The 64,988-nt window shown below is 39.3% G+C and overlaps 6 protein-coding genes across 7 annotated transcripts; 5 read left to right on the forward strand and 1 right to left on the reverse strand.

Moving 5' to 3' along the window:
- The first annotated feature begins 1,913 nt into the window (after window positions 1–1,913).
- Window positions 1,914–6,781, forward strand: LOC133709667 (condensin-2 complex subunit H2). 2 transcript variants are annotated; one of them, XM_062135480.1, is made up of 11 exons: window positions 1,914–2,390; window positions 2,483–2,582; window positions 3,617–3,729; window positions 3,803–3,945; window positions 4,041–4,473; window positions 4,572–4,747; window positions 4,819–4,974; window positions 5,067–5,165; window positions 5,564–5,665; window positions 5,818–5,976; window positions 6,125–6,781. In XM_062135480.1, the coding sequence occupies exons 1-11, from the start codon at window positions 2,192–2,194 to the stop codon at window positions 6,506–6,508; spliced, it is 2,064 nt and encodes a 687-aa protein (XP_061991464.1). In that variant the 5' UTR covers window positions 1,914–2,191; the 3' UTR covers window positions 6,509–6,781. The 2 variants fall into 2 exon arrangements, with proteins under 2 accessions (XP_061991464.1, XP_061991465.1); XM_062135481.1 differs by having other exon boundaries at window positions 3,620–3,729; window positions 6,125–6,780.
- Window positions 6,782–10,219: 3,438 nt separating this feature from the next.
- On the reverse strand, window positions 10,220–11,520 carry LOC133710088 (RING-H2 finger protein ATL2). Its single transcript, XM_062136069.1, has one exon. The coding sequence runs from the start codon at window positions 11,386–11,388 to the stop codon at window positions 10,507–10,509; it is 882 nt and encodes a 293-aa protein (XP_061992053.1). The 5' UTR covers window positions 11,389–11,520; the 3' UTR covers window positions 10,220–10,506.
- A 7,740-nt stretch (window positions 11,521–19,260) lies between these two features.
- On the forward strand, window positions 19,261–20,409 carry LOC133710838 (uncharacterized). Its single transcript, XM_062136981.1, has 2 exons — window positions 19,261–19,585; window positions 19,684–20,409. The coding sequence occupies exons 1-2, from the start codon at window positions 19,499–19,501 to the stop codon at window positions 20,152–20,154; spliced, it is 558 nt and encodes a 185-aa protein (XP_061992965.1). The 5' UTR covers window positions 19,261–19,498; the 3' UTR covers window positions 20,155–20,409.
- A 6,608-nt stretch (window positions 20,410–27,017) lies between these two features.
- On the forward strand, window positions 27,018–39,768 carry LOC133711991 (uncharacterized). The gene is made up of 3 exons (XM_062138069.1): window positions 27,018–27,641; window positions 39,019–39,260; window positions 39,363–39,768. Exons 1-3 carry the CDS (start codon window positions 27,171–27,173, stop codon window positions 39,610–39,612), a joined length of 963 nt encoding a protein of 320 aa, XP_061994053.1. The 5' UTR covers window positions 27,018–27,170; the 3' UTR covers window positions 39,613–39,768.
- Window positions 39,769–46,012: 6,244 nt separating this feature from the next.
- Window positions 46,013–52,432, forward strand: LOC133711990 (uncharacterized). The gene is made up of 3 exons (XM_062138067.1): window positions 46,013–46,551; window positions 51,642–51,883; window positions 51,986–52,432. Exons 1-3 carry the CDS (start codon window positions 46,081–46,083, stop codon window positions 52,236–52,238), a joined length of 966 nt encoding a protein of 321 aa, XP_061994051.1. The 5' UTR covers window positions 46,013–46,080; the 3' UTR covers window positions 52,239–52,432.
- Window positions 52,433–56,219: 3,787 nt separating this feature from the next.
- Window positions 56,220–58,620, forward strand: LOC133709689 (uncharacterized). Its single transcript, XM_062135507.1, has 3 exons — window positions 56,220–56,776; window positions 57,859–58,100; window positions 58,205–58,620. The coding sequence occupies exons 1-3, from the start codon at window positions 56,306–56,308 to the stop codon at window positions 58,452–58,454; spliced, it is 963 nt and encodes a 320-aa protein (XP_061991491.1). The 5' UTR covers window positions 56,220–56,305; the 3' UTR covers window positions 58,455–58,620.
- The last annotated feature ends 6,368 nt before the right edge of the window (window positions 58,621–64,988 follow it).

The following is a 64,988-nucleotide window of genomic DNA, read 5'->3' on the forward strand; positions in this document are numbered from 1 at the left end:
AAAGCAGTTGAGAGCCGCAGAACTCAGCTACCTACCTCAGTTTTCTATCAGGAGAAAAAATTGAACTCGGGTTCTTTACTCCTAACAGAAGCTCTGGTACTAGAAGATATGTTGGAATTCGCTAGTACAGATCGAATCCACAATGTGAGGCGTCAACCACCCAATTATTCCCTCTCAGTGATGGCTTCGCCGGCAACGCGATCTTCTCCAGCATCTTCTCTGCTTCGATTTCAATCAAAAATCCCAAAACCCACAATCCAAAAAATCAAATTCAATTATTTGCAGCTGAAATCAATTTCAATTTTTCTTTTTTTGATGGGTTTGGGAGAAGACAACAGAGAAGAAGGAAAGAAAAGTCGTGATTAGGTAGATGCATGTGGAAATTTTGGTAGCTATAACAGCAAAAATGGTTTGGTTTGCAAGTGTTTGCTCGGTTTTAAGCCTAGTTCACCAGATAATTGGAATCATGGAGATTATTTGGGTGGATGCACAAGGAAATTTCAATGCTTTAGGTTGGAATCCGACGAGTCTAATAACAAAGGAATCTGAAATTTTGGTAATTCCACTTTGGGTCAAGTCTGGGTCCGATCTCTGTCGGAAATGGAATGGCGAAGCGATTCCGATCTCTGTCAAAACGGGATGTCGTAGTTTGGGCAATCTGCTAGAAAGCCTTGACGCGGGACCCTAAGTCAGGTTCTGGGGTGTCGGAGGACGATTCCGAATTCAGGTCGTCGATGTAGATGAAGGTCGGGTTCCGATCAAGTATGGGTCTGAGCACGGCTGTTGGCGGTGGTCTGGCATCGTACGCGTATCTTCCTGAGTTCTTCTGGATACGGGTATATGAATATTTAGATCTAGGTATACCATGTTGATATTGGTATTTGAATCTCGTATTGGGCATGGTAGTTATTGGCATACTTTTCTGGTACTGTTCAACGGAGTCAACCGTTTTACTGTTCCTAGGTATGAATATTGGGTCAGGCTTAAATCGTCAGGTACCATTTTGATATTTTTCAAAGTATAGGTATGAAAATTAATAGTCTGGAAAAGTTCAGACACTGTTTAGAAGATTTTCCCTTGAGAATACCTGAAGTTCCAGATTTACCCCTCAAAATTTAACGCCGTTGACGACTTTACTGTTGCTAGGTACGGAAATTGGGTCGGGGCCAAAACTTCAGGTACCATTATGACATTTTTCAAAGTATAGGTATGAAAATTAATAGTCTGGAAAAGTTCAGACACTGTTTGGACGAATTTCCCAAAACTTTTAGATGTCAACTTTCTACACCAAAAAAATTATCAATCCATTCACCAACTCGTACACTCGGTTGGAAGTCTTGGAACTTTATCATCCAAAGTCCAAACCCTTTTTTAATGTTGGACCAAAGCTTTTTTTCTCGTATAGTTGTAGACCTGTAGTCTTGTACCAACTATACCTCTACCCATCGCTTGTCCATGCAATGAATGTTGACCATAATCAACCCTCAATGCGATACCTAATTTGGTTGAATCTACGTCTTCTTATCATCATTTGACGTCCAATATGCACTAAATTTGATCATCTTGATGGTGTGACCATATATGTGCTTACGAATTACCTATCCTACTAACAAAGACTATGTGTCATGTATCATTAATGACTTTTTAGATCTCTTAGAACTTAGCGATGGTTCAGTAGCTTCTGAGAAGCCTTGAAAACATCGTTTTTGCTGCAGTCGTGTTCGGAAGCTTCTCTCAATTTGTTCCGGCTGTGTTGGGTGACGCACATTCACAACTCCATTTATTTTACCTTTTTACCAAACTGGTAATTAGTCATGTACTGTACTGGGCACCACCAAATTTTGGATCATTTACCAAAATAAATTTGGAAAAAAAGGGAAAAAAAAAAAAAGTAAAATACTGTGGGGAGCGGGAAAACGGCCGTCGAAATTTTTTGAACCAATTTTGTTTTCTTTGGAAGACTCGTTGTCTCTCTCGCTCCTTCTTCCCCACTCACTCCCTCTTCATTCGAAAACCAAGCTGTGACGACTTGCAGTCTCACCCAAAGTCTTCGACTTCTTCACTCCTGGTTCCAATTTTGCGATAGCCTCCGAAAGATTCTCACTTTCTCAAAAACCCCCAAATTGAAAAACCCTAGTCTTGAGCAAATGAGCTTCCACGATGCAACAAACCCCAATTCGACTCAGAGGACATGACTAACGCCAGAGCGGAGCCAAGCGGCAGTGGCGGCGGCGCCGGAGGTGGGTTCCACACGGTGCAGGCGGAGCGTGACCTAGAATCCAATTGGGAACTAGATCTTGGAACAAAACTCGAAGAGTATTTGCTGAGGATTTGCTCCGGCGAATTGCCCGCCGAAGCCGACGGCATTGTGTCTATTAATTTCGCCGAAGGTGGGTTTTGTATTGAAACTAATTGACTTCGTTTTTAAGCTTCTGGGTCTTTTTGTATTGGATTGGTTTGTGAGAGTTTTGGTTGGTTGCAGCTGCTCTGCTACTTCAGGGTTCGGTTCAGGTGTATAGCCGGAAGGTGGAATATCTTTACTCGTTGGTCTTGCGTGCTTTGGAGTTTCTTTCCCAAAAAAGGTTTGTTCTTTTTTCTTCTCATTACAATTCTGTGGGGGGTTTTATGTGTAATGCTTTAAATTGAGAATTTTCCTTCCTGGGTGCCATTACGTTTTAAGAGTGTAGGTGTATTTGAGTAAAGGTTCATACTTTGTGTCTGCTGACACTGAATATGTGCATATGTGTGTTGAGCTTTTCATAAATTATCAGCCCCTTCGCTATAACTTTACTCGATTTGAGACTAGTTATCAGCCTTGTTTGAGGTTTTTGGGCAAAGAATGAATGTTTGCGAGGTTCTGAAGTCTTTGCTTTAAACGCGGGTAATGGTTCAACATGGTTGACTATCATATCTCAGTAACATGCATCTTCTACATTAAAGAGATGAGAGAAGCACTGGGAGTCTGTTATTTGTGTTAGCATAAGAGAAACTAGGTTTAGGTGGTTCATGTGGTTGACCCTGTGTCCTTAAGAATTTTTGTATCAGGTATTGGGTCTATCCTAACAAAACATATGTATTAGGTGTGTTGTATTCAGGTTGCCACACAGAGTTTTTCAATCATAAACTACAATCCTTATATCTTTAAACTAAGGTCCCAGCAAAAAAATAGAAAAGACAAAAAGAAGTAAGTTCATCACTCAAACACTCATTTAAGAGAAACATTCACTTGGTTAGTTAAAAACTTAAAACCAAGAAAAAGTGGTACTCTTCTTCTACGGGGTTGATACGATTCAAAACTAAGAAACATAAAGAAGACAGATACCTTACATTTAAAATAGCAGTGAAGCAGATTTGCTGTGCCAAATCAGGTTTTTGGTGTTTGACAGTGTATTTTGAACCATTTTGATTTATTTTAGGAAGTTCTGTAATTTGATGTGGAGTTTATGTTCTATCTAATATTTCTGCTCTTGAGGAAAAGATGATAATGATTGTAATGATGACCATCTCATCCAACTTGGGCATAAGTGTTAATGTTGCACAGCCAATGATGCTTTGGAATTGCAATGAAGTGTTCATGTTGCAGTAGTTTTCATGTTACTCTACTCTATGTTTTAAGCAGGCAGAATGACCAATCAGACGGCACATCAGTTCAACCTGAAGAAGGTGGGAGTTCCAATGCGGTTGCTGACGAAGAAAATGATAGGTTTTGGGGTTTAGATGACATTGCAGGTAGCCAGTACTCCCTAATTCACTTTGTTAGTATTTTTGTGCAATCATCCACTGAACTTGATTTTCCTTGCAGTGGAAGCAAAAAATTGCTTAGACAGTCCTTCAGGCAGAGATGTTCCTTCGAATCCCTTTGTGAAGCCCCCAGCAAATCTAGTTGTCCTTGAAGGTGATTGCTTAGATACAACTGGTGATTCCGGAGAACTAGAGTCATATCTGGTACCATCTTTTTTTTCACTTACTAACTTCTAGTTAAGTCATTAGTAAACACATGCATCTAACTCATTCTATCACAATTTTTTTTTTGTTTGCAGTTGGCCACAAATGATCTTTACCAGGATTTCATTTTGTTAGATCCATGTGATGCAGTAGCAGTTAATGATTATTTGGGTGCGGATGGAGTTAGTAGAGGACAAAGTAGTGCTTATAGGGTCAGCTCAACTCGAAAAAGCTTTCTGTCTCCCACAGGACGTTCAGGAGGGACTGCACATAAGTCACAAAAGTCCCAGAATGCTAATGTCAATCAGTCTCCTATGGTTGATTCTCACTTTGAGGTCAATGGTTGTAATATTGGGCCTGATCCTCCTGGCTGCAATAATTTTGATGACGGCACTCATGGGTATGATATGGATGATAGATACTCGGAGCCTAGGGACTTGGATGAATTGGATGATGACGACGATGATCCATGGAAGCCTTTGAATCCACATGAACCTGGGAATTTAAAAGTAAAGCCTTTTAAAAAAGGTTGTTTTCAAATGTTTGTTTATTTAGCTTTCTAGTTTTCACTGTTCATTCATGTACCTAAACCCATGCTTCTTTTTTATTGTGCTTTTCCCTATCAGTCAAAGCTTTTAAAAGGAAAGGGGTTAATTCTTCTAAGCAGGCATCTATGGCAACAATGTTTCCACCTGCAAAATTGCATGGTACTATTAGTCCAGAACTCACAGAAATGTGGGAGATACGACGTCATGCTCAAGAACAGCAAAGGGGGTCCCAATCTCCTCCATTATTTGAGAAGGTTTGCTTTGCTGAGGTGTATTTAACAATTTTTCTTTGGTTGGTTATTTGAACCTTTTCTTTTAACTGCAGCTGCGACAATCACTTATTGATGGAAAACATGAAAATTTTGATGGCTCTTCTAATCCTATGAATGGAAATGACGATGCCGAATCTGATAATGACATCCCGGGTTTTGGGCAACCAGATGCTGACATACCAGAAGATGTACCTCTTCACAATGATGAGGTTAGACTGAGGCAGTGAATTGATTATTGGAAATCTTAAGTGAAATTCAGGGAAATTAATTTTATTGCTTGCTACTTGTTGATTTTATGCAGCACGAGGATGGTGGTCCTCACTTTGGCACCGATGAAGCTTTTGGATATGAAGATCCAAACCCTCATGCAAGCTTGGAAGATTTATGCCGTTCTCACCTAGTAAGTATATATGTTTTTCGCTCAGTGTCCTGGTTTGTGGTAATAGTGAAACCTTGAGCTGCATTATATCAATCTAATGGACTTTGGAACTTACTCTCACTGTTTCTTGGTTTAGTTTTGACATGACCATGGTTGCATACTTGATCTGAACATGTAGCACATAGAAGAAAGAGTAATGTTTTTTTAGGCATTTCAGGTGTCTAGATTTGGAAGAAAGATTCTGATCAATTTTCTTCGTGGCCAATATTTCTTGATGTTTTATATCTTTCACCACTTTTTTTTTTTTTTTGGTATTTCACAAGATTATCTAGGCCCACCTCATAAATATGACAATTATTTACTCTTATCTATATATAGTAACTACTTAAAATGTTGGCTACCTATCTTTGCTTATGTAGGATGCTCTACTTGCTAGCATAGCTGAAAACGAGAAGCAAACTGAACTGGCTGCTCGTGTTTCAACATGGAAACAAAAAATTGAGCACAACTTGGAAGAGCAAGTAAGTTCCATCTGTTTTGCTGTTTTGCTTCGTGCAACACTTTCCAAGTAAAAAGGAAAGAAAAAAAAATTGAAGCACCCACTAGTTGCATAAAATATTTTCTTCTGTTTCTCCTCTGCTTGTTCAAGTTTAAAGAAAGCTATGTGTCATAGGAATCACACCCTCCTTTTGACATTCAAGACTATGGTGAAAGAATTCTTGATAGACTATCCCTTGAACCAGAAGATAGAAATGTATTGCCCTTTTCTGATGTCATCAAAGGTCAGGGAAAGTATGATGTGGCCAGGAGCTTTTCTGCACTACTGCAACTGGTATTTCTCCTTTTTTACAGCAAGCACATGTTTGCCTGATTCTATCTATTTTACATTGCATCAGTTTGACCTAATTCACTCGTGCTTAATTTTGGTTTTGTTGGTATCCAACTATGGTGGAATTTCTATTTAATACTACAATTTGCAGGTAAACAATGGAAATGTTGAGTTGGATAGGAGTTTAGTTGATGGTGGTCAGCCTGTTTGTTTCACAGCTGCCAATCCTTTCCATGTTCGGCTCCTAAGACATGACAGAAGAAGAGTGGAAACTGGATTTCGGCTGTCGAGAAAGAGAGTTAAGTCTCCATTGAGGAAAGCATGTAGAAAAGTCGACAATGACAAGAATGGAATTGAGAAATCACCATTTGTCAAGTCATCATCAAAGACAAGTAAATCAAAAAGAAGATCTACTCCAACAAACTGCAAGTTGTCAGCCGGAAAGAATGGCGTCACAGGGCGCAGTCCTGATGCCAAGAGGAGAAAAAGTACTCGATTTGTTGAACCACTTGATGACCTACATTCTCCAGGGTGACATGAATGTCATGAAAGAGGTTCAACTCTTATGATCGAGGCCATTCAACACTTTGCTGGACGGCTCAAAGCAGGGTAAGAAACCCTGATCGTTGCGATTGTAGTTTACTAACAGTGAATGGTAGGAACCTGTAATATTTTTAAGTTATTAACGTGATGTACACATTAGTAGTGAAAGATCTGTAGCACATGTATCATTATTTGACAGAAAATATTCTTGTTTTGATGCCAATTTGTCAATAACGCCAACGTGCCTTTTTCTGTTTAGTCAACAATTGATTGATATGCACCCTTCAACCCAACATTAACTCCTCAATTTTTGTTTTCTTTTTTGGTAAGCTCCTCATAGTTTGCAATTTGTAGCGAGTTTGGCCGATAGAAATACAAGTCTTTTTGACTCGAAAGCAACAGGCGATCCAAAATGCTGATGCCAAAAAATGAATTGATGAGAAATTAATCGTAAAATCATGATCACACGATGCAAAAATGGATTTATTGTGGTTCATCCGATCCGATTTCAGTTTGGACCAAGCACAGTTGCAAACCACTTGGAATAGAAAACCAAGCAAGTTGGAAAATCCCTTGGTATTAGTCAAAGAAAGTGAAGTTATTGGCTTTTGGTAGCAAGAAATAGGGTCCCTATCTAATATTGTAAGATCAGTATGGGAGATCTAATGCAACAAGTAATCTGGTTTTCAACTACCAAGTACCTGTAGTCTGAACACCAAGAAAATTTTGCGTCTTCGAAGCAAAAGCATAGAGGCTTACTCCAATTATTTGACCCAAGTCAACGTCACACTTTGGCCAAGTCAAGCAAGGAAAAACATGACAGAGATCCCAGTAGGCAACGACAGAGAGTTTGCCGTGTTTCATTCGTTTTAATGAGATTTTTCTAACCTTAAAACTTTCACGGAAAGAATAATGATGGTACTTTCTCCTAATTTCTCAAATTTCAACAGCTGACTCACACTTATTGAAGTCTTTTGAATTAAAATCCAACAATTATTAAGTGGTAAAGTTAGAATAATATCAATACAATGGTAAACTTATTTAACGATATTTATTACAGGATTTGAATTCTTTGAGTTTATTAAAAGATTTGTTATTTTTTATTGGGGTCGTGACCACTTACCCAATTTTAACCAAAAAATTGCCCACTTGCTCCACTAAGAGTTTTTTGACCCCATTTACCCAATCTAACTTCTACTGACATAATTACCCTCCTTTTAATCTCTCTCTCTCTCTCCCCCCTTCACTCTCTCTCTCTCTCTCTCTCTCTCTCTCTCTCTCTCTCTCTCTCTCTCTCTCTCTCTCTCTCTCTCTCTCTCTCTCTCTCACTGAACTCCGTCACGCTCGACGAATCCAGCGACCAGACCGCAACAACTTCTCTCTCTCTCTCTCTCACTGATGCTCAACCCAGGCCTCCGGCGACCTAGGCTTCTGACGAATCAGATCGTCGAACTTCCAGTGCCACTGGAGCATCTCCACTGGTTGTACATGTCCAGGTCCATCGGGTTGTCAGAGACCCGAACCGTCGGGACAAACTGCTCCTCCTCGCCGGGCACGTCGGGTGCTATCGTCGTTCTCCTCCTCGCCGTGGACGACGTCGATCCGCGCCAGAGCTTTCTCCAATGACCAGTCGAAAGAGGTCGTCAAGCTTCTGGAGAAGCAGTCGACGTGCACCGCCGATGAGCTCCACCATCAACCTCGTCCCAAATCCAATCAATTCTGGAGCTTCAAGGTCCGGCCATTTGCACCTGCAATTTCACAGTTCTGGCCGGCCGATCAGACAGCAAATAGTGCGCCGGTGCCTCCGTCCCTTGTCCTTCAGATCCGGTGCCCAGAGCAATTTCTGGGTGCCAGAAGCATTTTTTTTTTTTTGTACATTGTGAACCCCGAGAATGAGGAAGGAATTGCAATGTAACTGTGGGGTTTGTTTGATGGTCTACTGGGGGCAGTAGACACATTATTGGCCCCCAGTAGACTTTGATATGATGGACAGGGATCACTATAGTGTGGTGTTTTGATAAGTTATATGTTGTTTTCTGTGTATTAAAGTCAAATTATCTGTGAATCCTACAAAAATGTGCATTTTTGGTGGTCTATTGGGAGGCAGTAGAAACATTAGACTTTGTATTGGGGGGCAATAATATGATTACTGGGGGGCAGTAATATGATTATAAATTGATCAATTGTTCCTGTAGTGTATTCATTTTGGTTTTGGGAGTTCATACAATTCACTGGACGTCAATAATATGATTTTTGGGAGGCAATAATATGATTACTGGGGGGCAGTAATATGATTACTGGGGGGCAATAATAGCCGGATTCTGGAATCCGGTCACCGGTTGTCGGAATTGTGTCACCGGTCGCCTGAATCCGGTCACCGTTCGCCGGAGTCTGGTCGCCGGAGACCGCGCCGGCCACTGGTCACCGGAGCACAACAAGGTGGAGGGTGACTTCTCTCTCTAAGTGAGAAAGAAGGAGAGGGCAAAAAAGTCTCAAAAAAAAAGAAAAAAGAATTAATTGGGTAAAGGGGAAATAATCCCTTAGAGTGTTTTGGGTAAATGGGGTTAAAAAACAGTTGGTGGAGCAAGCGGGCAATTTTTAGCCTAAAATTGGGTAAACGAGCATTTTCCCTTTTTTATTTGGTCCCTTAATTGCTTGAGACAGAGTGAGAGACAATTTGGTGGCGTCTCAACATAATCAAAGGTTTGCGAAGTTTGCCATGGATTTTTATGAGTGGCACCATGCTTAAGTAACTGTTGCTTGTTGCTTGGGGATCCATAATATTTGATCCAGGATATATATGAACCAACTCGTTTATCACTTTTTAATTCCGACGAATAATATGATGGAACTCATAATGCTCTTTTGTTTCAATATAATGACATTTCGTCAATCACCATACTTAATTCAACTAATGTTCATCCATTCAACATATTGTCATTCTTTATTACATAAAATACTTAAACACAAAATCAAATTATATTATAAGAAAAAAAATATAATTTCAATGAAAACATTAGTGTGCACCATATAAATTTCGATGAAAATAATCCTTATCCTATCTTCTTTGCTCATCTCTTTAGTTTTCTGTTTTTTAACTTCAATGTCCTAATTTAGTACAACTTATATTTTCTTAGATGTCGTGCTACAACATTACCAAACAAATAAAAGGAACTGTAGTGCCACTTATTTCAAAGACAATAAAAATTGATAATTCTACTGTTCTAACTATATCCGGTGTCTGTCTTAATAAATGACATCTTAATTTGTTTTTGCATCGAAAAACATATGAATGTCAAAAGCAATTGATGCATTATCAAAGACAGTTTTTTTTTTTAGTTTTTTTTTTATAAACATCAATAAATGATAATTATAACAATAAGTTAATTATCAATAAGTTTTCTGTAAGTTCAACTCACGAGCTCCCACTTATAAACGAACACTTTAAACTAATCAATCAAATAATATTAGCTACCAATGGCAATCTTAAGTGAATTGGAATTGAATGCATTCCTATGCGAATCTGATTATTATGATGAAGGAACAAAAGTAGAAAGGGATAAATCGAACAAAAGAATGGAGCGTCCAAAATTTCTGCCACGACCATTAAATATTCTTTTTTGTCACTGACAAAAAAACAAATATTCTTTATGAAGACAAAAACAGATTTGAAAAAACCACCCAATTTTCAAAACGGACCAAACAATCCCAATTCTTTTTAGTCTTTATATCCAACATAATTTGTATTAAATAAAATAAGAGACAAAAAAATGAAAGAAAAAAGAGTCAAATAAATTGAACTATACACAAGTTTCCAAACAGCGATAATTCCACGCCTTCTACCATTCTTCCACGTATAAATCCGCATTTCCATATTTGCCCCCACCCCAACTAACACTTTCCTGACTCTTTAACTCACTGACCGTCGCCGGATGTCTCTGCCAAAAAAAATCTGATAAAGTTGCTAAATTGCCGAGTTTACCCCTGAGTTCACTCAGCCCCTTCTCGTCCTCGCTCAATATCCAACTCGGCCACCGAGCTACAACTCGCATTCCCGGAAGGCGAAACGCCGCCGTTTCTTTTGTCTCTGCTCAGCATCCGTTTAAACGACCGCATCCGACTCATCGGCGACCGAAACGCCTGACCCGACGGCGACTCCGCCTCGGACCTCCCAAAGCTCTCGTGCCGACTCGGCACCGCGATATCCATCGGTTTCCTTCTCGGCCCAAACGACGACGTCTGCCGTAACGACCTCGACCCGGAACACTCGGAGCACAACCCGGAGCTCGAACCCGGTTCGTTAGTCTCGGGTTCGCACACGTTCAACACAACATCGCCCGGGTTCTCGGACTGGGGTTCGGGCTCCACCGCGCACCGACAGAGCGGGCACGTGGAGTGCGAGTGGAACCACATGTCGATACACTCGATATGGAAGCTGTGCTTACATTTCGGGAGAACCCGACCCGTTTCGTTCTCTTCGAACTCCGACAAGCACACGGCGCACTCCAGAACCGGCTCCGGGTGGGTCTTCGAGTCGTAGACGAACACCGGCAGCGACTTGAGCACCGACTCGTCGAGGCCGCGCATGGCGGCCGAGACGGCGGCGGCGGCCTCGTCCTCGTGGAAGATCAAGTTGCGGCGGTTGCGGCGGTTTCTGCGGAGGTTGCGGCGGCGCGCGCGGAGGAGGTACCAGCGCGCGTAGAGGTGGAGACACACCATTAGAATGACGACGAAGAAGAGGATGACGATGGCGCTCAGCATAATCTTGCCGCTGAGCGCGTAGCCCTTGTAGGTCTCCGGCGGGGGAACGGAGTCTGTAGACCAAACCCTGTGCTGGGGGTTTAACTCGTTGAAGCCAGACATGCCCGACATGGGAGACTCGAACTTAGAACCTCTGCACTTTGCGCTGTGAAGAAAAATTGAAAATAGAAGTGTTGTGAAGTTGGGATGTTTTTCTGTTTATGAAGGGGGAATTATAAGAATGACGATTTAAAGTGGGAAAAGGAAGTGAGGAAGGTTCTTGCTAGTTTCATGGTTTACTGCTGCTCCTTTTCCTCTGCTACATTCTATTATTACGGGTCAATCAAGCTCCACACGCCTACCAGGGTTGACGCGGAGAAGGAGAAATTACTTCCGTGGCCCTTGTTCGGGTCGAAATTACTAGTTTCCTTGTCTAGTTCTCGGTTGGAGACTTCGGTGAGTCTGCTACTGGGAATTTGCTTCCCTTCCGCCACCAAATTATGGATCATGTGCATTGACGCGGCATTACTAAATTTATATTATTTGGTGTAACGATCCTCTTAATAATGCACTTAATTTCAACTTTGAATTATTATTCTATTTATTTAAGACTTGTTTAGATGTTTTGTGGATTTGACACTTGATTGTATAAGTTTGAATTGTGCCACGTTTTGTGATGAGTGTTGGCTCGACTTAGTTCAAAGTTCAATCCGTTTTGGAGTCGAATCAAAAGGAGAGGAGGAGAAAAGAATTCTAAAACACATGCACGATCTGACGATCGGTTAGTCGAAGAGTTTGATAGCGACAATCTCACGACCCAAGAGCCTAGCACAAGTTACCGGCGGTGAAATTATTTTGTGAATTCTTTTGAACGAAGTCATGAACCATATATTAATCTTAAGTCAGGATAGTCAATACATACTCATCCGCGGTCATTAACTAGACAAACAAGGAGTTGTGGGGATACCATAATGGTAGATAGTGATAGATCACTCATTAAATATCTGATACTCATTTAATAAGCCTATAAGCTATGATAACACTAAGACATAGCAAATAGGCAAAGTTACTAAGAGCAACTCCAACAGATTCCCTATATTTTGATTTTTCTCTACTTTAGGGAAAAATAAGCATCTTTTGCTCCAACAGATTCCCTATAACTATCTCTATTTTAGGGAAAGTGAGGAAAGAGAAAACCAAATTCCCTATATTTACAGCAAACTCTAAAATTTTATGGAAGAATATGGAGATTTTAGAGATTGTTGTAAAATAGGGAATCTGTTGGAGTTGGAAAAGAAAAAGATGCTAAAGTTTTGATTTTTGCTTCCCTATAATACATAAATTATAGAGAAGCTGTTGGAGTTGCTCTAACACTCATTAGCACTTATTACTATGAACTAGCAAATATAGATCTCTAGAAAAGTACAAGACAAAACTACACTACATTGCCCAAGGCCCAAAGGAAGCCAAATTCAAGGCCTAGTCTTAATCCAATCTTCTCACCCTGTGCAACCCGTAGTGCGCACCACTGCTGCATGTCTGGTGGCCACCGCCATACGTCTCACTGCGAACGACCACCGCAGCCGTCGCACAACTCGATCTGCGCCTCAACCCACCGCCATTGAGAAGACAAACGACGCCACGGAAAGGAGCCAAACCCGAACACTCATCCGGGTAACGAATCAGCATCCAAAATGCCACTTGATCCCATCGATGATGCTCGCGTGCCCTCCTGTAGGTGTTCACGAACTCCAGCCACAGTGATGCATCGCTCAGAACAAAAACCAAGCACCACTGTTCAAGTCATCAAATCAAGCCATCTCGAGGACAGACCTTAGAATTCACCATTTGTCCAACAGCAACAACCAGGATCGACACTGATGCAAGCCACTACCAGACGAGCAACGTTTGGAGGCCAGAAGCTGGCTAGGGTTCAAGGCTGGATGAGAGAGAGTATTTCTCTTTGTTTTTTGAGAGAGATTATCTATTATTGTTTTGTTTTGTGAATGTTTAGGAGCAATTGTTAAAAAACAAAAAACAAAAAATCCATAAGGAAACTTAGGCCAACTCATAACTTGATAAGTTGGCTGTTAGTGTACGTTGAAAATACTAAGCACAAAGATACAGAAAATAGGGCAACGATCCACACGCAAAACGTGGTCGTGTGCCCCAAGTGTAAAACACCAGAACACGGTTTAGGTTACGAAAGAATGGTCCGATACGTTAAGCCTAGGTACTACATGGCTACCAAAGTAATTATCTGATAACCGATAATGAACTAGCTTGGGTCTATCCAAGGTTCTAAATCTTTGCGATATTTCCGATATATCCCCCGATATCTCCTTTTTTTCGACGGATCGATATATCTAGTGGGTAAATATCTTATCTGTCACCGTTTCTGCGAAATTTCTCCGACATCGTCAAATATCCCCGATATATTAGATATTTGCGATATATCCCAATAAAGTGAAGAAATATCTGTAAAATTTGAGGTAAAAATAAAAAAAAAACTTAGTAATTCTCTAAATGAAAATCTGTGTGAAGAGAGATTTCCTAAAGGCAAATTTGAGTGAGGAGAAATCCCCTCAAGGTGAATCTAGGTGAGTAGAAAATCCCCTCAAGGCGAATCTAGGTGAGGAAAAAAATCCCCTCAAGGCGAATCTAGGTGAGGAGAATTGGATAAATACCCTCAAAGCGATTTTGGGTGAGAAGTAATTCTCTAAAAGTCTAAATGCAAATCTGTGTGAGGAGAGATTTGGTACTGTGTAGTCTGTCACTATTTCTGTAACTCTGTATGTAGTTTGTAACTCTGTAGTTGAATAATAGAAAGAAGATAAAGCCATAAAGGTTCAATTATTCAAATGAGGCCAAATGACATTGCAGAAGGAAGTCAAGGAACCATATATGGATGACATGATGAGAAGAGAGTGCAGAGTACGGAGTATTAAATTTTGGCTATGTATCTTGAGAAAGTGAGGAATAACGAAGCTACTGTGTAGTCTGTGTCTTAAACCTGAAATTTTTTTTTGGAAGTTGTCTCTTGTTTTAGTGGATCAACATAATTAAAAATAGAAAGTGATATATGATATGAAGCAAACTATAGACGGTTAAATAGTTAAATGTAATTCATCTTTTTTATTGATTTTATTTTATTAAGTGCAATGTTTATAAAACTATACAAAGGGCCCCAAATTGATCAGGGCCCCAAAGTGCCACCGGAGATCAAAATAGAGGTGATAGTATGGATAAAGAGAAAAAATTCTATTAAGCAAGAAAAGGCAGCTGTTCAAGATGATATTAAAGAAGAACTCCGCAATGATTATCTTGGCAATCAAATAAGTCTGTACAATGACGATGACGACAATGATGATGATGATGATGATGATGATGGATTTCAGTATCCACCAGACATGCACCCTACAGAACGATAAGATTATCGTGCTGCAGTAAGACGATCAACCGTAGATCGTGATAAGAACTCTCAGTTTAGTAGAAGTGCAAGATTTCAATTTCCAAAACAATCGAGAGGCGGTAGTAGCAGTCAACAACCGCAACAAGTTGATCGATCAAAAACCTATCGGTACTCATTTCCTGAGCCTCGAGTAGCAATGCCATCAAAAGATAGTCGATCAAAACAAAGCACAATTAAATCATTACTAAAATGTGGTAGAGAACTATTGGCAACAATGGTGTCCAAATACCACATATATGATGCTGTCCCTTTTAACAAAGCTGATTCTCCACATTTCCAAAACATGTTGACTACAGCTGGAAGCGGAACAGGTGGTGGAGATGAAAGATATGAATATGGACAATCTTCTGTGGATGGAGGATTCCAATTTACCTGTGAAGGTAATTTTGATCATGTCACTCAAGATGAAGACCACGGAGTGAGAACAGCTGGTCATGGTGCTCAAGAGAAGACCCGATATGGGAGGAGGACTAGAGGTGCAACTGATGATCAAAGTACCCCATCTGATGTTTCTTCAATTGCCTTAAGTTTTGACTCTATCAGTTTAGGCACAGAGCGCAGTGGGATCTCAAATGAATCTCATGAATGCAACAATCAATTTGGTTATGATGCTTATGGATATAATCAATATGGAGAAGTATATGATCAGTCATCTAGTTGGGTTCATCCTTATTATCCCCTTATAGGGGAAACAGTCGGCAGCTCTAAAGAGATCTATAACTATCATGTTCATCACTACAATTCGCACTATATGGGTCATATGTCTTGGTTTGATTATTGCATTTTCATAGACCAGCGAGCGGCTTTTCAACCGCCTAGAGTCTCTTTTTGGATGTAGATGAAGTTGACATTCATATGTATTTATATGTAGTTCTAAATTTCTAATAAATTGACTTTTTTCAAAAACGATATTTTCGTACACTGTATCCCCGATATATCCGATATCTCCCTTTTTCAAAGTACCGATAGATATGAAAATACCGATATTGCCCGGTGAGGGAAACTAAATTTTTGTTCAAAGTCACATGCACAATTGTCAATCATATAATCCGCTTGGAAAATTCCATAACACCTATTCGTGTGAAGTCACGACTTTTAGGTTCTACTTTTCTACATATTTTGTAACTTCTACTGCACTTTTAACCTCTATTAGTAATTTATCGTCTAATACGTAAATAAAATAGTTTTGATCTCTTTTTTAAAAAATATTTTTATACTTCATTTTTTTTTATATATATATATTTTTTTAAAGAGGATCAAAGGGTTTCACTCTTTCCCCCATGGTGACTCGAACTCATGACTTCGTACATAGGTAGTGGGTGCTCTAACCACTGAACTAACACCACTTCGTCAAATATTTTTATACTTCATATTTTTAAAGGAATTCATTAAATTTCTTGTATTTTTAACGTACTATTTGATGAAATGTTCAAATAATATACGTATGTATTTTTTGCATATTATACATGTCTCGTATTTGAGTAATTTTATATACACATACCAATTTTATCAATACACACCCCTTAATTTTTTTTCTTCCATTTTTTCCAAAATTTTCCTTGTTTACCCTTCCTCTCTCATTTTTCTCCTCCTCTCTCTTCGCACGTCAAATCACCAGTGTTGCTACTCTTTTGATTTACTGTTTTTGCAAATTCTTAAGGTCTTGCAATATTTTTGTTTGTCTCTTATGTTGATTTTGAGTTATTAACTGGGATTGAAGTGATATTAATCTCTAAGTGACCATAGAAAAAGAACTAATGCATCTACTCTCCCAATGTGGTAGAAGTTGATTCCAATATTGCTACTTTTAATTTCTAAAGCATATCTATAATCATTTGCAATCCTAAATTTATTTTTTGTTGTTCAATCTCTAACTTTTGTTTGAACAACTAAATTTGTAGTGATTTTCAATTCTTCTTAATTTGGATCTATCTTTTCTTAGTCCAGCCCACATTTCTCCGCCTTCTCTATCTTTATTGCACGCTTGCCGTGGAATTGATCAGAAGTGGAGGTTAGAGACAATAATAGTGAAGTAGGGATAAAAAAAGTTAGGGTGTGTATTTATAAAATAGGTATGTGTATTTAAAATTACTCCTTGTATTTTATTATGTTTTTAACTTAAGTGAATTAAATAAATAACCTAAAATTAAGACCCTAGAGGCTTATGTAACTAGCTTTTTAGCTTTTTTGTTCCTCTCTGCTTCTACAGTCTCTCACAATGTGCATAAACCAATTCGGAATCGTCGATTCTTCTACTTTGCATGACAAACTTGATGTTCACATGAGCGCGCAATTGAGCCAATTTTGCAATCGATTTGAGTTGTTGTTACACTGGTTTTTTATGCCGAGTCTTGCAACCTCTTGAGTGCGTCTGACACTACTGTAATTAATGCCTTTGTTTTGGCCTCTTGGGTCAGCTCTCCTCTTCTTGTCTAATATGTTTCACCTTGGATTCCATAGCGAGCTCTCTATTGGTGTTTACTGCTCAACTTCCAAAACCACTACGGCTTAATCTTTTGCGTTCATCATCCTTTATTTATGAGGCTTTTGAGGAGCTTGGTCTGGCAGATGTAGGGTTTTACTTGAATGTGAAGTTTTGCAACGAGTGTACCTCACACATAATCCAGGCCACGCTAACTAGCGCCATCGATAACAAGAAACCCCATACAAAACAAGAGAACAAGGTTCAAAATTTTGGCACTTCACCTAATGCTTCCTTGGCACTTTGGGCGAACATCGGGTTGCAGGGGTCGGCAATCACCAATGCATATATACTTTGAGTTAATTGAATCGAAATCGATCAACCATCTTTGATGGTATGCATCATATAAATTTCCCTGCAAAGAGAGATGCCCTAGCTAGCCTTTTGCATCTTTGTTTATGCTCATAAGTTCCGTTAGCCTAGCTAGCAAATAGATAGAGAGAATGAATAAGCTAGAACTCCGATCCCTCCATAATTGATCACCAACCAAGCTATGTGTTCAAAACTTATGAAACAACTTCTTGATAAGGTTGAAGAGGATGTCTCACCTATTCTTATTCCATATAAGTGAGGGCGCTCTTTGTTTCCTCATTGAAGTGTTCGTAAAAAAACGACAATCGTGTAATTTCACATTTTTGACAATCAGTAAAATACATAAGGCGACAACTGATTGTAACAACTCAAAATTGTCGCATTTTCAATTGAACGAGAAATTTTAATTTTTTATGACTTAAAGTTATCGCCGATGACATTTTCTCTTGTAGTAGATATGAACCCATGACTCCATGAGGCTTTGCTATACATTATTTCTTAATCAACTTGTAATTTCCATGACTTATTACTACGAGTCTTGTTGCACCCGTGATAACTAGGGTTTAGAGAATTGTAGTGTTCACGTGGTTTGATTTTAGCGATTAAACTAGTAAAACAATGTAGAAATGGGGATCTCCGAGATGATAAGGTGACTTGGGATTGAGAGCAAAAGTAACTTCTATTGTTCTGTGGTATGTTACTTTGTTCATGCATTTCGAGACTTTGACTGTTGACCAATATTTCTGATTAAGAGATTCCATTGGATTCGGTTTCAGCCTTTCAGGTTCGTTGAAGACTTATTGTATTTGGCCGCCTACCGTCACACTCTACTGACTATACTTTTGAGGTGGTTGTCCTCTAAAAGCTCCTTGAGATTGGCAAAACACATTCTGCATGCTTAGAACTTCAATATGCATAAGCCTAGAGATGCCCATCTTTGAAGCCCAATCTGTAGACCCGAACACCGGCCCAAAACAAACCTAATAGATAATGAGTTACGATCACATCCCATCAAGCTCTAATTGGACACTGCAAAGTGCAAACCTTGTACACTTACCAGGTTTTCCATACTCTACAGTTGACAAACATAGCAACAATAATGTTCATACGGTCAATAATTGACTAAGAAAATTATACTCAACCACACTTTGATGTAAATTTTAACGGTGAAAATATCAGTTTTTTAGTTGATTTGTTTTATTTTTCACCATTGAATGTAAGTTTAAGAGTAATTGGACATAATTATCTTGGTCATCTACTGACTAGGTGAACACCACCTTAAACATAATAATAGAAACAATTTCAAATACTGGAATTAGAAAATCAAGTCTGACACTTATTTTTATGTGTAGATTGTATCATGACCATATCGATCAATTAAGGAAGAACATTTCATATTAAAGTAGAGTTCCTCTGATGATCTCATAATCAAGAGATTTGTGGTCATTCACTGTTCGATCTCAAAGCAAAGATAAAAAAAAAAAAAAATTAAAAAAAAGAATTCATATCTTTTCACTTTTTAGTTATTATTCTCCACTGTTATCTAAATTCAATAGCTAATATTTAATGGTAATCGATCATGTACTCCATATGATCAAGAAAACACCTAGTACATTGGCATTTTCGCATTCACCCCTAAGAAAACACCACTGTATAAGAAGTGAATGCGAAAATGGCAAACCCGACCCAACCGGACCTTGTTTGTCTCTATTGCCATCTCCCCATACATGTGCGTGTGCGCCAAGGTGAGAGTGGAGAGTAACATAATAAATACAGTTAATGGAGGAAGTATCCTTGGTAGCCTAAAAGGTGCATATCGCATTTACTAGGGCTTACCAAAGCCAACGGCCATCACTCCAGTCTCCACCTAAAACTAAACACCCCCGCTTCCTCTCCCTTGAGCCCCATAACCTCTCTTTTTCCACTTTAAGACGCTCCCATCTCCCACTGAACCACCAAAAAAAACCCACTACGAAATGTCGAACAAGTCGCCCATTTTTCCGATGCCGGAGCCTCAACACTTCAGCGACTACGGCTTCGACCCCCAAATCGACTATTTCCAGGTCCCCATTTCCTCCCTCACATTTCGATCGCTCTGTTTAACTCTCCGCAGCATCATTTACGATCTCACACATTTTCATGTTCTTTGCATATCCCTCAGGTCCTTGAAGAAGCTAGAAGGCACAAGCGTGACGGAACGAGATCCATAGACTCGATTCACTTCAAGCTCCAGAAGCCCATTTCCAAGGACGACCACTACTCCAAGAAGCCTCACAAGAAGAAGCGCTGGTGGAAAAGCGCTTTGCTTTTCTTCAAATGGGGCTGGACCCACCACCACGACTCGGCCCACCGCCACAACCGCCGTGGTGGCCGGGAGGACGTGCACCAGGCCAGGGCCAAGGCTTTCCGGGCTTCCATTTCCGGGCCCGTTTATATCACAGAAAGCAGGAGCGGGTCAAGCACACCGTACCGGACGGCGAGCAGGCCGTCGTCGGGGCCCCTGGCCGGGACTATGTCGCCGGTGAGTAAGGGAGAGATGGAGATTCCGTATCTGAGCCTGAGGGAGCTTAACATGGAGCAGCAACAGAGGGTGTCTACCTCATCAGCCATGCCCATTTACTTGGTTACTTGATTAGTGATTAGTATTCTGGCCTTTTGGGGTTGGTCATTAGATTTAACTATATTTTAGTCTTGGGGGGAACCATTATATATTTTACAAAAGCTCTTCCTTAAGATGATCTATATTTTACAATTGCGGTTTAGATTGGGCACTTTTCTGTTTTTTGGAAAAGGCAACAGCATTTGATCTGTTGGAGGAAGGCTATATCCTCCTTTTGGTGTTTGTGTTTTTTCTCACTTTTCTTGAGTTCTGGATTTGACTTGGTCATCTTGCCCTTTTTTTTTTTTTTTTTTTCTTTTTTCCTAAATCCTAACTAGTTTATCTTTTATTTTTTTAGATCTCTTAAATACGAATCAAATGCTATGCACCGTTGTAAGATGACAATGATAGTCTAGCAACCATTATGAATAACTATTATTAATCTAGACACAACTTCAATTACTAAAGTTTTAGCAGATTGTATAAATTAGTGATCATGTGAACTTATTAGACGGGTTTGGGGTTCTAAATTGGGTACATAGGCTTATCAACCATTATGAATATCTATTATTAATCTAGACACATCTTAGTAATTGAAGCAGATTCTATAAATTATTGATCATGTGAACTATTAGATGGGTTTGGGGTGCTAAATTGGGTGTTACATAGGCGTTAATATCGTTGAGACATCGATGTCAATGTCATATATTAACAACTAAATATGTTTGAATCATTTTAAGAAATACTTTGTCCACATCGGAAAAATCTAATAATTCTAAAAAGAAAAAAAAGTAATCAGAAAGTACACACTTGCGTACTATACTTAAATGTTTAAACTCCACCACCTAGATCCTCCCCTGTGTAGCATATTAGCATGTAAATATCAAGTAGAAGAATATTCTCCAATAATGTAAATTGAAAATGCCAATGAATTCCTTTGGTTGTTAGATATAAGAAAAAAAAATTTATAGTAGTTAATTGAAGCAAGTTTGGTTTTGCCTATTCTTGGTTTCAATATCCAATATGAATCAAACCATGTTACACATTCTAGTGTATTTTAATTTTTCTTTCACCCGTTATTTGTTGGGTAATATCATGTGCAGATCATTAATAATTTTTGATGGATCTTATGTGATTTAGGTTAGTTTATTATGTTCTTGGTCTCAGCGCTCACAAGAGGCCATTATAGGAGCCAATCTCTTCGGCTGGCAGCAACCTATTTGTCACCATTATAGCTAAAAAGCTTGGATGGTAAGCATTAAGAAACTCTATAATCTTGCAATCTAAGTAAATGTTTCCAGTGCTGGTTTGTAATCTTGCGGATAGGGCTCATGTAAAGAGCTATCAAGTGCATTTTCAAACGTAACACTGTTTTTGGTTACATATGTTTCTAATAAAAACACATTATTTTTTAAGTTTGGTCCGTGAATTTTAGCTTTCTTGTTTAAAAATAATATTTATTCATTTCTTAAGTTTGCATATAATCTCCCGTACTCTAAAAAAAAGCTTTTAACTAACTTTACCAGCTTTGTTAAAGCCGCTTTGACAGTTCTAAAAGCAGTTACAAGTTACAACTTACAAAGGAGCCCTCTACCACCAATAGTGTATAAGATTTGTAATTACCATCCTTATAAGAATGACAGTTAAACGCCGGAGGCTTAAGCTAATGGCAGTGATAGCTTATCCAAAACTAGGGATTTTTCTCTGTGGGAACAGCACACAGAACACATGCAGAGCATTGTTGAATGGTGTGACAACTCCAAGTTGTTGGATGAGCAAGGTTCATTGGATCAAATAATGGCTGTTAAAATTATATATCTATTACGATGCAAATTGGCAAGAAAGAGGAGCAGGCTGCAGACCAAACTGATGCAACAGTTCGATGGGTCAATTTCACACAACAACTGAACAGTGACAATCACTAATAAAACCAAGAAGAAGCACAAAGCTCCAATAATTTAAGGAGCGGCCGGGTCGCCGATCATGTGCTAGTCTCTCTCTGGGTGTGTCTGTTTCAGAAAGAAGATGACTAGTACTACTCAACCTGCGACTCACGTTATTTGCATATCCACATTAACGTGGCTGCATGTGTCAGTAGGATTTGGTAGCGGGACAATTACTTCGACGAGTTCATTCAAGGTTGCAGACCGGGCCTCGAGTTTGTGGGCTTTAATTATGTAGGCCCATGACGTGTCATAGTGATGCAGTCGGAAGTAACGGGGTTTACAAACGATAAACTCTAAAAGACATAGTTCTGGAGTCTATCAGAGAAATAGAGAAAAACTCTCATTTTTATTAAATTTGATATGATAAACTGATCTTAATTAATACATAGCATGATGATGCTTATATAGGCATCCAAGTCATAACCTAATCACAATCATAACCTAACAAGAAATCCTAAAGAATCTAAATTAAAAAGGAAAATAAAAACCTAAATAAAAAGAATCATAAAACAAATGTAAAACTAGCCTAAAAATATTAAATCGCGAATCAGATAATTAAGACGACACATTTTGGCCTAAATCTGTTAGGGCTCACTAAAGTGAGTCTTGAAGATTTCGTCGTTCTTTTTTTTGAAATGGGGCTGGTGCGGCTGCCCTCATGCCTTGATTAATGAAATTGCAGAATACAAGGGGGGGACGTAGAGCCTGAACTCCAGATTACAATAAGCATAAAGAGAACATCCTAAAATAATACCAGGACTCTCCACAGAATCTATGTATTCTAACAAGCACCAATTAGCAAAGAGTGCACGAATGGCTACTCTATTTGCTTTGACAAAGCGGTGACATATCGGAAAGATAACTCTATAACGAAGAAGCATCATTACAAATAGCACAGCTTTCCCACTATGTTGCCGCACAGAAAGAAATCTGGCAGCACTCAATTTCATTCTGCCACTACGAGGTTGCGTCCATTTGATCAAGCACATAGCTCGCCGCCTCGCTAGGCCAGACAAGGCACACAGAGTGTGCATACCGGGACAATGCCCACGTCGCTCTACCCAAAAATGGGAGGGACTTATTGCTGGCATATAGCCACAATTAACTAATGGTAACAAAAAGCAATAAAACATAAAATAAAGGGAAATTGGGGCCAGATCCCCAGTCCTGGCCCAAAACCCACTTAGCCCAATCAAAGAGAGTAGCTGACTGTAAGCACCTCGCCTCCGTCCCGCAAGTCGGAGCCATGACGTCCGACCATCGACGGCCACCCCGCCGCACCAAGCAGATTCAAGTCGCCCCTCCCTCATTCCGTCCTCCCCAACACGCCAGCAAGCATCACCACCGCCCCTAGCCAGCCTTCTCCACCGGACGGCTCGAATCAAATCAGACCAAATCGAAACACTCCGATCTGATCTGAGCCCCGCAGATCCCATCCTCGCACCACCAGACGACGTCGCCTCCTGCTGTCCATCTCCCTCTTGTGGGGCGAACGACCCCACCTCCATCCACAAGCCGCCAAGCCTGCATCGTTCGTCCCCGGCAACACCAGATCGCGTTCTGGAGAGCGAAGCCACCACTCCTATTGGGTTTATTCCACAAACAACGAACATCGGACACTAAGTCCCCTTCAACCCGTCCGACGACGCCGCCACTAGGGCGTGCCGCCGAAGGGTCGCACTCGGCTTTTCTTTTGGCTCTCTCTCGATGCTTTTTTATCGCTTAAATCTCATTTCTAAAGTGAGTCTTGAAGATCTCGTCGGTCTTATTCCAGAAAGGTATCATACGTCTCAAACGGACATTCTGGCCAAAATTTACTCCAATCTGATTCACAATCCAGAACCTGGCTTTTCGCACGAGAAACCCGAAAAGTCCAAAACCAAATTTTCTTGGATATTGCAGCGGCTGGTAACCTCATTATGCGTGAATTACCTATTTTCCAATCACTCTTCTTGATTCCACGCCGCTTCTTTATTTTTCTAATTTTTCGGCTAAACCAGGCCCATTCTCGTCCTACATCACATAGGAGGCCATCATATAATCAAGCGATGAACAAACCTGAGGAAGTAAACAGTTAAGTTATTTAGTTATTAGATCAGTTATGAGTTTTTTTTTTTGAAATAAGATTGGTTATGGGTTTAGGGAGTCACAAAAATTTCATTCCAACTATGTTGATATGTTGATCGAGTATTGCAATATTGGGAAATTATAATATGGTCTCGGATCATGGTATACGTGGTGGTCCGAGTTGATATTATTAGCCCATATAACTTGTAATTTTTTTTTGTTAGAACATGAAGCTTTATTGCACCGAGGTTAAACCTCAATATTGATAGTACATAACATGGTGCATTAGACACGCGCTCATAAAAGTCAGGAATCATAAGCTTCAACTTAAAAAATATGAAGTTGAGCTACCCAATTTCAATCATGAGGACCATTGAATCAAATACTACAACGATAAATAAAACATGGGCCAAAGGAACTTGAGCCCAGAAAATATACATCTCAAACTACTTTAATTAGCAGATAAGATGTGACAACAAACTTATCCAACATCATCAGATAAGGTAACAACCACCTTATCCAATGTCAAAACTACCCACATCTCTACTACTATAAAACGAGGCCATCTTTTGGTGTCAAAGGCTCCATCAAAATATGATTTGACTAATATACCCTTGCCTAAATGAAATAAAACTCAAATAATTATTAAATTTAAATAGTCTTATTGGAAGTAGATAAAGTACACATATATCCAAGATCATTCAAAAATTGAACAATTATCTCATGAGAGACTTGACCACGTTCAAATCATTTTCCGTCAGTTATCAAGAGGGTTAACCACGTTAAAGTCAATCTCCATGCTTCAGAAGTTCCATGAGAGACTCAATCATGTTCAAATTAGTTTACATGCTTAAGAAGTTTAGAGCAATATACGGACCTATGTTTTCCCATGTTTATATCAACAAGGAGGTGAAGAAAAATTATTAAACAGTGAGAAATGCAAAAGGTGATTGAGGTGATTGTCATGGTGTTTATAGAAGAAATGCATTTTGATGTGCTTCATAAAACAAAGGAGTTCAAGGTATTAAGTCATTTCAAACTTCATCGTTCTTCATTCTTTTACCAATAACACGTGCATTGCACGGGTATAAAGCTAGTATATTCTAAAAGAAACTGCTCGCAACCGCTCCTAGCCTGCTGTCCCAATATCATTTCCACAGCAACATTTCTCTAATCGATGAACTCGGCCATCATGCGATCTAATTTCCTCAGATTTCACCCATGTGCCATGCAAAGAAAAGCAAAAAAAGTCATTTGAAACAATCGACCAATACGTCCTGCGAATAACAAAACAAAGGCAATCGTAAAGCAAAGAAACAGGGCCAAGAAGAATGCCTAAATATCTAAGAGAAAAACAAGAACAGAAGACAAAGTATGTACAAAATCTGAAGCATAGACAAATTAGTAGTCAAAGCTATAATTTGACAAACAAAAAAGGATTAAATTCAGTTTACCCCTATGAGGTTTGGGGGTAATTTCATGTTAGTCTCTGTCCTTTCAATTTAATCAGTTTACCCCCAAGCTTGTCAATTCTCCTCAACCGTGTCCATTCCATCCAATTTGAACGTTAAGTCTGATTTTTGAGGGCTAAAATGGTCATTTAAAGACAAAAATAAAAAGGAACTTTTTTTTTTTTTTATATATTTTTTTCTTCTGTTTTTTATTTTATTTTTTTTTTTCTTCTGTTTTTTTTTTCATTTTTTTTTTATTTTGTCTTCAACCTATACACCACAAGTTATAATAGGTTTATAAGAACAAAAAGATACTCTAGGTGGTTGAAAGCCGCTCGCTGATCTACGATATTTGTGATATATCTCTGATAAAGTGAAGAATTTTAGGAGATATCTCCAATAAAGTGAAGAAATATCTGTAAAAAACGATTTTACACTTTATTTATAAATATCTGTAAAAAATGATTTTACACAAATATTTCTTCACGATTTTACACTTTATCTGTAAATATCTGTAAAAAATAAGTTTACACAGACATTTCTTCACTTTATTGGGGATATATCCTAAAATTCTTTTCTTTATCGGAGATATATCATAAATGTCGTAGATCAGCGAGAGACTTTCAACCGCCTAGAGTATCTTTTTGTTTTTATAAACCTATTATAACTTGTGGTGTACAGGTTGAAGACAAAATTTATAAAAAAAAAAAAAAAAGATGGAAAAAAAAATTTTAAAATGAAAAAAAAAAAACAAAAATAAATAAATAAAATAAAAACGAAAAAAAGAAAAAAAAATTCTTTTTTTTTGTCTTGAAATGACCATTTTAGCCCTCAAAAGTCAGACTTAACGGTCCAAATTGGACGGAATAGTAGAAATTGGACACGGCTGATTGAAATTGGAAAGCTTGGGGGGTAAATTGATTAAATTGAAATTAAGGACAGGGAATTATCTCCAAACCTTAGGGGGTAAACTGAATTTAATCCAACAAAAAATATAAAATTACCCAAAATCAAATACCACTCCAGCAAAAAAGGTGTAGAATATGAAAAATTCAAATAAAGTAACGCATAAAAATCTTGATAGTAATAAAAACAATTTGAGGAAAAGATGCCAAGGGGCATAAACTACGGTGCAAGAGAGCCAAGGCACTAACAGGGCTCAAAACACTGCGAAAGCAAATCTAGAAAACCGAAGATGGATCACTGCCCACAACAAAACAACTCCCGTCCATTTGATTATTTAACAGCACGACATGTTCAGATCTAGTTTTCAGATTCTATTTCTAAAATTTTTGCCAAAAAAAAAAAAAAACGATTCTATTACTAAAATAGGCGTCATGCAATGATCATATTCGGATTTCTAATCGATATCATTTTCGCATGTTGTTCTATCCCTTGTCTATATTCGGCGGCTCTCCACATTTGCTTGGCAGCAGTTAATGACAAAGTTCCTAAATTGACACTTCGTTTTTATCGATCTCTTCCAGCTGTATCAGTGGACGGACTCTTTGTGCGGCCATATATCATCACTCTCCATTGTCACTCGATTCATAAACCATCGACGAGGAGAGAAAGAAGAAGAGATATGGAGGGAGTAGAGCACAGAACAGTCAAAGTCAACGGCATCAACATGCACGTAGCCGAGAAAGGCCAAGGCCCGGTGGTGCTACTCCTCCACGGCTTCCCGGAGCTCTGGTACTCATGGAGGCACCAAATCCAGACCCTGGCCTCGCTCGGCTACCGAGCCATTGCCCCGGACCTCCGCGGCTTCGGCGACACCGACGCGCCAGCCGACTCGTCGAGCTACACTTGCTTCCACGTGGTGGGAGATCTCGTGGCGCTATTGGACGCCGTCGTCGGCGACCAGGAGAATGTGTTCGTGATCGGGCACGACTGGGGTGCACTCATGGCTTGGTATCTCTGCCTGTTTCGGCCGGACCGAGTCAAGGCTCTGGTCAACTTGAGCGTGCAATTTATTCCTAGAAATCCTCAGAGCAAGACTATTGAATCCATGAAAGCTGCTTATGGGGACGACTATTACATCTGCAGGTTTCAGGTTCGATCTTCTTTTCCCCTATTTTAGTTTTTCCATTATATAGTTTTTTGGATTTTTTGGGGGTCCAAGTTACTGTTTTAGAGCAAGAGTTTTCATTTTTTTCCCCAAGTTGCTTCAGTCATTTGATCATCTGTCTTTCTCGGGTTTTTATCTAATCATCTGTATTCCTCTGTTTTATGATTTGTTGTGTATCTACCATTATTTTACAGGATAATGTATCTACTATTCAAAGTAACCCATTATCTTTAGCCTAGAGCTGTCACTCGGTCGGTTCGAATCGGTTATATGTATTACCAACTTCAAAACCAAAGCTTTCGGTTTCAAAATTGAGTTACTAATTACCAATCAAAATTTTCAGTTTTTAATCATATCTACTAAATTCGGTATTTTGGTTTTCGGTATTACCAACTTTAGAACAATTAGTTCTTTGTCATATAAATTAGAATGAACCATACTAGGTTTTCTAATTTTATAGTTGTAAACTTTGTATTCATCTACTTTTTATAGCTTTCTTTTGTACATATGACATCAACTTTTAGTCATTTTCAATAAAACTAGATTATTTAACCATCTTTGACCAGTTCCTTTAAAAAAAAAAAATCATATTTGACTAGGTTACTTAAAATACATGTATTATCAGTGTAGTATATGTAGTAATGTTCATACAATTATGAATTTTTTTATGTTTATTTCTTAATATACATGTATGTATATTGAAAAGTATAGTATATAAAGCTCATATATAAATAATCGGTAGATTCAGTATTTACCAAAATCAAACCAATTTTTTTCGATTATTTTCGATTTCGGTTTTATTGACCTCGATTACCAAAAAGTCGGTTTACCAAACTTAAAATATCGGTTGGTATTCAATCGGTTTGGTAATTTTTGGTAAATACCAAACCAAGTGGCAGCCCTACTTTAGCCTAAAAAAAAAGAGAGAGAAGAAGACGAAAGTAGACCCGTTATTTAACATCATATGTATGTATTCCTTTATCTACTTTTCGAAGTCTCTATTAATTACAAAAACAAAAAACAAAAAGTCTAAGACCCCGAGATTTCAAATAATCTCGTTTGACTGTCTTCTTTAGTGGGTATTTGGATTTCTTCAAAATCAGCCCAGAGATTTCAGATAACAAAAGTTGATGATTTCAAATAACCAGGGGACCTTAGTTATTTCAAATCATCAGGTCTTTGACTCGTTGAAAAAACAGACCGCGCCTCTCTCTTTCTTCTTTTCTCCTCTCTCTCTCTCTCTCTCCAAGGTTTCTCTCACATCCTTCGATCTACTCTCTCTCTCTCTCTCTCCACGTCTCCACTTTCCGGCTCTGCAATCAGAGCAGTGCTTCCAAAGTTTTTGATTTCTATCGATTTAAAAGTTCTGGTACCACAAATATTTTTGTCGGCTCGCAAAATTCTAATTTCGGTTCAAGTTGTTTATTTTGAAAGGTGGTGTTTTCAAAATGTGCTCAAGGAATTTGAACCAAATTTTCGAAAGTAAAGGGTTGCAAGAGATACCAACTACTAAACCCTATTGTTTGAAAATTTTGCTTTGGGGTACCTCCTAGCTCTTGTCCAACACGAAGGTCAGTCAAGGTTTTCCTTGAAAATTCCAGAAATTGCATTGTTGGGATTGATGTTCTGGAACTATGATTGCTCTTGTTCGCATGTCTCTGTGAATTGTGTTACCCAGTATGGGTGCCTAGAATATATTTCGTTACTTTTAAGATAGCCTAGTATTCATTGGAAATTGGATATATAATTGTTTGAGTTGGCTTGGAGAATCCAAAGTTGTATGGACGGGGTGTGTGTGTGTGTAAAGGTGATAGAGAATTGGTTGAAGTACTTGTCGAAGTGGCACCTGTGCATAAACTAGTTGAATGGGTATAATTGTTTAGAACAACTGATTAGTAGGAGCTGGTAAGGAGTAGAGTAAGTTGTGGTGGCATTCCATATTTAATTGGATGCCAAGGTTTGTACAGAGAAGTTAACGAATTTATTTTGAAGTGAAAGTAAACTAAATGGGTGTCCATAGTAAATTCGATCGAATTACTATGTGATGCGACATTTATTGAATTTTGGAAAATAATTGGTAAAGCCATGGAAATTGATTGATAGTCCAATTTCAAGTAAGTGTCGAGTAATTGGGACTATTTGTGAAGGTAGTCGTGATTGGTCAATATTGGTCAACGCTGGTCAACTCCTGGTCAAACTAGGAAAGATTGATCAGACGATTATTTAACTGTCGAAACTTTAATATTTATCCAATGACGAGCAATATGTTGGAATCTAGCACTCTAGTTACCAGAGAAATGGAAGGTTCGTGACTCTCGAAGTACGTGAAGAAGAGCATTGGAGTCCAGGTAGGGGATCCTGGACTCTCCTTGATTAGTGGTTTTATTATTTTACACTTTTTATAAAAAGATGCACGTTAAGTTTATGTGGTTTGGTTATGTCAAAATGTAATGCTTACTAACCAAACCGTGAGAGATGTGATGGCTTAAGAGAGAAGGGTGACACTGACTTCCTTGGGTTCGATCCCCTTAACCTCCAGAGGGTTAGTTACGTTGGTTGTTTGAGTATTCCGATCGTAATGACGGACTCGGTACGTGCGCGTAGCTAGGTAGTGGACGCTCTCGCTACGCTTACTTGGTTATAAATTAATTTGAGGCAAGGTCATGTAGTGAGTCTATGAGACCGGCCATCAGGTAACACTTGGATTTGGCGCCGTATTTATTTAAGTATCGTGTATTGGTTTTGAAGTTAGAAAAATAATATAAAGTTTGTCGTTCTTCAAATGAATGGTTTAAGTATGTTTTTATATTGTGGCCACAAAGCGATATTATATTGTTTTCAAACCTATTAGAGTTGTTTCCCAATGAGCAGCGAGGACGAAAGCTCACCCCTAGAACAGTGTGGATGCAGGTACTGTGCACTGGTAACGGGATTGATAGACGGAGTAGGGTGTGTGGAAATAGCTTCGGTGGATAGTAGTAACGGAGGCCAGGTTCCGTGTCTAGTCTCGAACTCAATCTCTTGAGTCATTAATTCTGGAACTTGTAAGTCTTTGTTCCGTCTTGTATCGAAAATGTGTCAAGTCTTGTTTACTTTACTGGTGATTTAGAATCACTTTAGATAGACTAGTTCGATAAATGATTTTAAAAGTTTCACCTAAAAAAGTATCTCGACGTTTCCGCTATGCGTTTTACGAAAAGCTATTTAACAAAAATGCCTTGAGAGTTTTTAGGATATAAACTTAACATTCAGTTTATGTCTTAAAGACACGCGGCACTGTGACCCGCGCAAGCTGATGAGGTGTAGTTTGGGGCATTACATCTGCCTCTGTAGCTTCTTCTGCATTGCCGACGACTCTGGCAAATATGGCCGAGCTCTCCGCCGCCGACTCCATCCCAATCTACACTCTCTCTGCATTTTGGCTCAGCCTCTGTAGCTTCTTCTACATCTCTGACGACTCATTGACTCCGACGACTGTGGCCGAGCTCACCGCCATTGACTTCATCCCCTCTGAGTCAAGTTTCTGATTGCTCTGAAGCTTTTGATGGTTGACTTGGTTGAGTTGGATGTTGTTCTAATGTTGTAAAATCTAAATCTTCAATTTTAAATCTTTACATATCTTTTTTCAATCCAAACAGTGAAATTTAAAATACACATATTTCAATTATGTAGATTTTAAAAGGAGAATTTCACAAATGGTCACTCAACTATAACACATTTGACACTTTGGTCACTCAATTTTCAAATATATCACTTTTGTCACCCAACTCTTACTCTGTCAATCATTTTAGTCACTGAATAAGCATTTTGTCTCACGTTAGTCATTTCTCCCAATCATTTCAATTTAGATTTCTCAATTTTTCATGATTGGTTAGACGAAATATCCTTGACATTGTGGCAAATAAAATTTTTTGTAATGAAAAAAATTAACGGAGTGACTAAAGTGAAGAACAGAGTTAAAGATGAGTAACCAAAGTGATATATTTAAAAAGTAAGTGACCAAAGTGTCGAACAGGTAAAAATTGAGTGACCATTTGTGATATTCTCCAGATTTTAAATACTTAAAATTTGAAATTCAAATCCAAATCAAAATTCTGTTTCCAAACGGGGCCTAATTGAAAAGTTGATATTCTATGCCATTTTGATGTGGAAAATGACCATATTGTTGTAGAGAAACTGAAATTGAGAGGAATTTGCTGTGTATTCTCATTGATAATAGGGGCCTCTTTATATAGAGGATTACAATGCATAGAATCTCAATCGTGCAAGGAAAGTAAACGTACATTGAATAGGAATCTAGATCCTTCTAATTTAACCCTATTACCACTAGGTCAAGTAACCTAGAGTTTGGGCCAAACACAAATAGAGATATCCTTAAACACTCCCCCTTGTGTTGTCCAAACGCGGTGTTTCTCTCGTTGCCTCGTTAAAAACCTTGCCGAGTAACAAAAACCCAGTGGGACAAAAATAACCTCGGTCGAAGGGGAAAAAGAGCACAACACACCCTTCACGTTTCGAGACCATACATGTAGACATCTCCCCCTGATGTCTGCATCTCCCCCTGATGACTACGGTTAGGGGAGTTCGGATAACTTCCGTAAACGATGCTACCAACATGTTTCTCGAAAGTGGAATTTAGGCAATGACTTAGTGAGCAAGTTTGCCACACTGTCCTCAGATCGAACCTAGTTCATTTTGATCTTGAGGAGAGTCTGTTGTTGCTGATTAAGCTTGGTGTTGTCGCTTTGATGTAGCCTTGCTTCATTTGTTCAAAACAAGCTGCATTATCCTAAATGCTCGTAGGCTCATCTATGGTAGACTTCAAACCACAATTGTTCGAACATGCGTAATTATGGATCCAATCCATATACATTCACAAATCTCTTCGTGAAGAGCAATGATCTGTGCATTGTTCGAAGATATAGCGACTAGGGTCTATTTCTGTAGACCTCCAAGTTATCACGGTCTTTACCCATGGTGAACACTTAACCAGTTTGGGAAGACTTTTGTGTGGGTCAGAGAGATACCCAACATCAGCAAAACCTTCCAAAACACATGTTGTTTTGGGATGGGGATAGAGGACGCAAGCCAGTGTTGGCGGTGTTCCTGGTGTGTGATGGGACTGAATCAGTCATCTCTCTGTAGGGATAGAACAAACCTATATCAATCGTACATCTTAAGTACTGAAAGATATCTTTTACATCAATCCAATGGCGTCGCGTTGGCGCAAAGCTATATCTTAGTTAACAAGCATACTGCAAATGAGATGTCCGGTCTTGTGCATTTAACTAAGTACAATAATGCACCTATTGTACTCAAGTAAGGCACTTCTGCCTCTAGCACATCTTCGTCATCATCCTTTTGACGAAGAGGATCCTTTTCAGGATCAAGACTACGAACGATCATGGGGGTGCTTGAAGGCTTGACCTTGTCAAAATGCCTAAGCATCTATCAACACGATGCTCAAGTTCCAAACCGAGACATAATCGTGTTCTCCCAAAATCCTTCATCTCAAACTCGGATTTCTAGTGTTCAGCGGTTTCCCTTAACTCTTTAAGGGCTTCCAATGAAGATCATGTCCAACATGAACCGCGATAGAATCCGAAACTTGTTATGGAAACGCGTGGGCATATCCCTTCCCAATCAAGTAGTCACTTTAGTGAGCGTTTCAACCTCTTTGTAAACGCGCTCCGTGGTCTAGAGCCACTTGACTTGGGTAAATGAAGTTCACCATGAACCTTCATGTATATTCCGTATCTAGATCCCCATAGAGATACGTAGTGACCACATTTGTAAGCTGCATGTTCAGTTATTCGGAAACTACCAAACTGACAAGGTAGTGGAGTGCAATGACATCCATTACGAGAGAATATGTCTCATCGTAGTCAATTCCAGGGCGTTTTGTGAGAAGCCTTGCGCCATAAGGCGAGATTGCCATCTCTTTTTCTCATCACACTTTCTAACGAAGACCCATTAGTCAATAGGTTTTATGTCAGGAGGTGTTGGCATCACTAGCTCAGAAAACCTTCCTCTTCGTTAGAGAATCCATCTTAACCTGGATCACATCTTTTCATTTAGGCCAAATCTCTCTACGTTGGCATTCATTCATCAGCGGAGCGTGGTTCGATATCATCGGACTCAACAAACTCATGCGCAACGAAATGCGTGACTACATCATCAATTATGATGGAGTTTTTATCCCACGTCTCATGTACACTAGTGTAAGTTTCATAGAGCTCTATATTCTCAGGAATAGGGTTCTAACGTTGAGGCGTCCCCCAACGATAACCATAACCCGGAAGATTCTCATGAGACGGATTTTGAGTGTCGATGATCAAAGGGTTGGAATGTGCCAAAGTATCATTCGAACTCACGAGCCTCCCACGCATCCTAGCTGGGGCCATGGCCTATAACGCCAGAGTACCACTCTCTTTGGCATTGGCGCCATGCCTACCTCTGTGTAGGGTGGCGCTACGTCCTCTCGTAGGGACTTCCATCCTTGCGGGCGTGTTTGCAGCATATTTGTGTGATCTCGTCACTTTAGTAGGGATCGAGATGAGACATAGTGGGGACAGGCCACGACAATTCCTGTCGTTCCTGCTGAACATCTGTGTTCTTATCTCCCCCTAACGACGGGAAGACTGTCTCATCAAAGTGACATCCGCAAATCTAGCGGTAAGGAGATCGCCATGCAAGGGCATTAATTGGCGGACGATTGTTGGAATCTCAAATCCAACTGAGTTGCTCATTCGTCTGTAAGGACCCATTATAGAGCGCTGTGGCGGCGCAATTGGCACATAAATGGCACACTCAAATATGCGTAAGTACGATATTTGTACCCAGTCACTAGCTGTAACGCAGAGGTAGATTGAGTGGCGGTGGGTCGTAGACGAATTAGCATTGCTGAGTGCGATATTGCATCACCCCAAGCGGATAAGGAGATTGGGGCGCATTTCCAATGTCCTGACTACCATCGTAGTCGTTTCCGCGAGACCATTTGAGTGTGTACATGAGAATATGATGTCCAACATCAGTCTCATTGCAATATCCATCGAAAGTCTTCGATGTAAACTCACTAGCATAGTCAAATCCAATTGACTGAATAGGATGATTCGGGGAGTGAGGCCGTTGTCATATGATGTGTGCTAGGAGTGTTTCATAAGCAGCATTACAAGTGGACAATGGCACAACACGTGACCAGCGTGTTTGCATATCAACCAACATCATGAGATATTTAAACGTCCGCAAGTTGGTGGAATCAGTCCACAGAATCCCTACGGATTCTATGTAAGAACATAATGAGTATTTTCATATCCTTTGCATAGGACGGTCTCAATCCTAATTTTCCTAAGGAAGTGGCTTCGTAAAATGAGCGAGAGGCTTTAGAAGCAACCAAGGAGAGTTTTGGTTGGGCCTGAGCGTTTGAGACGCATATTGAAGCAAAGTTTGTGACTACATCACCCATCATGGTGTCATGACCATGGGAAGTGGCATCCATGGTGTTATAACCATGGGGATTGACATCCATGGCGTCATGGCCATGGGTAGCGCCATATATGGCGTTGTCACAAGGGACTTGGGCGGCCATATGGCGCCCCAAGACAGCTGCAGCGCCAGATGCTGCAATTGTTGCGGTCTTGCTAAGTCCAGGAACCAATTTTTGATTCTTGCTTCATTTCGCTCGAGGGTGTCCATGTGAAGTCTTTAGTAGACGGATCATCATATCATGACCAGGGTGACTTATCCTGTCGAGACAAAGCCAATATGTGTCTAAATCCAAGAGATCTTCTCTCATAGCTTTATTGGATTTAATAGCTCGAATAGTGACATAGAGTCCACTAGAGAGACACATAAACTTCTCTAAGATGCGCCTTCGTTCGCAATCATTAGAGGCATTGCAAAGGAACTCATTACTGTTCTCTACATGCGTTTTCGCATGGAATCCGTTGGCTATCCATAGGTGCGAGTTGCCCTAGGAGCGTAGAGAGTTTCTGTGACATTAATCAAGGTGCCATTTGGAAAAGAGAACTTGGGCTATTCCATGTCCTTGAATTAATACTGATGGCCCAGCCATCGTAGTCACAAAGTAACATGCTCATGAATCAAAATGGAGTCATAATGAAAAGAACTCAAAATTTTATTCATAAGCCAACGGAGTACATCATTGCCTCTTAACCATTAGGAGAATCTAATCCAAATGCTTAGCTAATGCAAAACAATGGTAGTCGTCTAACTTCTTTCGGTAATTCCAACGCAAGTGTGACCAGGTGAGTAGGGAGATGTCGGTGGAGTAAAGCTCGCTTAATTACCACTTATCTCAAAACCTTCCTAGACATCACATTTACATTGAGTACGCCTACTTTGAAAAAAAACTAAACCATAGGCATCTACTACAAAAATAATATGGCAATTGCCTACATCTCTTGGAAAATAAAGACTTAAACAGAATTGACGATCTATTGATCCCAGCCAGATTTGTAGTCTTTAACCCTTCACTCTAGATCATCTTCTTGATCTTCTTGTTCTACATAGTGAGCTTCTCTTGCTTCACAAATATGCTTTGTAGGCGGTGACAAGTTCTTCACGAGCTCTACAAATGTGTGCCCAATGATCAGACACTCCACATTGAGAACATACATCTCTTTGCTCGAACTCCATTGATTGAGGCGCTTTGAAAGCGTCATTTAGATGGCTCTTAGTGTTGGTTGCGCCACCAACATGGCCAGAGGCGTTGCCTCCCTCTCTCTTTCCACATTTACCTCTTCGGTTCCGTGTTCGCCTATTTTGGCAGTTACCTTCCCAAGTAGAGCGATTATATGGACCAGAACGTCCAAAAGTATCCCTAAGATTAGGGTTTCGCTCTTGGCACCTTCTCTTAGAGGCGCGACTATAATTGGATTCCGGAATATGCTCTGTTTCCACGGATCTCGAATTATAGTTCTTCACAAGGATGTTGTCATACTTTTCAGTGACATTCATAGCTCCAATGAGCTCATGAAACCTTGTGATCCGTCCTGCAGTAACATCAATTCGATAGTTCTTAGCAACCATCAATGCAGAAACGGGGAAGGTAGAGAGAGTCTTCTCAATCAACATCGCATTTGTGATCTCTTTACCACAGAATTCCATTAAGGATTTAATGCGAAGTGCTTCCGAGTTGTAGTCAAGAACTGACTTGAAATCATAGGAGCGGAGGCTATGCCATCTCACTTCTAGGTCAGGAAGCAAGGAAGGAGTCAGGGACGTTGCCAAATCTTTCTTCGAGTGAGACCCACAGCCTTCTGGGGTCTTCTTCATTCATATACTCGTACTGGAGCGAATCATCCATATGACGAGTCATTAGGATGATGGCTTTCGCCTTATTTGCCTCTAAGGCTGCTCTACTTGCTTCCAAAGCTTGAGCTTGCTCAACAGTTAGCACGTCCTGGCTAGGCTCGAGAATCGTATCCAGGATTCCATCGGCCTTGAGATGCTGGCGGACATCACGAACCCACCTGTGATATTCAGAGCCAGTTGTTCCCAATGGAGCAAAGTCCAATTTGTTCAGGTCACTCATCCTGAAAGAGAACAAGAAATTAGGGTTAGTTTCGGAGCGTGAAAGGCTACCACGAAAACATATAAAATTTCTGAGCGTAGTCGCTTACAAGAAATTAGGGATTTTCAGAGCGTAGTCGCTTCCAAGAAAATCCGATTCCAAGAGGGGTTTTGGATTAGATCGAAACAATGATGTATGTGGTCGATCGTTTTTCTTCTCAACAAACTCTAAGTTTGGAGGACTCTACAAGCTCCAAGCTTGGAGTGAGCACGAACCCCCACAGTTCGGCTATTGGTCTCCCCTATGAAGAAGAAAGAGGGGTAGAAGAAGGGATGTTGGAAGTCCCCGAGAAAAAGAAGAGAAAAGTAATAAAAAAAAAACGGGAACTTTTAGAAAAGTTTACCTTGAAAAGTTGCCGGGAATCTTGACCGGAAAAATGTCGCCGGAAAAGTGATCGGAAAAGTCGCGGAAAAGTGACCGGAAAAGTTGGCCGGAAATGTTGCCGGCGGTCGTTGACCGGAGGGTTGACTGGAGTTGACCGGGTAGCTGACGTGGCAGTGCGGCGCTGACGTGGCAGAACGGAGCTGACGTGGTGTGCAAGGATGACGTGGACGCTGACGTCAGCAGGCCTCTGGGCTTAGGTCAGTGGACCTCGGCTTGGGCTTGGCTAGGGCTGCCTCCTTCCTCTTTTTTTTTTTTTTTTTCTTTCTCTTTTCTGCCGGTTTTCTGCAGAAGATTCAGTCGGCCGGTTCACCCACTTTTAGGCCGGTTTTTGTGATTTTTCTTCCGGTTACAGAATCTTCAGGTGGAGGAGCTTCTTGGGACAAAATTTGGTGGAAATTTGAGGTCCGGAAGATGGTGAACCGGTGGAATATTTGCTGCAAGTTGTATGGAGCTTCCGGTGGCCGGTTCGGTGGGTTTCCGGCCGGTTCTTGGGGTGGGGCCGCCGGTTCTGGACTCCTGGGATTGAGTTCTTCAATGTGTGAGGTGGAAGCAGAAAAGGCTTCAAGTTTTTGTATTCGGATTCAAGGTTTTTAGCTTCTTGAATCATGGTTTGGCTATTTGTTTCAGGGTTAGGGCTTCGTGCTGATAACGTGTTGTAGAGAAACTAAAAATTGAGAGGAATTTGCTGTGTATTCTCATTGATAATAGGGGTCTCTTTATATAGAGGATTACAATGCATAGAATCTCAATCGTACAAGGAAAGTAATCGTACATTGAATAGGAATCTAGATCCTTCTAATTTAACCCTATTACCACTAGGTCAAGTAACCTAGAGTTTGGGCCAAACACAAATAGAGATATCCTTAAACACATATTTATTTATAAATCTTGATCCCACTATCCTTTATCTAGTGATTGAATTGTTATTAACTGCAGTTTCTGCTTGTCAATGCATATATGAAAGATGCTATTGAAGATTCTTTTGTTTTGTAAGAGTATTCAATATCATTGGTCTTGACTTTAAACATGACTTCTTTACTCTCTCCAGCGGTGGAGGCGGGTCTAATTAGATTCCAGAAGATCATGGTTTTCATCTATTTGCAAAAGTTAGTAAATAATTTTAGATGAAAATGGAGCAGGATTTCAAATGCACTTTATATATGAAGTTGTGGATGGTTTTCGAATTCTCCATTCCTGTAAGAACGCCCCCATTCCCGCTCATTTTACATCATGTTTTATTATCATTTTTCTAGAGGGTAGTAACTTGACGACACAGTTTTGTTGGAGTCATCGAAATTAGTTCATTTTAGAAACAAAAAACTGAGATTGCAATTGATATGATTATGATAGACAGATTACTTACTCACCTTACTCACCTTGTAGGAGCCTGGAGAGATAGAAGCCGAGTTCGCCCAAATTGGTACTGCAAGAGTTATTAGGGAATTCTTGACCTTACGCCACCCTGGTCCGCTTTTCCTCCCTAAAGGTAAAGGCTTCGGACATCCCCCAGATGCCCCGATCGCCTTACCAAGTTGGTTGTCTGAGGATGATGTTAACTACTATGTCAGCAAATTTGAGAAGAAGGGCTTCACTGGTGGCTTAAACTACTACCGAAACTTTGACCGGTATGTACTTCAAACTCTGGTTGCATGTTTACTGATTTAAAGTTTCTGCCTTGATGTCCAAATGCCAATGTAATGTTGATGGTTGGTTTTATTTCTCGGTAGAAATTGGGAACTCCTTGCACCCTGGATTGGGGCTCAAGTGAAAGTTCCAGTTAAGTTCATTGTGGGAGACCAAGACCTTGTTTATAATTCTCTTGGCGCCAAGGATTTCATACACAATGGCGGGTTCAAGAAATATGTACCGTTCTTGGAAGAAGTGGTTGTAATGGAAGGAGTTGCCCATTTTAACAACCAAGAAAAGGCCGATGAAATCAGTGAACACATTCACGACTTCATCAAGAAATTCGAGTAATGCATTGCATCTCCCTGTGTATTGTGTCAGTTTGTTGTGTTCTTGTACCGCTGCTACCAGTGTTTCTGTTATGCATTTGAGCATTCTTGTCTGTGACTTTTCATGGCTAGCTAAGCTAGCTGTTGTGGTCAATAAGCATACCAGAATTGACTTTCATTGGTTCATAAAGAGACTCATCTATTAGTGACTTCGAAGTTTTTGGGCCACGATATTGATTGATGCAGAACATAAGCGTAATTAGAAGAATAACTACTCATTCAATTAGGATAAACCTTGAACCCACAATTTCTCGTACTTTTTCAACATCATCCGTCGACAATGAGATTTGAATTCGTGATATATATGATCTCAGTTATACCAGCAGCACTGCTCATAGAAATTGTCTTTTCTTAAGACTTGAATCATCAAAATTACGGTAGTTATTGTTTTGGTTAAAAAATTTATACACATTATTTTTCTTTTCCAACTCCAACATATGTTTTGCATTTTTTAAAAAAGCAATCATTGTATTTTTTTTTTCAAGTTCCGGACAAAATTTCAAACTCCTTTTGCATTTTATTTTTGTCAAAGTTTCTGTTATATTTTTTAGTCTGGAAATCACATAGCATTTGGTGGTTAGCTACGGAGCTCTCTTATAGGACTATGGGGTTAGTTTCAAACTTACAAAATGTTATACATGCAATGTTGTTTTTGGTCTATAAGCAACTTCAATAAAAGCCCAAAAAGGACAGCAGGCCCAAAGAGCCCAAATACAAATCCTAAACCGAGGGAAAAGTGATATCCACACACTATTTTCCATTAAAAATACTAATGACACACCTTATGTTCTAATTAACATATAAAAGGGTATGTAATCAGTAATTTATAACGGCGTGTGAATATCATCTCCTAGAATAAACAAGAAACACTCAACCTTAATTGCAAAATATGGCTCTTTCCGTTTTCTCTCTGATGGTGGGACTTTTCGTTCTCGCCTTATTTCTTGCTTCTCCTTTTGATGGCGGCAAAGTAGACAGTGTTGACGACATTGCCCGGCTTCAAGCCCCAGAGAAATCGGATTTTGGCTTCTCTACTTCGTGGGGACATAAGGTTACATTTGGTGGGATTGCATCCGCTGGCAACGGCTTCGGGCTCTCCTCCCGATGCTTGGGGCAGTGCTGCTGTGTTGGACCAGTTGGTTCGATCTTTTGGTGACCCTAGTTTTGAGAGTAGACAGCCTGGTGTTGGACGTTGGTTTGGTCTAGGAAGTGGTGTGGCTCGATTGCCAGGGTGGTCGAGAGGCAGTGTTTTTCGATCCAGCAGAGCTCTTCTGTCTGCTGTTGGGGTTGTTGACTTGAGCGCTCGCAACAATGTTATGTCTCTGCTGATGGAGGATTCCAAAAGCGGCAGTGTTCTAGCTTAGATGGTTCTGGGGTTGCAAGCATCGAGTAGGCTTGGTGGGACTGCGTCTAGGGTTTGGAGTTTAGTCCCCCTGCCTTTGGGCCTGTGTTTTAGTTAGAGTTTTTTTTCTCTTTTTACTTAGCTTGCAGCTAGTTGTGTTGGCGGGCTGCCAGTTTTTATTTTTATCTCTTCATTGAGCTTGGGGAAGCACCTTTGGTGTAGGATGTTTCTTTGGGTATTTGAATAATATTGGGGAAGACTCTTGGCTGTGTTCGAAGGCTTCCCTGGTAGTGCAGGTTACTATAGTACTGAAAAATTTCATTCATGGCTCAATATTGTTGTAGCCCGACTGTTCAGGTGAGTCATTTTGTAATATTCCATACTTTACATTCGATGGGTTGAAATCCCTTTTGATTTAAAAAAAAAAAAAAACTCTTGCTATCATCGACATAATATACAAAAGAGAGAATCTTGCATGGGGTGGACCGCACGGCCACGTGGTGAGGCGGACCAATCACTGCCCAGCAGGGGGGGTGTTTTGGGTATTGCACTTTAGGAAGCAGAAACAGTTTCAGAAAATAGAGAATTTTCTTTCTTCTGATTGGTTGGCCCTAAAGTCACTTGGTGGGGAAACCCCCACCTAAGAATTTCTCTATAGAAAATAGCAAGAGACTCATCGACATAATATACAAAATAGATATACCTCAAAGGCTCAAATAGCTAGACGGCCACCACTATATCAAAAATGCTTGAGATCCCAAATAATTATACCAAATATCAATACCAAATGATGTGGCAGGTGCCATATCATCAAACTATTTTTAGCATGTATTCTTATATTTTATTTTTATTCTTTAAAATGGAAATATCAATAATTAAAAGTTAGTGTTGTTTAATTAGAAAAAAAATGTATATGATAATCAACAACAAAATGAATGAAGAACCCTAAATCAACCCTAATGAAGAATCCTAAACCAACCCCTTAAATCATGGAGACTTTAACATGCAATTGTAGGAAAAGGCGATCAACCAAAACAGAGTAAATAGAATAAAAAGTTGTGTATGGCTTAATTCATTAGTTTATTGGCAATTGAATAATGATCTATTATATACGGTTAGTGGTGGTGGGTTTCATCCTGCTGGAAATAGAGATATGTTGTGATGGAGTAAATGAGAAATGGTGATTTTCAATTGATGGCCAAATCCATCTCTACTGGGTTTCAAATGAATTTAATATGAATTCTCATATTGTTAGAGGGAGAAAGAAATAGTTGTACTATTATATATACAGTCTCCCAGATTTGATGTACTTTCTTTGCGCTATTCTCTAGATTTCTTTGCTCTTTTGATTCTGCAGATGTGGTTGTTTTGTTTGAGGAAGGGCGGTAGCAGATCTGGTTGTTTGGTGAATCACGTTCTTCTTTTTTACTGATGAATTAGTTTTCTAGATAAAATCAATGAAATTTGCAGGAAATTATTAAATTGAATGTCATGACACGTAAGACGCCAACTCAGACGCCATGTCATTTGGTATTGCTTTTTGGTATATTTTTTTGGTGTCTGTAGCACTGCTCCCACTATATATATCATCACTCACCGTTCTCACTGAGTTCAGATTTCAGAAACATCATCAAGGAGAGAAACAAGAAGAAGAGATATGGACGGAGTAGAGCATAGAACGATCAAAGTCAACGGCATCAACATGCACGTAGTCGAGAAAGGCCAAGGCCCGGTTGTCCTATTCCTCCACGGCTTCCCGTGGCAGACTTCGACGTCGTTTTTGGTAGGTTTCAGCTCAGGACTCGAACTTGGAGCCGAAACCGGTCGAGGACGACGTCGGAGGAGGAAAGAGAGCGGCGGTCGTGACTTTCAACACGCCGAGAGAATAGGAGACAGAACACGACAGCGACCGGTCCTCGTCGCCGCAATCGGAGCCGGTGGGATCGCTGGTTGCTTGGGCCTCGCCGCTGAAGGTAGCGAGTAAGAGAGGGATTTGTAGCAGGTGTGGAAAAGGGAACAGATTGAAGGAGAGGGAGTGGTGCTTGGTGTGCTACTCAAAGTACTGTAACAACTGTTTGCTTAAAGCTATGGGATCAATGCCGGAGGGCCGAGGCAAGCTGTTGAAACAGGGCTCAAAGTACTGTAGCAACTGTTTGCTTAAAGCTATGTAATTCAAACCCAAACCCGTTGTTCTCCCTCATGTTCGTTGGATGACCGGAAATTTCCGCCGATCCAGATCTGCAGACATGAAGAGAGAGAGAGAGAGAGAGAGAGAGAGAGTTTGAGAGGAGTCGAAGAGGAGTCTGAAAGGTGTAGGTTGTTAATTAAAAGGGCAATACTGTCAATAGATATTAGATTGGGTAGATGGGAGTAAAAAACTTTTAGTGGAGCAAGTGGGCAATTTTTTGGTTAAAATTGGGCTAGTGGTCACAGCCCCTTTTTTTTTTTTTTTTTTTCTCTTTTTACTTAGCTTGCAGCTAGTTCGCTTAGCGGGCAGCCACTTTTTATTTTTATCTTTTCATTGAGCCCGGGGAAGCGCCTTCAGTGTAGGGTGTTTCTTTGGGTATTTGAATAAAATTGGGGAAGACTCTTGGCTGTGTTCGAAGGCTTCCCTTATAGTGTCAGGTTACTGTGGTACTTGAAGCCTTATTTCTCAGATTACATTATGTTTGATTAGTCTAGGTCTTTACTTTAAGTTTTTTATTCATGACTCAATATTGTTGTAGTCCGACTGTTTGGGTGAGTCATTTTGTAATGTTTCGTACTTTACATCCCATGGGTTGACACCCCCTTTGATTAAAAAAAAAAAAAAAAAAAACTCGCTCTCTTGCTATTATCGACATAATATACAAAATGGTGGTTCTATTCAGACCTCCCAATTTGCTTTTTATACCTCCTGTTTGGCTCCAATTTTGTTGCAGCTGGTCAACAGTCTCTTTTCTTGCGCGGGCGTGCCAGCACCGTTCGGGTGCGGTCGTCGGGGGTGTCCCTTGACCTGACTTCTATCAAGCGATTGTAGACGAGGAGAGCACCAACCTCGTCGTGGGATTCTTTGTGCCTCGTGGTGAGGACTTTGCTGAACTTCTTGAAAATCACAATCGATACTCGATGTTGTAGATCGAGCAGAGCGAGAACCACTGGGAAGTGAGGAGAACTTGCTAAAGCGTGACTTTAGCTTGGCTGGGTTGCTAGGGCGTTACCCTTGCTTGGCTGGTTCTGTAACCGTTGTGGTCGCGGCACTACCGTCGGCTCCCGAGGAGACTAGGACCGAAGTACGTTGACAGAGGGTTTGGTGGCACTGAAAGTCGGCTTCTGAGAAGACTAGGACTAGGAGTGTGATCACCGCTAAGAGAAAGAGAAGGAGAGGAGTTGCTCTTAGAGAGGTTTGCTCTAGAGAGAACTTAGATCATCTTAGAGATGTTTTGATGTTGTGAATGTGTTTGTGTGTCTTAGAATGAGAGGAGAATGTGTTTATATAGGGAAGAAAAAGAAGAGTGGAATGATGAGTGGAAGAAAAATAATGAAAGTAGATCTAAGTTCACTTGTAAAATATGGAAAAGATAGAGAAAAGATGAAATGAAAGCAAAGCATGAATGTGCAGCAACATGGAAGTGGTGATGATCTATTAAAGAGATTGTAGAAGAAAAATATATCCAAGGAAAAATAGAAAAGCATCTAGCTTTCTTCATGTGGGTAGGAAACATGAACATGTGAATATTGAGCTGGTTTTAGGTCAGTTTCTGCCCCTTTATTCCTTCAATTATTTCTCCAACAAGACTTCATTATATGCCTTCGACTTCTTCATATGAAATGTTCCACTATGAGTGTAGATCATCCTGAAAAATTTTAAGATTTTTATTCCATGTGGTTGGGCCGAAAATGCTGCTGGACCTCTTACAGGTCCAGTTTTCCAGTTTTGCTTCTGTAGAAAATTGGGCTGATTGTTTGAAGGCCTTCCACTCAAAAAAGGCTCTTGCACTCTTCATAATAAATGATCCTTGGGCTGTCTAGAATGGATCTGGAAAGTTTCAGCACATTTCGATTTCATTTGGTTAGTCTGCCACCCCTCCTTCCTTGTCTAGCTCGGTTTTTCCTAGCCGAAGTAGGAAAATATGCTAAAGTTGACTTGTCATACTTCCATAGTAGGCTTTATTTAGCCTCTAAATATATATTTCGAACTTGTCGACAATATATAGCTTGAGCCACTGACATTGGCACAATTTCTCCAAGACACGCCTTGTCAGGCCAAAATGCTTATTTTGGGTCCAAACACCTCCTCCTTTATTTTTGTCCATCAAATTTCCTAACTTACCCTTATTTTTATTTTACATAATTGAATACCATTTTATCAACTTCCTATTCCATTCATTTATATCTTCAGCTCGAGTTGGTTGCCGGGTACCAAGTTCACCGCAAAGCTTCCACGATTTGGTCGGCGGTGCAAGACCAAAAACAAATATTCGCAAAGAAAAGAAAGAAAAAAAGAGGAATTGGTTTGAGTTAATTGTTTGGTTGCAAAACAAAGTTTGCATGTTGATAATGAGAATAGAAATTATATTTCTTTAGTAAAGGATTGTAGAATACTAATTTTCGCTACCTCCGTTGCTCAAATTTATTTAGAAATAACCCATTGGATTGCCTTTGTTGCTAAATGAAAGATTAATATAAATTAATTCATAGTTCCTTAAGTTTGATAGAGAGACCACGGATAAAACATATTGGATCTGTAAAGAAATAGTGTAAACATATCGCATTGGAACTCTATTGGGATTGCAGACAGTTGCAATATTCACTTGTAGTTTTTTTTTTTTTTACAAAAATAGCAAATTAGGAGGTCTAACTAGACTCGCCCTATACAAAATAGATATACCGTATACGGTATACCTCAAAGGCTCAGATAGCTAGAGAGCCAAAAAAAAAAAAAAAAAAAACCTCTCTCGGTATCATCGACATAATATATAAAATAGATATACCTCAAAGGCTCAAATAGCTAGAGGACCACCACTATATATATATATCATCACTCACCGTTCTCACTGAGTTCAGATTTCTGGAACATCAACAAGGAGAGAAACAAGAAGAAGAGATATGGAGGGAGTAGAGCACAGAACGATCAAAGTCAACGGAATCAACATGCACGTAGCCGAGAAAGGTCAAGGCCCGGTGGTCCTATTCCTCCACGGCTTCCCGGAGCTCTGGTACTCATGGAGGCACCAAATCCAGACCCTGGCCTCGCTCGGCTACCGAGCCGTGGCGCCGGACCTCCGCGGCTTCGGCGACACCGACGCGCCGGCCGACTCGTCGAGCTACACTTGCTTCCACGTGGTGGGAGATCTCATGGCGCTATTGGACGCCGTCGCCGGCGACCAGGAGAAGGTGTTCGTGGTCGGGCACGACTGGGGGGCAATCATGGCTTGGTATCTCTGCCTGTTTCGGCCGGACCGAGTCAAGGCTCTGGTCAACTTGAGCGTGCAATTCTTTCCTAGAAATCCTCAGATGAAGTTTGTTGAATCCATGAAAGCTGCTTATGGGGACGACTATTATATGTGCAGATTTCAGGTTTGATCTTCTCCCCCTACCCTTTTTTTTTTTTTTTGGTTCATAAGATTTTAGTTTTTCGCTTAATCCGTTGGTATGGATATGCTTTTTTTTTTTTTTTTTGGTGCAAAGAGCTTTCATTCTTTTCCCGAGTATAAAAAATATATATATATATATATATATATATATATATATGTGTGTGTGTGTGTGTGTGTCAGTGTGTGTTGCTGTATGACCTTTTCAAATTTAAAGACGTCAGTCAAAAACAAAATATCTACTGTTGAAATTGATTATTTTAATGTAAGTATTGGATATTCTCTGCCATTTTGATGTAAAATAATGACCAATCACTCTATGCCTCTAATGGATCTTTTTTTGGTCATATGCCTCTAATGGATCTTGATCCCGCATGTATCTAGTGATTAAATTATTATTAACTGCAGTTTCTGCTTGTCAATGCATACTTGGATTATAGTATATCATTCAGAAGCCCGTAAGAGCATCAGCAGTGGAGACTCATTTTTTGGACTCAAATTTGGGTCCAAATAAGCTGGAATAGTAATCTGAGTTCATCTGAATAGTGTACAAAAGGACTTACTTTTACTGGGTGCTGCAGTGGTGCAGGACTTATTTTAGGACCCATATTTTGGACTTATTTTTTTAGACTCAATTTTGGGTCCAAAACACAAATCTTGCCACTGTGGAACAGATTCATATTTGAGTCTTCTACTTTATGTTTGTTTTAATATATATATATATATATATAGACACACACACACATATATAACTTACATTAAAAAAAAATGCCTAACAAATTAGTATAAATAAAAGTTAATCATCAAACATTAAACATAACATTCATTAAATTTATTCATTACAATATAAAAAAAATCAAAATTATACATTTCTCAAAAAAAAAAAAAAAAAAAAAAAACTGTAAAAGAAATTTATATATAATTAATTGAATCTATTTCTGGCCGTTAGATTGAATTAAACATTCAATCTTGGCCTTTAATTAAACACAGCAAGAGCCGTTGGGTTCAAATAAGTGTGGGTCCCATTTTTTTCTGATCTCATAGGCCACGTGCTGTAGCTTTTCTGTCTCCAAACCTCACTTGCATGTCCTTGCATGCATAAGCAAACAGAACGTGGCGGGTCCCACAAATTTGGGTCCAAATTTTTTTGGGTCCAAGACTGGATCATATTTGCTCTCACATTTGGGTCTCCGGCAATATTAGGTCCAATTTTTTCCGACCCACTGCAGCTCAATTCCTACACTTTGGACTCAAATTTTGAGTTTGGACCCAAATATAGGTCCCCATTGCTGATGCTCTAAGGGCACAAACAGCTTAGCCTGAAATCAGGCCTAGCAGGATACAATCAAAGCTTTCGTGGTCACAAGCCCAATAGTGGGGGAAGACTAGATAAGCTAGCTAACCTTGTGTAGTGGTTGACTGATTATTGAAGATTCTTTTGTTGTGCAAGAGTGTTCTGTAATCTGTATCATTGGTCTCGACTTTAAACATAACGTTTATTCCAACTCTCTCCAGCGGTGGAGTCGGGTCTAATTAGATTCCAGAAGATCATGGTTTCATCTGATATGCAAAAGTTAGTAAATAATTTTGGGAAAAAAATGCAAACAGTACCCGACCTTGGCCCATTAGTAACTTTAGTACCTGACAAAAAAAAAAAAATATCACTTTGATACTTGAAGTTTGGACCTCGACCCAATATTAGTACCTAAAAACTGTTGGCCGTTACGGCGTTAGCCATGTGTCAATCTTTGAGGCGTATTCTTGTCTCTTCACTCAATCTCTTCTTCTTCCTCTCACTTTCTTCGTCTTCTTCTTCCTCCCAACTTTTGAATATCAAAACCCGGAATACAAGGGCACCCACTCATGTTTTTCCTTCATTATCTCTTTCTAATTCATGACCAAACTCAACTAATATCACATTTCTAGTAACGCACTTAATCCAAGATTATAACAACAACCCAATTTCCATATTTTTCGGTTCTCAGTACAGCAGCTAATCAACATGCCAATCTCATTCTCCAGCATAATCAATCAAAATACAATAGAGCCAACAATAATCATATATCCACAAACCCATTCCATTTCTGCACCGAGAAGAACAGTCGCAATACACATGGAGTGTGAGAATCGAAATTTACCTTCACTGTGTTAATCATGGTTATTGCTATTGTGTCTTGTTTCAAACACGATCACTAAACATGAGCTTTCTAACTTCGAAGCCAACACCTTGCTATCATCCAATCACGCTCGGATTTGCACTCCACTACACAGATTCTTAAATTGAACGTCACCAAGCCCCAGTTCTTCCTCTAGAATGCCAATCAAACCAGAAACTCGAAACCAATGACACCAACACATAGAGTATCAAAAGAAGATCGAGTTTTATACCTCACACACCGTCAACGGTGAAGCAACGAAACCAAAAAAGCTACCGGCGATGGTACTTGTGTCAGACCCCGAAACCAACCAAAACCCAGTTAATCAAAACTTGATCGAATTCAAAAACCAGTGATACCCATCATGTAGAGCGTGAAGAGGAGAGTGATTACTATGCCTCATGCATCCCAATCAGTCACCGGAATTCGTCGAAGAACAACCGAAATTCGTCAAAAACACAAAGCTTTCCGGTTTCAATTCCCTTTCCTGAGTTGCCGGCTGGACGATCTGACCCCAAAAGACGTCAGCGATGAGGAGAGGAAGCTATTTGTTCCAAATAGCAAGAAAAGTTTTCTTCTTCCTCCTCTTCCACCTCAAATTCATCATATGTTTCTGGCAAAGGACTGCGAATTGCAATGGGAGATTGAGCATTAAGAGTTGAAAAGAGAGACGATGAAATTTGGGAATGAAGGTGAAGCAATGGGTAGTACCTGGCTCTACCATAGACCTCGTCCAATTTCAGACCTGAACTCCTTCTATGGCCGCCGAGTATGAACCTTTTTCTTTCTCTCTCAGCCTTGTTTCGGGTGAAGTTTGAGCGAGGGTTATGGCGACGAAGAATGGTGGATTGTGCGGCGAGATTCGATTGGCATGGTGTGGGTGTCTAGATTGGAAATCTGAGCTTGAGGAAGAAGAAGAGATCAAAGTTGGGAGGAAGAAGAAGACGAAGAAAGTGAGAGGAAGAAGAAGAGATTGAGTGAAGGGACGAGAATACCCCTCAAGGTTTGCCACGTGGCTAACACCGTAATGGCCAACAGTGTTTAAGGTATTAATATTGGGTTGAGGTCCGAACTTCAGGTATCAAAGTGATATTTTTTTTTGGGATAAAGTTTGTTTAGTCCCTGTACTATGCCTCTCTCATCGTTTCAGTCCCTGACATTCCAATTTAATCTGAAAAGTCCCTGAAGTCTCAATTTCCGTCTAATAGGTCTTTTCCGCGGGAAATTAGAAATTGACCATGGGTGAAATGTCCAATATACCCCTCAGTTATTTCTTTTTTCTTTTTTTTCTTTTTAATTTATTTTTTCCCTTTTTTTCTTTTTCCTTTTTAATTTCTTTTTTCTTTTTCCTTTTTCCTTTTTTATTTTTATTTTTTTCCTTTTTCCATTTTAATTTCTTTTTTCTTTTTCCTTTTTAATTTCTTTTTTTCTTGTTTCTTTTTTCTTTTTCCTTTTTAATTTCTTTTTTTTTCTTTTTCCTTTTATTTTTCTGTTTTTCCTTTTTCCATTTAAAATTTTTTTTTTCCTTTTTAATTTCTTTTTTCCTTTTTTTTCTTTTATTTTTATTTTTTTCCTTTTTCCATTTTAATTTTTTTTCTTTTTAATTTCTTTTTTCCTTTTTTTTCTTTTTTCTTTTTCCTTTTTAATGACCATCGTATTCTGCTGCATCAGTAGTGCCACGTCGGCGAACCAATCCAGATCGACCCTAAACCCCAATTCTTGTTCTCCACGCCAGCGACCATTTTTCTTTTCCATCACTATTCTTCTTCTTCACTTCTGGTTTTTGTCAACTTGGCCATCAAAAACCACCATTTCAACCAAACCCAAAACCAAATCACCATTTTGAGCTAGACCCAAAAACCTCAGAGTTTGAAAAAATGGTAGTTTTCAGTGAAAAGTTAAAAAATGGTAATTTTCAGTGAAAAGTTTCCAAATTGAGGCTTGATGTGGAGAGATAAAGTGGGATTTGAGTGGGAGAGAGAGAAGTAGGCTGTGAAAACAAGAGAAGAGTGGTTTAGCGGCGAATTTCCGAGCTGATTGGGAAACAGATGGGTTGTGGAGTTTGATCGGAATGGGATTGATGGATTGAGGAAGTAGAAAGTAGGCAAAACGAAAAAGAAAAAAGAACTTAAAAAGGAAAAAAAATTATAAAGGAACAAGAAAAAAAGAAGAAATAGCAAAAAAGAAATTAAAAAGGAAAAATGAAAAAAAATGAAAAAAGAAATTAAAAAGGAAAAAGAAAAAAAAAAAAAATTAAAATGGAAAAAGGAAAAAAAAAAAAGGAAAAATGAAATTAAAAAGGAAAAAGAAAAAAGAAAAAAAAAGAAATTAAAAAGGAAAAAAATAAATTAAAAAGGAAAAAAAAAAAAAAAAAAAAAAAAATAAACTGAGGGGTATATTGGACATTTCACCCAAGACCAATTCCTAATTTCCCGTAGAAAGGACCTATTAGACGGAAATTGAGACCTCAGGGACTTTTCAGATTAAATTGGAATGTCAGGGACTGAAACGATGAGAGAGGCATAGTACAGGGACTAAACATACTTTAGCCCCTTTTTTTTTGTCAGGTACTAAAGTTACTAATGGGCCAAAGGTCGGGTACTGTTTGCAGAAGACCATGGTTTCATCTGATATGCAAAAGTTAGTAAATAATTTTAGATGAAAATGGAGCGGGATTTTAAATGCACTTTATATATGAAGTTGTGAATAGTTTTTGAATTCTCCATTCCTGTAAGAACACCCCGTAAGAACACCCCCATTCCCACTCATTTTACATCATGTTGTATTACCATTTTTCTAGAGGGTAGTAACTTGACGACACAGTTTTGTTGGAGTCATCGAAATTAGTTCATTCTAGAAACAAAAATTGAGATTCTAATTGATTTGATTATGATAGACAAATTACTTACTCACCTTGTAGGAGCCTGGAGAGATAGAAGCCGAGTTCGCCCAAATTGGTACTGCAAGAGTTATTAGGGAATTGTTGTCCTTTCGCCACCCTGGTCCGCTTTTCCTCCGTAAAGGTAACCTCTTTGGACATCCCCCAGATACTCCGATCGCCATGCCAAGTTGGTTGTCTGAGGATGATGTTAACTACTACGTCAGTAAATTTGAGAAGAAAGGCTTCACTGGTGGCATAAACTACTACCGAAACCTTGACCGGTCTGTACTTCAAACTCTGGTTACATGTTTACTGATTAGAAGTTCCTTCTTTGATGTCCAAATGCCAATGTAATGTTGATGGTTGGTTTTATTTCTCGGCAGAAATTGGGAACTCCTTGCACCCTGGACTGGCGCTCAAGTGAAAGTTCCAGTTAAGTTCATTGTGGGAGACCAGGACCTAGTTTATAATTCTCTTGGCGCCAAGGATTTCATACACAATGGCGAGTTCAAGAAATATGTGCCGCTCTTGGAAGAGGAGGTGGTTGTAATGGAAGGAGTTGCCCATTTTATCAACCAAGAAAAGGCTGATGAAATCAGTGAACACATTCACGACTTCATCAAGAAATTCGAGTAATGCATTGCATCTCCCTGTGTATTGTGTCAGTTTGTTGTGTTCTTGTACCGCTGCTACCAGTGTTTCTGTTATGCATTTTAGCATTCTTGTCTGTGACTTTTCATAGCTAGCTAAGCTAGCTGTTGTCGTCAATAAGCATACCAGAATTGATTTTCATTGGTTCATAAAGAGACTCATCTATTAGTGACTTCGAAGTTATTGGGCCACGATATTGATTGATGCAGAACAGATGCGTAATTAGAAGAATTACTACTCATTCAATTAGGATAAACCTTGAACCCACAATTTCTCGTACTTTTTCAACATCATCCGTCGACAATGAGATTTGAATTCGTGATGTATATGATCTCAGTTATACGTGCAGCACAGCTCATAGAAATTGTCTTTTCTTAAGACTTGAATCATCAAAATTACGGAAGCTATTTGGTTAAAAAATTTAAACACATTATTTTTTTTTTTCCAACTCCAACATTTTTTTTACATTTATTAAAAAATCAATCATTGTATTTTTTTTTTCAAGTTCCGGACAAAATTTCAAACTCCTTTTGCATTTTATGTTTGTCAAAGTTTCTGTTCTATTTTTAGTATGGAATTCACATAGCATTTGGTGGTTAGCTACGGAGCTCTCTTAGGCCATCTCCAACCCAAAGGGCTAAAAATAGCCATGGGGCTAAATTTTAGCTCTAAATTCTGTACTATTAATTGATCTGACATCAACCATCTCCAACCCGTCATGGCTAAATTATAGCCCTAAAATATATTTTGTCACGTTTTTGCCTGAAGTATGGGTTGGCTGACTGGACATCGTATAGTACGCGAAGGAAAACTTCACGCGTCATTCGGTAGCGGCGTTTGAATATTTCTGGTGGGTACACCGGATTTTTGACAAAGTACTTTTGCATAAGATCATCGTTCGCACGGGAGCGAAATCGAGTGATGTATTTGCGCCCGGGAGCCGACCCACCCCATTGCGGTTGTGGACGGAGTTGGTTATTTGCCAACCAAGTAGCTGCCGTCGTCATAACTTGTGTTGCATGCATTTCCATCTCTTCATCTTCTTCATCGTCTTCTTCATCCTCTTCCTCTTCTGCGCGTAACCTTTCTTGCCACTTATTGAACAAATTAGAACTCATTTCGAAAGTGTTTAAACAAAAAATAAATGAGAGATTAAGAATAGGGAGAAAATAAAAGATTTAGAATAGAGAGATATATATGAGGAAGTAGAAGGAAGATGTGAAAAAGAATGTTGAAGTCATATGTATTTATAGTGTAAAAGTTATTAAAAAAAAAAAAACTAACTGACGGCTACTTATAAAAAAACAATAAAAAAACCCAACGGCTAGCTGACGTCAACAACTAGCCGTTGCTGACGTCATGCTCCCGTCAGCATCCACTAAAGCCCGTGGGCCACCATCAATCTGATCCATTTTTTTCAAGGGCCAAAGTGCTACTCATAGGGCTATATTTAGCCCTCCAATTTGGCCTTTTGGCCCTTAAGTTTTTGGGTTGGAGTCCAAAAGGGCTTTATTTTGGCCCTTTAGCACTTTAGGAAGAGAGGTTGGAGAAGGCCTTAGGCCACCTCAAACCCATTAGTTCAAAGTGCTAAAGGGGCAAATTTTAGCCAAATTCAACTCCAACCCATGATGTTAAGGGCCAAAGTGCCAAATATGAGGGGCAAATGTGAGGTTAAAGGGCTAAAAATAGCCCTAAGGAGAGCCCTTTGGCCCTTGAAAAAAATTGGATTAGAATCATGCTGGCCCACATCTGGTAGTGGAGGCTGACAAAAGCATGACGTCAGCAACTAGTCGTTGGGTAATTTTTTTTATTTTTTTAAAATAGTCGTTGGTTAGGTTTTTTTAATTTTTTTTTATAGCAGTTGGTTTGGTTTTGTTTTGTTTTTTTTAGCAGTTGGTTATAGCCGTTGGTTTGTTTAAAAAAAAAAAAAAACTTTTACACTATAAATGCATATGACTTCAACATTCTTTTTCACATCTTCCTTCTACTCCCTCATATATATCTCTCTGTTCTAAATCTTTCATTTTCTCCCTATTCTTAATCTCTTATTTATTTTACTTTTATCGAAAATGACTAGTTCGTCGAAAAGAAGTGTGAATTGGTCACCGTTGGAAGATGAAGCACTCATCGTCACTGACAAGTGTTTGCATTTTCTTACTTTGTTGTGTAACTTTTAAATGCTTTTGTCATGAATAAAATAAATATTAAAAATATGATTCCAGTTTTATTCCATTTCAAAATTAGCTAAAGATATTTTTAATTATCTTTAAAAAAGAAATACAACCGAAAAAAGATTTTTTATCATAAAAATTATTTCAATTACTATAAGTCAATTGACTTTATATATATATATATAACATATCCAAAATGTTAAAATAGGGTTATAATTTAGTCTTGACGGGTTGGAGACGGTTGATGTCAGATCAATGAATAGTACAGAATTCAAGGCTATTTTTAGCCCTTTGGGTTGGAGATGGCCTTATAGGACTATGGGCCGGGTTAGTTACAAATTTACAATATGTTATACATGCAATGTTGTTTTTGGTCTATAAGCAACTTCAATAAAAGCCCAAAAAGGACAGCAGGCCCAAAGAGCCCAAATACAAATCCTAAACCGAGGGAAAAGTGATATTAACACATTATTTTCCATTAAAAATACTAATGACACACCTTTTTATGTTCTAATTAACACACAAAAGGGTATGTAATCAGTAATTTATAACGGCGTGTGAATATCATCTCCTAGAATAAACAAGAAACACTCAACCTTAATTGCAAAATATGGCTCTTTCCGTTTTCTCTCTGATGGCGGACTTTTCGTTCTCGTCTTATTTCTTGCTTCTCCTCTTGATGGCGGCAAAGTAGACAGTGTTGACGACATTGCCAGGCTTCAAGCACCAGAGAAATAGAATTTTGGCTTCTCTACTTCGTGGGGACATAAGGTTACATTTGGTGGGATTGCATCCGCTGGCAACGGCTTCAGGCTCTCCTCTCGATGCTTGGGGCGATGCTGCTGTGTCAGACCAGTTGGTTCGATCTTTTGGTGACCCTAGTTTTGAGAGTAGACATCCTGGTGTTGGACGTGGGTTTGGTCTAGGAAGTGGTGTGGCTCGATTGTCGTGGTGGTCAAGAGGCAGTGTTTTTCGATCCAGCGGAGCTCTTCTGTCTGCTGTTGGGGGTGTTGACTTGAGCGCTGGTAGCAATGTTATGGCTATGCTGATGGAGGATTCCAAAAGCAGCAGTGTTCCAGCTTAGATGGTTCTGGGGTTGCAAGCATCGAGTAGGCTTGGTGGGACTGCATCTAGGGTTTGGAGTTTAGGCCCCCTGCCTTTGGGCCTATGTTTTAGTTAGAGTATTTTCTCTTTTTACTTAGCTTGCAACTTTTTATTTTTATCTTTTCATTGAGCTTGGGGAAGCACCTTTGGTGTAGGATGTTTCTTTGGCTATTTGAATAATATTGGGGAAGACTCTTGGCTATGTTCGAAGGCTTCTCTGGTAGTGCAGGTTACTATGGTACTAAAAAATTTCATTCATGGCTCAATATTGTTGTAGCCCGACTATTTAGGTGAGTCATTTTGTAATATTCCCTACTTTACATTCGATGGGTTGACATCCCCTTTGATTTAAAAAAAAAAAAAAAAAACTCTTGTTATCATCGACATAATATACAAAAGAGAGAATCTTGCATGGGGCGGACCGCACGCCCAAGTGGTGGGGAGGACCAATCACTGCCCAGTAGAGAAGGTGTTTTGGATATTGTACTTTAAGAAGCAGGGGCAGTTTCAGAAAAGAAAGAAAATTTTCTTTTTTCTGATTGATTGACCCTAAAATCACGTGGTGGGGAAACCCGCACCTAAGAATTTAGGTCTCTATAGTCACGCGGTGCGGAAACCCGATTCTTTCTAGCAAGAGAGTCATCGACGTAATCTATTTTAATATACCTCAAAGGCTCAAATAGCTAGACGGCCACCACTATATATATCATCACTCACCGTTCTCACTGAGTTCAGATTTCAGAAACATCATCAAGGAGAGAAACAAGAAGAAGAGATATGGAGGGAGTAGAGCACAGAACGATCAAAGTCAACGGCATCAACATGCACGTAGCCGAGAAAGGCCAAGGCCCGGTTGTCCTATTCCTCCACGGCTTCCCGGAGCTCTGGTACTCATGGCGGCAACAAATCCAGACCTTGGCTTCGCTCGGCTACCGAGCCGTGGCACCGGACCTCCGTGGCTTCGGCGACACCGACGCGCCGGCCGACTCGTCGAGCTACACTTGCTTACACGTGGTGGGAGATCTCGTGGAGCTATTGGACGCCGTCGCCGCCGACCAGGAGAAGGTGTTCGTTGTCGGGCACGACTGGGGGGCAGTCATGGCTTGGTATCTTTGCCTGTTTCGGCCGGACCGAGTCAAGGCTCTGGTCAGCTTGAGCGTGCAATTTTTTCCTAGAAATCCTCGGAGCAAGACTATTGAATCCATGAAAGCTGCTTATGGGGACGACTATTATATTTGCAGATTTCAGGTTTGATCTTCTTCCCCCAACCCTTGTTTTTTTTTTTTTTGATAAGATTTTAGTTTTTCCCTTGTTCCGTTGGTGTGGATATGTTTTTTTTTTGTTGGTGCAAAGAGTTTTCATTTTTTCCTGAGTAGAATTGAGAATTTAGATCTTTCTTCCCCTGTTTTATCTAATCATCTGAATTACTCTGTTTTCTGATTTGTTGGGTCAATCATTATTTCACAACCATTTTTTTTGGTCAAACATATTATTTCACAACATATGCGTTGCTGTAGGTCATAAAAAAAAAAAAACAAAAACATATGTTGCTGTGTTGGCTTTTCAAATTTAAAGACGCCAGTGTCAAAAACAAAAGATCTACTGTTGAAATTGATTAATTTAATGTAAGTATTGGACATTCTCTGCCATTTTGATGTAAAATAATGACCAATCACCATATGCCGCTAATGAATCTTGATACCACACGTATCTAGTGATTAAATTATTACTAACTGCAGTTTCTGCTTGTCAATGCATACTAATCCATTATTATTATACTATTTTTGGTCGTGAAGAAGAATCATTGAGAAGCCCATAAGGGCACAAACAGCCAAGCCTGACATCAGGCCTAGCAGGATACAATCAAAATTTTCGTAGTCACAAGTCCGGTAGTGGGGGAAGACTAGATAAGCTAGCTAATTAGCCTTGCGTAGTGGTTGACTGATTATTGAAGATTCTTTTGTTGTGCAAAGAGTGTTCTGTATCATTGATCTCGACTTTAAACATGACGTTTATTCCAACTCTCTGATCCAGTGGTGGAGGCGGGTCTAATTAGATTCCAGAAGACCATGGTTTCATCTTATATGCAAAACTTATTTTAGATGAAAATGGAGCGGAATTTTAAATGCACTTTATATATGAAGTTGTGAATAGTTTTTTAGTTCTCCATTCCTGTAAGAACACCCCCTCATTTTTCTAGAGGGTAGTAACTTTACGACACAGTTTTGTTGGAGTCATCGAAATTAGTTCATTCTAGAAACAAAAAACTGAGATTGCAATTGATTTGATTATGATAGAGAAATTACTTACTCACCTTACTCACCTTGTAGGAGCCTGGAGAGATAGAAGCCGAGTTCGCCCAAATTGGTACTGCAAGAGTTATTAGGGAATTCTTGACCTTACGCCACCCTGGTCCGCTTTTCCTCCCTAAAGGTAAACTCTTTGGACATCCCCCAGATGCTCCGATCCCCTTGCCAAGTTGGTTGTCTGAGGATGATGTTAACTACTACGTCAGCAAATTTGAGAAGAAGGGCTTCACTGGTGGCTTAAACTACTACCGAAACTTTGACCGGTATGTACTTCGAACTCTGGTTACATGTTTACTGATTAAAAGTTCCTTCTTTGATGTCCAAATGCCAATGTATTGTTGATGGTTGATTTTTTATTTCTCGGCAGAAATTGGGAACTCTTTGCACCCTGGACTGGCACTCAAGTGAAAGTTCCAGTTAAGTTCATTGTGGGAGACCAAGACCTAGTTTATAATTCTCTTGGCACCAAGGATTTCATACACAATGGCAGGTTCAAGAAATATGTGCCGTTCTTGGAAGAGGTGGTTGTAATGGAAGGAGTTGCCCATTTTAGCAACCAAGAAAAGGCCGATGAAATCAGTGAACACATTCACGACTTCATCAAGAAATTCGAGTAATGCATTGCATCTCCCTGTGTATTGCGTGTCAGTTTGTTGTGTTCTTGTACCGCTGCTACCAGTGTTTCTGTTATGCATTTGAGCATTCTTGTCTGTGACTTTTCATGACTAGCTAAGCTAGCTGTTGTGGTCAATAATCATACCAGAATTGACTTTCATTGGTTCATATAGAGATTCATCTACTAGTGACTTTGAATTTTTTGGGCCACATGTTGATGCAGAACAGAAGCGTAACTAGAAGAATAACTACTCATTCAATTAGGATAAACCTTGAACCCACAATTTCTCGTACTTTTTCACCATCATCCGTCGACAATGAGATTTGAATTCGTGATCTATACGATCTCAGTTATACCAGCAGCACAGCTCATAGAAATTACAAGACTTGAAACATCATAATTACAGAAGCTATTGTTTTTTTTTGTTTGATCAAATACAGAAGCTATTGTTATGGTTAAAAAATTTCAACACGTCACTTTTTTTTTTCAACTCTAACATATTATTTGCATTTATTAAAAAAACAATCATTGTATTTTTTTTTCTTAAAGCTCCGGACAAAATTTCAAACTCCTTTTGCATTTTATTTTTGTCAAAGTTTTTGTTCTACTTTTTAGTCTGGAATTCACACAACATTTGGTGGTTAGCTACGGAGCTCTCTTAGAGCAAGTGCACCCGTAGTCAAGAAAAGGCAAAGTCGAGAAGTCAAGAATTCGACCAGTCAAGCTACTATTCACTGCCACTGGACATAGGTTTGTACCCGTTGTTTTTCTTGCCCGGTCAACACTGTTCACTCTTTTACTGTTCATACGACTGTTCACATAATTTACTGTTCATCGTGGGTTTCACAATTTAACTTTACTGTTCATTTACTGAAATTTTTTACTGTTCATAGAGTTCTTAAAATTTTTTTTTTTAAAAATAAAATATATTTAATGATAATAATGAATATTTACGGATAATTAATGTCATAATTATGCAATTTACTTTTTTTTTCAAAAATATTGGCTAATATCTATGTTTTGTTATGTTTGTGTGCTTTGAATTTGGCTTGTATTATGTTTTGGAAAGTTGGTGTCATTTTAGTTTGGCCAATGTCTATGTTTTTTATGTCAATGTGATATGAATTTGTCATCGTATTATGTTTATTATGTGTTATTTATTTGAATATAAGGTGTGTGCTTTAATACATGGAATTTCCAAATACAACTTTTATTTCATTAAATTGTCGCTTACATAAATGAAAAACTAGGAAAAAGTACAATACAATAACAAACATGCATAATAACCTAATTATTCAAATCATAATCCTCATCCTCTCTAGAAAGGTAATTTGTGTTTGAAGGCTCATCATTAAGGTTAGGGTACGGGTTGGTGGACTCACCCGTAGAGAAAGGTGAAAATTGTGGTTGTGTAGGATATCCCCCGGGGTAAGGTGGTTGCGGATAGTATCCACCGGGGTAAGGGGGTTGCGGGAATCCACCGGTGAAGGGAGGTGGTGGGAATCCACCGGTTAAGGGAGGTTGTGGGGATGCATCGGGGTAAGGTGGTTGTGGGTATGCACCGGGGTAAGGAGGTTGTGGGTATGCACCACCAACATTTGGTTGTGGGAATGCACCACCAAAATTGGGTTGCGGATAGTATCCACCCATAGAAGGTGGCGGCTGCTCGTCAAGATCTTCTTTCTCCGCTATCTTCTTTTGTTTTCTTGACCAATAACGCTTTTTATTTGGCGTCATTTTACTTGTATCAATCTCCATAATACGCTCTTCCCTCTCTTTAATACGCTCTTCCATCTCTTTAATTCGATTTTGCCTTTCTTGAAATAGGAGTTGCTCTTTTCGCATTTCGATTTGCAAGAGGATACATGCTCTTTTCTCTTCCTCTTGGAGATTTCGAGCGAATTCGTCATCGAGTTTTTTCTTGCCCTTCGTTGCCTCTATTTGGTTGTTCGCTATACTCTCGAGACTGCTTGAGTAAGGACTTCCTTCTTTCGCCGCCTTCTTGGCTTTCCGGATTGCTTCTTTCGCAGCCTTCCTTCCTTGATGTCTCACATTAGGATCTGCAGTTTCACCTGCAATTACCTCATCTACATCCATGTCCAAGTTGATGGGGGAATTTTCAGCAATTGGTTGTGTGTGCGTATGTTGACTTCCTACATTTGATGTTCCTCCGGATGTATGGCTAGGGATGTCTTTAAAATGTGCAAAGCCCTCCACAACAGCGTAACTATCAAAACTCTGAAACAGGTGTCTTTTGGTCTTCCCTTTTTTCTTCATCCCGTTATGCCACAATTTCTGTGCTTCATCTTGCTACGTAATTTAAAAAAATAATAATAACAAATGCAATAAGTACAAATATAAATATCGTTGTAATTACATCATTATTTATCAATTAATTATTTTAATTATAACGAAAAACAATTATTACAATTAAAACGAGTTTATAATTACTACATTATTTATCATGTAATATTTTACTATAATGTATCAACAAATTAAATGATTTACCAAAAAATATAAAGGTCATAATTTTAATAAGAAAGTATCTCACCGTTTTACAATAAAAATCAATAAGTACAAATATAAATATCGTTGTAATTACATCATTATTTATCAACTAATTATTTTAATTATAACGAAAAACAATTATTACAATTAAAACGAGTTTATAATCTCACCATGATTTATCATGTAATATTTTACTATAATGTATCAACAAATTAAATGATTTATCAACAAATATATACCTCATCAACCGCATTCGAACCGCTCTTGTACCAATTTTTCGCTTGCCTTAATGCACAATGCCACTCAAAGAGTTCAACCTTTAAAATTTTCCACCTTCCCTACAAAGATTGGGTTGATCGGCTCTGCGGCCAATTTGCGTCAAAATGTCGCTTCACGCGCATCCATAAGTCGTTTTTTTTTTCTGATTTGTGCCCACAGCCGGACATTGGCTTACAACTTTCCAAGACTTGCACAATTGAACATCTTCCTCATCCGTCCATCTCCTTTTATCTTGAGTATCTTCACTTTGATCTCCCTCTTGTCCGGGCACTGGACGTGTGTTTCCCCTTTGTTCGGCCATATTGGATAATGAAAATTTTGGATGATGAGAGCTATATGAAGAGGAGGAAGGTGTAACTATGAAATCAGATTTTTTGGGTGTGAGATGTTAGAAAAAATTGTAGGTATTTATAGAAAAAATTTTAGAATTTTTTACAATTTTTTTTCTTACCGTTTGATTTAATATATATACATATTAATTGGTTGCCGTCAGATCTGCAAGTTAATTGAAACAGACGGCTGAGATGACTTGACCGTTGCTTTCAAATTTACTATTTGCCCAACGGCTAGGTTCCACGTGGCCTTTCTCTTCCGCCATTTCTTATCGCTAGGCGACAAAACCAATTGCATATGGGGTCAGCAATTGCGGCGCGTCTTCTCCTCTCTCATTGGTGCGTTGCCTCCACGCGTCTGCTGCTCTCTGTCTGCTTCTGCTTTCGGTCGCTGTCGTCAGCTCAGTAGCATGCTGGCAGCCAGGCATGCTGGGTCAAGAAATTAGTCATGCAGTTGGCTTTTTTCTTGCCCTGGGTCATCGAAAGGCAAAGTATAGCTGGGCAAAAACCAACCGGTGGAGGGATGAATCTCCACATGCCCGGTCACCACGTCAGAAATCCATGCTTTTGCCCGGTCAATACCAGACCGGTGCACTTGCTCTTATAGGACTATGGGGTTAGTTACAAGCTTACAATATGTTATACATGCATTGTTGTTTTTTGGTCTGTAAGAAACTTCAATAAAAGCCCAAAAAGGACAGCAGGCCCAAAGAGCTCAAATACAAATCTTAAACCGAAGGAAAAGTGATATTCACACACTATTTTCCATTAAAAATACTAATCACACACCCTTTTATGTTCTAATTAACACACAGAAGGGTCTGTAATCAATAATTTATAACACAAAAGGGCATGTGAATATCATCTCCTGGAATAAACAAGAAACACTCAACCTTAATTGAAAAATATGGCTCTTTCCGTTCTCTCTTTGATGGCGGGACTTTTCGCTCTCACCTTATTTCTTGCTTCTCCTCTTGATGGCGGCGAAGCAGACAGTGTTGACTACATCGCCCGGCTTCAAGCACCAGAGAAATCGGATTTTGGCTTCTCTACTTTATGGGGGCCTAAGGTTACATTTGGTGCGATCGCATCCGCTGGCAACGTAGTGGTGGCTTCGGGCTCTCCTCCCGATGCTTGGGGCTGTGCTACTGTGTCGAACCAGTTGGTTCGATCTTTTGGTGACCCTAGTTTTGAGAGTAGACAGCCTGGTGTTGGACGTGGGTTTGGTCTAGGAAGTGGTGTGGCTCGATTGCCGAGGTGGTCGAGAGGCGGTGTTTTTTTATCCGACGAGCTCTTCTGTCTGCTGTTGGGGGTGTTGACTTGAGCGCTGGCAGAAATGCTAGGGTTCTGCTGATGGAGGATTCCAAAAACGGCGGTGTTCTAGGGGTTGATGGTTTTGGGGTTGCAAGCATCAAGCAGGCTTGGTGGGACTGCATCTAGGGTTTGGAGTTTGGTCCCCCCTGCCTTTGGGCCTACGTTTTAGTTTGAGTTTTTTTCTTCTCTTTTTACTTAGCTTGCAGCTAGTTGGGTTAGCGGGCAGCCACTTTTTATTTTTATCTTTTCACTGAGCCCGGGGAAGCGCCTTCAGTGTAGGGTGTTTCTTTGGGTATTTGAATAAAATTGGGGAAGACTCTTGGCTGTGTTCGAAGGCTTCCCTGATAGTGTCAGGTTACTGTGGTACTTGAAGCCTTATTTCTCAGATTACATTATGTTTGATTAGTCTAGGTCTTTACTATAAGTTTTTTATTCATGGCTCAATATTGTTGTAGTCCGACTGTTTGGGTGAGTCATTTTGTAATGTTTCGTACTTTACATCCCATGGGTTGACACCCCCTTTAATTAAAAAAAAAAAAAAAAAAACTCTCTCTCTTGCTATTATCGACATAATATACAAAAGGGTGGTTTTATTCAGACCTCCCAATTTGCTTTTTATACCTCCTCCTTTATTTTTGTCCATCAAATTTCCTAACTTACCCTTATTTTTATTTTACATATTTGAATACCATTTTATCAACTTCCTATTCCATTCATTTATATCTTCAGCTCGAGTTGGTTGCCGGGTACCAAGTTCACCTCAAAGCTTCCACGATTTGGTCGGCGGCGCAAGACCAGAAACAAATATTCGCAAAGAAAAGAAAGAAAAAAAGAGGAATTGGTTTGAGTTAATTGTTTGGTTGCAAAACAAAGTTTGCATGTTGATAATGAGAATAGAAATTATATTTCTTTAGTAAAGGTTGTAGAATACTAATTTTCGCTACCTCCGTTGCTCAGATTTATTCAGAAATAACCCATTGGATTGCTTTTGTTGCTAAATGAGAGATTAATATAAATTAATTCATAGTTCCTTAAGTTTGATAGAGAGACCACAGATAAAACATATTGGATCTGCAAAGAAATAGTGTAAACATATCGCATCGGAACTCTATTGGGATTGCAGACAGTTGCAATATTCACTTGTAGTTTTTTTTTTTTTGGATATATGAGGGCCAAAAGCTTGTATTTTCTATAAAAGAGGTAAAACAGTGATTAAATTTTTACAAAAATAGCAAATTGGGAGGATAAAGAATTGCAGCACCAAAGTAACTATATGCCAGCTTATGCCTAGGAAACTTTAGCTTTTTTTCCGGCTTCTTTGAGCTGTTGTCTTGATGCTTTTGGCAGACTCAATATCTGAACATAAGCATATCACGTAGGTGAAATGAGTATGTAGTGAAGAAGTAACAAGATCAGAATTGTAACACCAAGAACTAATGCAAGCAAGAAAGATATTACTATACATCAATAAAAAAATAAAAAATAAAAGCATAGCCATATTACATTGCCACACAGAAACTTAGTACTTCTTCCATAACAAATGAAAACAACAGAAATACAAAAATGAGGATGAAGTACTAACTTGCTAATATCAAGCTCTTGGCTTTGGATTGCCAAAATTAACTCCAGATTCTTCACTGCTGATTGACTTGCTGATGAGCTGCCTTTTCAACTAATGGATGGTGTTCTCTGCTGCAGAAGATAAAATATGAGTGTTGCTTGTCATTAGAGAAGCACAATAAACAAAAAGCTACTACCCAAACAATTCCTCATTTCCCATATAATTTTGAATAATTTAAGCTTTTTATTCTAGTCATTTTTATGAGCATTTATGTTCAGTTCATATTGAAAACTAGCCTCTAAATATCATAGAAGTAATACAACAAAAATGCAAGCAACACAATATACAACTCTTCAACATCAAAAATGCAAGCACATGCAATACAACATTATAGAAGTAATAAAGATAACATAATGAATATGTATGTACTAACCACAACAATTTTGATGTCCTTCAATTCCACTTTTTGGTTTGATCCTTGGCTAGCAGCTACAACGCCTTGCACCCATTCCAAGTAATACTGGGTACAAATAGGTTCCAG

Source organism: Rosa rugosa, chromosome 5 (genome assembly GCF_958449725.1).
Source record: "Rosa rugosa chromosome 5, drRosRugo1.1, whole genome shotgun sequence".
In the NCBI taxonomy this organism is placed as follows: Eukaryota; Viridiplantae; Streptophyta; class Magnoliopsida; order Rosales; family Rosaceae; genus Rosa; species Rosa rugosa.

What these genes read in the sequence shown, in the direction of transcription:
- LOC133709689 (XM_062135507.1), top strand. Translation starts at nt 56,306, where the DNA reads ATGGAGGGAGTAGAGCACAGAACGATCAAAGTCAACGGCATCAACATG. An exon ending in ATTATATTTGCAGATTTCAG is followed by an intron (nt 56,777 to 57,858) that starts GTTTGATCTTCT and finishes CTCACCTTGTAG; the next exon opens with GAGCCTGGAGAGATAGAAGC. An exon ending in TACTACCGAAACTTTGACCG is followed by an intron (nt 58,101 to 58,204) that starts GTATGTACTTCG and finishes ATTTCTCGGCAG; the next exon opens with AAATTGGGAACTCTTTGCAC.
- LOC133711991 (XM_062138069.1), top strand. Translation starts at nt 27,171, where the DNA reads ATGGAGGGAGTAGAGCACAGAACAGTCAAAGTCAACGGCATCAACATG. An exon ending in ATTACATCTGCAGGTTTCAG is followed by an intron (nt 27,642 to 39,018) that starts GTTCGATCTTCT and finishes CTCACCTTGTAG; the next exon opens with GAGCCTGGAGAGATAGAAGC. An exon ending in TACTACCGAAACTTTGACCG is followed by an intron (nt 39,261 to 39,362) that starts GTATGTACTTCA and finishes ATTTCTCGGTAG; the next exon opens with AAATTGGGAACTCCTTGCAC.
- LOC133711990 (XM_062138067.1), top strand. Translation starts at nt 46,081, where the DNA reads ATGGAGGGAGTAGAGCACAGAACGATCAAAGTCAACGGAATCAACATG. An exon ending in ATTATATGTGCAGATTTCAG is followed by an intron (nt 46,552 to 51,641) that starts GTTTGATCTTCT and finishes CTCACCTTGTAG; the next exon opens with GAGCCTGGAGAGATAGAAGC. An exon ending in TACTACCGAAACCTTGACCG is followed by an intron (nt 51,884 to 51,985) that starts GTCTGTACTTCA and finishes ATTTCTCGGCAG; the next exon opens with AAATTGGGAACTCCTTGCAC.
- LOC133710088 (XM_062136069.1), bottom strand. Translation starts at nt 11,388, where the DNA reads ATGTCGGGCATGTCTGGCTTCAACGAGTTAAACCCCCAGCACAGGGTT.
- LOC133710838 (XM_062136981.1), top strand. Translation starts at nt 19,499, where the DNA reads ATGTCGAACAAGTCGCCCATTTTTCCGATGCCGGAGCCTCAACACTTC. An exon ending in CCCAAATCGACTATTTCCAG is followed by an intron (nt 19,586 to 19,683) that starts GTCCCCATTTCC and finishes CATATCCCTCAG; the next exon opens with GTCCTTGAAGAAGCTAGAAG.
- LOC133709667 (XM_062135480.1), top strand. Translation starts at nt 2,192, where the DNA reads ATGACTAACGCCAGAGCGGAGCCAAGCGGCAGTGGCGGCGGCGCCGGA. An exon ending in TACCTCTTCACAATGATGAG is followed by an intron (nt 4,975 to 5,066) that starts GTTAGACTGAGG and finishes GATTTTATGCAG; the next exon opens with CACGAGGATGGTGGTCCTCA. An exon ending in AGCACAACTTGGAAGAGCAA is followed by an intron (nt 5,666 to 5,817) that starts GTAAGTTCCATC and finishes TATGTGTCATAG; the next exon opens with GAATCACACCCTCCTTTTGA.